The sequence below is a fragment of the Trachinotus anak genome, unplaced genomic scaffold (assembly GCF_046630095.1).
Source record: "Trachinotus anak isolate AG129_WGS33_773 ecotype Australia unplaced genomic scaffold, CSIRO_AGI_Tana_v1 ptg000004l, whole genome shotgun sequence".
NCBI classification, from domain to species: Eukaryota; Metazoa; Chordata; class Actinopteri; order Carangiformes; family Carangidae; genus Trachinotus; species Trachinotus anak.
Window position 1 is genome coordinate 4678437 of NW_027273855.1, and position 69796 is coordinate 4748232.

General features: G+C 40.7%; 5 protein-coding genes and 1 long non-coding RNA gene across 16 annotated transcripts; 4 read left to right on the plus strand and 2 right to left on the minus strand.

Annotated features, from left to right (window-relative positions):
* The first annotated feature begins 1534 nt into the window (after positions 1 to 1534).
* Positions 1535 to 7586, plus strand: LOC139620148 (lysosomal amino acid transporter 1 homolog). 2 transcript variants are annotated; one of them, XM_071475387.1, is made up of 8 exons: positions 1535 to 1758; positions 1844 to 1973; positions 2375 to 2462; positions 2993 to 3147; positions 3255 to 3347; positions 4428 to 4613; positions 5343 to 5444; positions 7267 to 7586. In XM_071475387.1, the coding sequence occupies exons 1-7, from the start codon at positions 1568 to 1570 to the stop codon at positions 5427 to 5429; spliced, it is 930 nt and encodes a 309-aa protein (XP_071331488.1). In that variant the 5' UTR covers positions 1535 to 1567; the 3' UTR covers positions 5430 to 5444; positions 7267 to 7586. The 2 variants fall into 2 exon arrangements, with proteins under 2 accessions (XP_071331488.1, XP_071331487.1); XM_071475386.1 differs by having other exon boundaries at positions 5343 to 7586.
* Positions 7587 to 8357: 771 nt separating this feature from the next.
* Positions 8358 to 14955, plus strand: LOC139620150 (lysosomal amino acid transporter 1 homolog). Of its 2 annotated transcripts, none has more exons than XM_071475388.1 (8): positions 8358 to 8457; positions 10515 to 10711; positions 10808 to 10937; positions 11308 to 11395; positions 11926 to 12080; positions 12177 to 12269; positions 13008 to 13193; positions 13973 to 14955. In XM_071475388.1, the coding sequence occupies exons 2-8, from the start codon at positions 10521 to 10523 to the stop codon at positions 14057 to 14059; spliced, it is 930 nt and encodes a 309-aa protein (XP_071331489.1). In that variant the 5' UTR covers positions 8358 to 8457; positions 10515 to 10520; the 3' UTR covers positions 14060 to 14955. The 2 variants fall into 2 exon arrangements, with proteins under 2 accessions (XP_071331489.1, XP_071331490.1); XM_071475389.1 differs by having other exon boundaries at positions 8368 to 8457; positions 10518 to 10711.
* Positions 14956 to 15999: 1044 nt separating this feature from the next.
* nr1h5 (nuclear receptor subfamily 1, group H, member 5) lies at positions 16000 to 30745 on the plus strand. Of its 6 annotated transcripts, none has more exons than XM_071475398.1 (11): positions 16089 to 16151; positions 20157 to 20296; positions 24598 to 24996; positions 25078 to 25218; positions 25375 to 25499; positions 27056 to 27154; positions 27248 to 27344; positions 28458 to 28574; positions 28726 to 28815; positions 28936 to 29049; positions 29743 to 30745. In XM_071475398.1, exons 2-11 carry the CDS (start codon positions 20200 to 20202, stop codon positions 29943 to 29945), a joined length of 1482 nt encoding a protein of 493 aa, XP_071331499.1. In that variant the 5' UTR covers positions 16089 to 16151; positions 20157 to 20199; the 3' UTR covers positions 29946 to 30745. The 6 variants fall into 6 exon arrangements, with proteins under 6 accessions (XP_071331496.1, XP_071331497.1, XP_071331499.1 ...); XM_071475399.1 differs by having other exon boundaries at positions 16135 to 16151; positions 20161 to 20296; XM_071475395.1 differs by having other exon boundaries at positions 16000 to 16151; positions 27056 to 27344.
* brpf3b (bromodomain and PHD finger containing, 3b) lies at positions 30437 to 42354 on the minus strand. 3 transcript variants are annotated; one of them, XM_071475393.1, is made up of 13 exons: positions 41985 to 42354; positions 38591 to 40152; positions 38282 to 38438; positions 37945 to 38076; positions 37234 to 37362; positions 36405 to 36717; positions 35707 to 35997; positions 34427 to 35014; positions 32912 to 32993; positions 32736 to 32824; positions 32351 to 32445; positions 31978 to 32132; positions 30437 to 31779 (listed from the first exon to the last, which is right to left on the minus strand). In XM_071475393.1, exons 2-13 carry the CDS (start codon positions 40126 to 40128, stop codon positions 31596 to 31598), a joined length of 3753 nt encoding a protein of 1250 aa, XP_071331494.1. In that variant the 5' UTR covers positions 40129 to 40152; positions 41985 to 42354; the 3' UTR covers positions 30437 to 31595. The 3 variants fall into 3 exon arrangements, with proteins under 3 accessions (XP_071331494.1, XP_071331491.1, XP_071331492.1); XM_071475390.1 differs by having other exon boundaries at positions 34427 to 35017; positions 41985 to 42353; XM_071475391.1 differs by lacking the exon at positions 41985 to 42354 and adding an exon at positions 40913 to 41915 and having other exon boundaries at positions 34427 to 35017.
* Positions 42355 to 43340: 986 nt separating this feature from the next.
* Positions 43341 to 54326, minus strand: mapk13 (mitogen-activated protein kinase 13). The gene is made up of 12 exons (XM_071475400.1): positions 54104 to 54326; positions 51712 to 51841; positions 51464 to 51522; positions 50215 to 50320; positions 49704 to 49733; positions 48515 to 48562; positions 48029 to 48143; positions 47296 to 47367; positions 46633 to 46712; positions 45493 to 45571; positions 44814 to 44987; positions 43341 to 44406 (listed from the first exon to the last, which is right to left on the minus strand). Exons 1-12 carry the CDS (start codon positions 54214 to 54216, stop codon positions 44321 to 44323), a joined length of 1092 nt encoding a protein of 363 aa, XP_071331501.1. The 5' UTR covers positions 54217 to 54326; the 3' UTR covers positions 43341 to 44320.
* A 735-nt stretch (positions 54327 to 55061) lies between these two features.
* LOC139620155 (uncharacterized) lies at positions 55062 to 58206 on the plus strand. 2 transcript variants are annotated; one of them, XR_011690752.1, is made up of 3 exons: positions 55062 to 55132; positions 56963 to 57058; positions 57729 to 58206. It is a non-coding gene; the product is annotated as an uncharacterized lncRNA (long non-coding RNA). The 2 variants fall into 2 exon arrangements; XR_011690751.1 differs by lacking the exon at positions 55062 to 55132 and adding an exon at positions 56598 to 56688.
* The last annotated feature ends 11590 nt before the right edge of the window (positions 58207 to 69796 follow it).

The window sequence follows — 69796 nt, forward strand, 5'->3', positions numbered from 1 at the left end:
TCAAAGAAGTTTTTCCTTTAATCAACACCTCTATATTAAGTCTGGTCAACTTATCCTTATCAACAGGTTATGTACCGCAGGCTTTTAAAGTCATAGTAATTAAACCTGTACTTAAAAAGCCTACTCTTGTTCCAGATGTTTTATCCAATTACAGATCTATATCCAACCTCGCTGTTATTTCCAAAATCCTTGAAAAGGTAGTTTCAAACCAGTTATGTGATTATTTGTACAGGAATGGTTTGTTTGAAGATTTTCAGTCAGGTTTTAGAGTCCATCATAGCACAGAAACAGCTCTGGTTAAGGTTACCAATGATCTCCTCATGGCCACATACAATGGACTTGTCTCTATATTTGTCCCACTAGATCTTAGTGCTGCATTTGACACCATCGATCATAAGATCCTGTTACAGAGACTAGAATATGTTGTTGGAACCACACTAGGCTGGTTCAAGTCATACTTGTCAAATAGATCCCAGTTTGTTCATGTTAATAATGACTCTTCTGTGCACACTAAAGTTAGTCATGCACTTCCACAAGGTTCTGTACTTTTCACCCTGTATATGCTTCCTTTAGGCAATATTATCAGGAAGCACCAGACAATTTCCATTGTTACGCAGATGACACCCAGCTGTACTTATTTATGAAGCCGGGTGAGACGAACCAGGTGGTCAAACTTCAGGCGTGTCTTAGGACATAAAGACTTGGATGACCAGCAATTTTTTACTTCTAAATTCAGACAAACTGAAGTTATTGTACTACACCTCAGAAATACATCATCTGATAATGCACTGACTCTGGACGGCACTACCTGGGCCTCCAGTGCCACACTCAGAAACCTTGGGGTCATTTTTGACCAGGACATGACCTTTACTTCCCACATAAACCAAGTCTCTAGGACATCCTTCTTCTGAACCTCCCCTTAGTTAGGCCGTAATAGACTGCTGGTGGATTCCCATGATGCATTGATCCCTTTCTCTCTCTCTCTCTCTCTCTCTCTCTCACTGTGTCCTCATTGTGCAGGTATCTCTGTCTCTGGAGCAGCAGGATCCAGATTTACCACTACAACATTCATTATTACTATTATTACCACTGTTATTTATTATTATTATCGAGCACCATTACCTATTGTATATACAGCTGTTCCTGGTCTCTCTCTTTCTCTCTCTCTCTCTCTCTCTTTCTTTTCCCTTCTCTCCTCCCCCCACCCCCTCTTTCTCCTCCTCTTCTCTCCCGCAGAGAGCCGCCCACCCCGAGCCCGGTTCTGTTGGAGGCTTCTTCCTGTTAAAAGGTAGTTTTTCCTCCTCCCAGTCACAAAGTGCTTGCTCTGTGGGAAATAAATTCAAAGACAGAGTTGTGTCAGCAAATTTATCTGATGCATAATCAGCATGTATATTAAAATCACCAGCAATCAAAACTTCAAATTCAACAACCACGGAGAATAAAAACTCAGCTAATTAAATTAAAAAAAAATAGTAATAAGAGCTGACGAAGTGGCATAAGAATATTATCATTATTATCATTTTTTTAATAAATTGCACATTACAGAGGCGTTTCTCTCCAGCAGATAATGTGGTCAGATGGAGTCCTCACACGGGGAGCCTTCGGCTGGACCACTCAAGGAAACTTCACTGCTTTGTGCCCTAATGGGTCCAAATGGGTTTGGGAGGGGATTGGGGATTGTGCCCAGGATGCAAGGGATATGGCCAGCATCTACCTAGGCCTCCTGTCCATCCTCTGTGTCATGGTGTCTTCACTTCCGTAAGTGTTTGAAGAAATTGTTTTGTTTTTTTAACCAAAATGCTTTGTATAATTCTGCGTGTTGTTTTTGTTGGTGTTATTGCAGACAGTTCTACAGCTCGTGCAGGACAGGGAATATGGACAGCGCCCTTTCTGTGTGGTTCCTGCTACTGTTGTTTGGAGGTGACACCTGCAATCTGTTGGGCTGCTTCTTGGCAAACCAGCTTCCACTTCAGGTGACTTGTAGTGATGTAATGTTTGCCTCAGTAGCCTATAAAGGTGTTTTCCAACACAGTGTAGGGCTGTGACAAGTAATTAGTTACTTAATCAGTGCATCATTGCTTTTTTTGTTTGTTTGTTTTTTAAGCAGAAATTGTGTCTTTATATAGTTTTTTAGTTCACTTAAAGACACAAAAGTGTGTATTTTATGTTTTGACATTTATTTTATGTTGTGTCTCGATCAGTGATGAAGATGATCAATGTCATTTGACTAATTTATTGGTTTACTGTGTCAACATTGCAATGAGTGCCACAGAAATGATAGAAATAACTTTTCCACGACAAAGACTTTGTGAAGAAAATCAGATTTCTTTTCCTGCTGACTTGTTATATGTGTATCTTTTTCCCTGCCATCCAGACATATACAGCCATTTATTACGTAGTGGCTGACATGTTGATGCTGACCATGTACTTTTACTACAAGATAAGAAACAGAATGATTGAAAGTAAGTGTTTTGGTTTCTTTTTTTTTTTGTTTTACTATTCAGTTTTCTAAATGCCAATACAAGAACCAAATTCTTGCTTTGTGCTGTGGGAATGTCAGTGTCTTATGTGCATCCTAGGCCTTCATTTAGTATCCTCCTCATAAAGGCCTTTGTTAACATATGGAATGGACGCATATAACTGTAAACGTGTGTTTAATCCTCAACAGGAAAACTACAACCATAGTTTTTAATGATTCAGCTGCTACCAAGACACTGCTTATTTCTGAAATGAGTTTTATCTGAAATATCAGCTTAATGAACAAGAATGACATCAATAATCAATACACCAAAATCAATGCTGATGAACAATGATCCAGTGCTAGTCCAGACAGAGGAAGTGGGTAATCCCTGTACTCTGTAATGATGTCATCAGATGTCTCGTGGCGTTTGTCCCCCCACCTACCTTTGACACCGTGAGCCTCGTGTGGAGGAATGTGCTGCGTTGTCTTTCCCAGTATTGATGGTAAACACAAGTGCTGTCTCTTCTCCAGGCAGAAGGGTCTTGCATGTGGTGGGTGTAGCCTGCGTCCTGGGCTTCACTGCAAACCTTGCCCACCTTCCTGGGTTCAGCACCCAACAGGAAATTATTCCTTCTGGGTTTAGAAGCCGCACCTTGCTCTCAACCTCTGATGCTAGCTCTATCAAGGTGAGTCTTAGTCATCTGTTTGATAAGTGAGCCGAGGGAAGTGAACTAGTTGTGTTTGGCTTTTTTTCCTCCCAAGTAATATTGTGTCTGCCTCTCTGTCGCTTCAGGCTTTTACCCGTGAAGAGATTATTGGTTTATCCATGGGCTCAGTGTCGTCGGTGTTTTACCTCTGTTCCAGACTTCCCCAGATGTACACTAATGTGAGTATGACAAAGTGGGTTCAGTTACAAGTACAATTGTTTAGCATTATAAACTGCATACTGTTGGTGGTAGACATTGACCAATACTAATGCTAATACTAACAATTATTAATTATAATGATAATTAGAACAAGTACTCTCATGATAATTCTGTGACTACATTCTTCTGCATCACTGTATGGTGCAAAGTTTAAAATTATACGTACATCTTTTTCTATTTTTTAATTGCACCAATTTTGTCATTACACTGATTTTGGTAAAATTACATCCAGTACCACAAATTAAAAACAGAATATCAAATAGTTTGGTATTGAGGTGGAAAACAGAGTCTTATATTGGATCGGGTATCCGCAAGTACCCGATGGGTAACAAGGAAAAAATTTACATATTTAAAATGACAGGTGTGGTTAAAGAAAAATGGGATGAGGAGTTGACAAATTAAATAATAATAGTAATAATAATAACCAGAAAAGCTGCAAAGGCAGTAAAAGTTGTGTTTGTGGGCAAAGAGGTGGGGCACTTCTGGAGCTGAGACTCTGGTGCATGCCTGTTTGTGGCAAGCATACGTTCACTCACCTGTCGCTCAAAGCAGCATGTTGTCAATTATACAGAACTTTAAGCCTTAATGAAATTTAAACAGGCGAGTTATATAAAACCTCACCCCTGTACAGGAGGAAATAAGCTATAGAGACCAAAACGGTTTTGTGTACCAGTCTGTCTACATGTTTATTTCTGCTGTAAAGTTGGACATTTTAACATGGAAATCTATAGGGATTGACTCACATTTGGAGCAAGCCTCAAGCAGCCATTGGTTGCTGCTTGGTTCAAATATACACAAAATGAAAAATGTATATTAAAGTGAAAGAGGCTAGATTCAATGTACCTGCAAACTGAGCAGGTGAAAACACAAGTAAAAATAGTCCCAGAGTAAGCAAGCTGAACGGTGCTTTAGCCTCTGCAGTCTCATATATCACTGCACAGGTCAGTCTGGTGGAAAATATGTGGAGGCTGTGTAAAAGACCAAAAAAAAGGTGTTTGTTCTTCCCACTTCACCTCCCAACCTTTCATTTTTCCCTACAGTTCAAGAGGAAGTCAACAGAGGGAGTTTCTTACTTCCTGTTTGCGTTGGCCATCTTGGGAAACACTGCATACGGCCTGAGTGTCCTATTGAAGAACCCTGATGAAGGCCAAAGCGTGGAAAGCTACATGATCCATCACCTACCCTGGATCATTGGCAGCCTCGGCACCCTCTTTTTAGACCTCATCGTATCCTTTCAACAAATCAAAAAAAAAATTTGCCAGCAAAGAAACAAGAGTGTAAACATTGCGCCAGTGGCCCCTGGAGGCCACGTGTCTCTTTGTGACCTACAGAAGGGGTGGACTGAAGGATGAAGTTGCTTCACTTTTCAAGGTGCTATACCTTTGGACAGAGTCTGCTTGTCTCCATGCTAAGCTAAGCTAATACGCTATATAATATTTACTGCACAGAAACAGTTTCAGCAAATAAGTGAAGAAGCCTATTTCTCAAAATGTCAAACTGTTCCTTTAAGTACAGTTCCCACTAGTAGAACATGACAAACACAACTTCATTTAAGAATATGCTGCATATATCATGTGATGCCATTACACTTAAATAAAAAAGGTGTTAAGACTAGATTTTGACTCGGGGCCCCTTGGCAAGCTAAGCTAAGATTAGGTAACAGTGCAGGGTGTAACTTAGTTAGGCCCCAGGGCAGTTATCCATTTTGCCCAGTTCATAATCTACCTTATATAACAGATATAGAGTCACAGTCTGTTATTCAGAAGAATCACACATTTTTTATAACATTTGTTTCATAACTCTCTGGTCAAATGAGCTGTTCAGAGATGAGAAAAGTGTCTCCTGTTCTTCATAGCTGTGTGTTTTTCCAGCTGAGCTCCTCTGCAAGAAAGGATTTTGCATGAAACAGACTCTTTCCTGGGGTTTCTATTGATTTCCTTGACGCTATATTTCAGATCTCCATCCAGTTCATAATTTACCGCAAAGCTCCAGTGGAGGTGGATGGTGGCTGTGATGAGACAGTGCCTGTGATTGGGAGCTAAACCAACACACTAAAGGTGACACTCGCGTCCAGTGAACCCACCAAATCACATTTCCATCATTAAATCAAGATGAAAAGAATGTACATGTTAGTTTGATTTTATAGTTTTATTTATTATGCTCTTTTTTTGTAGTTGTTTACAATGTTTTACCTGCAAATTAAAGTGACAGATGTTCTTCACTTGGGTTCAGCTGCACTGATGTGACTCTTAATAACAAGGATGGAACCTGAACTTCTCCTGATTTAGGTCATGTTGCGTGAAAAGAAAATCCAGGTCTGGGCCAGATATGACTCTGGACTTCTACACCAACATGAAACAAAGTCTCTCAAAAGTACTGAAAGGAGTCAAAAAGATGTTCAAAAAGGCACTGAAGACCTTCAGGGTTTGATGCAGTAGAGTTTATTCCTTGTAACAAGTCATAAACCCCGAGCCTGCTCTGGAACAGACTGATTCAAACAAACTGCTCTGCATATCCTTTTATCCTTCATTACATCCTCAACAATGACCTACTTAATACAATAAAATTAATTTGGATCATATTTCCTTTTTAAAATATCTATCAAAGAAAAAGTTACATCTGTGGTGTTTCGGGTCAAATTTGACCCAGTAGTAATTATGGGATGTTTGTGCAAAGAAATACATAGTAAATGTTGCCAAACCATCATAAATAACAAAAATTACTACAAAACAAAAATAATAGTACTACAATCCTATAACAATAGTACAATAATATTGTGTAATAATAAACAAGTGGCACACAGGAAATATGATCCTGCAAACACCCCACCGTTCTCTCTTTCACACACACCCATACACACAAACACACACTCCCCCTGTCCCCCAGTGGTATAACAGTCTAGGTGGGACTTTCTCGCCCTTTATTTCTCACATCTCACACCACACCTGGACACATACACACACACACACACACACACAGACACCTTATTTTGTTTAGCACAGTCACAAAATAATCAAAATGACCCCAAGTCCCATCAGATGTGCAGTCTCACATGGCAAGACAAGACACACTGTCTGCCTTTGACCTTTTTGTATCACAGCCCATAGAAAAGGCCATTATTGACATGACCATCGTGGAAGTGAGACCAGTCCAACATGACATGTTGATACTTGCTGGGGTATACAAATGCAACAGTGAGGCCACGTCTAGTATATGGGATGCTGACACAGGCCAGACTGTTTTCCATTCAACTATGTCCTCTTCAAACCTTTTATATTTTCTTGCCTGGAAGATATGGCATTAAAATCTGGGCAGCTTGTGATGCAAGGATACATGGAATATGCAAATATATACTGGTATGCCTTTTGCATAGAAAGATATGTGATCAGTTTCATCCCATAACACAACAGATGTAATGATAATTGCTCATTTTAACATATATGAAAATACAAAAAACTTATTTTGTTTGACTGTTTCTCATTAGCCTCTCATGGTGTGATCATATATTTACCTGTTCACCAATAAGTAATAAAATATAGGCATAAGCAATAAAATAGATAAATTGTGCTTATTTTAAACTAAAAACTATTGGTACAAAGAAAGTGAAATGAGGTCTAAGGTACATGAAATATCAAAGTAAGTTTACATATATTATGATTATGGATGAATAATAAGTTTCTTAGCAGATAAAACATTTTACTGGATGATAATTAGGTTTTTTCAGTGCTTGTTGATGAATTCAAACACGGGTCAAATTTGACTGGAAACACTGAAGGTAAACCCTTTTCTAACACATTAGGAGGGTTAAAACAAGGAAAACAAAAGATGGTTAGCAAGGTGAGCGGAATCCTGTACAATCTTGTGCTCCTTTTTCCACAGACATAACTCACAATGGACTTTTCTCACAAAATCCTGAGGCCACATTGATGTGACTTTGACCAGAACTCTTTAGAAACAGAAACATGCAAGAACTGCATTCCCTCCTTATTTCATGGACACTCAGCTAACAATTGGTCCTTTCTTTTCTATTCATTTTTATTTGCAGATTTGTTGTGACAATTGCTTTATAAAACATTGGAATCCCATGTTCTGTTTAATGTATTATATCAGTACTTTGACATGAAACCTACCAAGTATTTGTATGACTTTATAAGTATGTAAATAAGAGAATCTAGCCCACTGAATATATTCCTACAGTATAGATGTTTGGGTGCATCATTAATAAAACATGTTCTTGAAATATATCAAAGAAAATGTGTGTGGATCTATCTATCTATCTATCTGTCTATCTATCTATCTGTCTATCTATCTATCTGTCTATCTGTCTGTCTGTCTGTCTGTCTGTCTGTCTATCTGTCTATGTGTGTAACACATTTATAAAATTTACCAGAAGCATCTATTTCATGAAACAGTGATGCAAATGATTACTTTTTTTTTTAGGCTATAAATACAGAAAACAGGTATAAATCTTACTTCAGGTATTTGATAGATAGGTAGGAAAATCACAGGCAGTTCAGTCACTAACTTTATTATACCTGCGCTTTTCCTACTGTGACATATCAAATCTCATAAAACACGCCACTGGGGGCACAGAGGAATGACCTCCTGTGATGTGAGTCAGCAGTCGCGGCTGCGGTCATCTTTAACTGCTGATCTGCTGCACAATAAACAGCATTCATATTCCAGATGGACATACTAGAACATATTCCAGCTGTAAAACACAACAGCCTAAATTGAAGATTTTACACAAGTAAATTGCGCAGTGAAATGTCAGCTGATTTGTAGGTTTGCAGGAACCTTTCCTCTTACAGGCGCAGCTTAACAAGCGCAGGATTTCAACTGCTTCAATAACCCCTGATAAGGAGAAGTGGCAAGTGACGACTGCGGAAACTTAACTTCATGCAAACCTGCAAATAAAACCGCAGCAGCTGACCTCAGCGCAGCGAGGCGCTGAGGTCAGCTGACCGTGTGTCAGCTGACCTCAGCGCCTCAGAAGTTTCTGAAGGAGCGAGCGGAACCTGCTCTTCTCCTTTTCATTCAGCCTGACGCTGCGTGCATCGTCCTCTCCAGGTAGTATGTCTTCTCTTGGCTAAAGTAGACACTGTATAGAATACCGAATGTCCCTCGCTTTTATTTTGTTGTTTGGGAAACTGGGATAAGTCGATATGATGAACAGTCACCACAGTTAGAGAAGAGTCGTCCTCTCAAAAGTTCACTGAGAGGGGACATCTGCACGCAAGCCCGTTTCACAGAGGATTAACCCCCTGCACCTGGATATTATATTGTTTTTCACAGCTGCATGCTAAAATGCAAAGCTTGTTGAAGAATGCAGGAGGCCTCGGGACTAATGACGGCTCAGGGCTAATGATTGAATTAGGGAATAATCCAGTTTAACAAGGCTTTCTGATATGTGATGAGAGTATGTGAAATGTGTGAACGCTGGAACATCGAGTGACATTAACATGAAGGCATACCATTAGCTTGTTCCCCGGCCTTAATAAATCCCACAATGAGCACCAGAGAATGAGCACACTGTTATACTGCAGATCCTGATTTCAGAGTCGACCTTAAAAATCATAACAAATCCTCAGAGATGAAATAGGAAAGGTTTGCTTAGCTTGCTTTATTTGTAGCCGCAGGGAAATTTGCTTTGCATCAAAAAGGAGTCATCAGTCTTACACATACACATTTAACACACAGCACAGGCAACACATGTGCACAAGGTAAATACAAATAAATAAATACCATCGTTTTGTTTCAAAATTCCTATAGGCTAATATATTGTCATGGCCGTTCATCTCTGAGAGTCTCCGGGGCAAAAATGTGCTCTTTGGCCCCTGTTGACCCCTGCAATACATGACAGTTTAATTATTTCCCCAGTCACCCAGAAAGCAACCAATCCACTGCAGTTAAAGTGATTCGCTAATTCAGTTAATCAGTTGATTAACAGTTGAAAAATGCCAAATAAAATAAAATAAAATAAAATAAAATAAAATACTGGTTGCAGCTTCTCATGTGTGAATATTTGCCATCTTTTTATGACAGTGAACTCTTGTTTTGGTTTTTGTCAGTCAGACAAAAGGGCAATATGAAAATGTTTACATGGGCTTTAGGGAATAATTAAGACATTTTCACTATTCGCTGACTGAGAAATCAATCATTAGGAAAGAAAATAATTGTCATGATGGAATAATATTACCTTGCCTGATGTTGTCTGTTTTAATTACGGTCCGTATGCAAAAGTTTTTTCTTCCCGTGCTCAATTTAATGCTTCTTAAATTCACATCGTGTTCAATTGTAGCCTACAGGCAGGTTGTAAATTAAACTTTTATTTTGAAGGCGACTGGTTTTGTTTTGGAGCTCTCAGGCCACCAGTCACATGCTAATTCTACGACACAGTGACGTGTCAGCGTACCGACCAATCAGCTCACGGTAACAGGTTCGTCTTGTTTATTGCGAGCTTCCGTGTTGTGGTTATTTCTCCAGAGTCTCAGACAGGTTTCTGTTCTGCTGAGGACTTTACCGGCATGTCAGCGGCCGCACAGGCAAGATGAATGTGATGTTTTGTTCATTTCCAGTGTGGTAGTTTATAAAAGTTTGTTATATACCATCCCGGACGAGCTCCAGCTGTTTTTTATTAAGTAGTTGTTGTCGCGGCTAGCTAGCTTAGTGTGTAACACATAATTTGGTTTATTGGTATATTAACGTCTTTTTTCCAGCTTTACACAAACCGCCCTTTTATTGTTTTATTTTTTTTATTGTGTTTCGATCTAATCAGAGGAACAGCAGCAGAATGTGGATCTAAACAGGCTGGTTTGATGTTGTTTTAAGAGTCCAACATTTGACCCCGTTACGACTGGAAAACTGCTGTTTGTTGACATTTGTGGTACATTTGTGATATTTTTTTAATGTTTATCCGGCTGGTTTTGAGTGTGTGATGAAGCTCTGAAACTTGAATCTGTGCCATATGGTTGAGGTATGTTTCACTTGATGTTTTCTAGGAAGCACCGTGTAAACATGTTCAGAGTCTGGCGATGTAAAGAGAGCTGACGAAGTGGCATAAGGATGTTATCATCGCTCTTATAATATTTGAATAAACTGGGTATTACAGAGGCGTTTCTCTCCAGCAGATAATGTGGTCAGACGGAGTCCTCACACGGGGAGCCTTTGGCTGGACCACTCAAGGAAACTTCACCTCTTTGTGCCCTAATGGGTCCAAATGGGTTTGGGAGGGGCTTGGGGAGTGTGCCCAGGATGCAAGGGATATGGCCAGCATCTACCTAGGCCTCCTGTCCATCCTCTGCTTCATGGTGTCTTCACTTCCGTAAGTGATTGAGGAAATGCTTTTTAAAAGAATAAAACAGAACAATCAATGCAGTGTGTGTAATTCTGCGTGTTGTTTTTGTTGGTGTTATTGCAGACAGTACTACAGCTCGTGCAAGAAAGGGAATATGGACAGCGCCCTTTCTGTGTGGTTCCTGCTACTGTGGTTGGGAGGTGACACTTGCAATCTGGTGGGCTCCTTCTTGGCAGACCAGCTTCCACTTCAGGTGACTTGTAGTGATGTAATGTTTGCCAACACAGTGTGGGGCTGTGAGAGATAATTAGTTTAGTTTCAGTTAATCTATAAATCTATCAATTCTATTAAGTTCTCTGGTCTGACAAAAGCATCAAGAAATGCTCATTAGAATTTATTAAAACCCTTTTTTTTATTTCATTCAAAGAAACAAAAGTGTGTATTTTATAATGTTATAAGTATAAGTAATTATTGTTTGTGTCTTGATCAGTGTGTCAGCATTAAAATTTATGAAACATAAATTATACTAGTAACCTTTCCATGACAAAGAATTTGTGAAGAAAATAATTTTTTTTCTGTCATCTCTGACTTGTTATATGTGTATCTTTTTCCCTGCCATCCAGACATATACAGCCATTTATTACGTAGTGGCTGACATGTTGATGCTGACCATGTACTTTTACTACAAGATAAGAAACAGAATGATTGAAAGTAAGTGTTTTGGTTTCTTTTTTTTTTTGTTTTACTATTCAGTTTTCTAAATGCCAATACAAGAACCAAATTCTTGCTTTGTGCTGTGGGAATGTCAGTGTCTTATGTGCATCCTAGGCCTTCATTTAGTATCCTCCTCATAAAGGCCTTTGTTAACATATGGAATGGACGCATATAACTGTAAACGTGTGTTTAATCCTCAACAGGAAAACTACAACCATAGTTTTTAATGATTCAGCTGCTACCAAGACACTGCTTATTTCTGAAATGAGTTTTATCTGAAATATCAGCTTAATGAACAAGAATGACATCAATAATCAATACACCAAAATCACTGCTGATGAACAATGATCCAGTGCTAGTCCAGACAGAGGAAGTGGGTAATCCCTGTACTCTGTAATGATGTCATCAGATGTCTCGTGGCGTTTGTCCCCCCACCTACCTTTGACACAGTGAGCCTCGTGTGGAGGAATGTGCTGCGTTGTCTTTCCCAGTATTGATGGTAAACACAAGTGCTGTCTCTTCTCCAGGCAGAAGGGTCTTGCATGTGGTGGGTGTAGCCTGCGTCCTGGGCTTCACTGCAAACCTTGCCCACCTTCCTGGGTTCGGCACCCAACAGGAAATTATTCCTTCTGGGTTTAGAAGTCGCTCCTTGCTCTCAACCTCTGATGCTAGCTCTATCAAGGTGAGTCTTGGATTAGTGACTTGAGGGAAGTGAACTAGTTGTGTTTGGCTTTTTTTCCTCCCAAGTAATGTTGTGTCTGCCTCTCTGTTGCTTCAGGCTTTTACCCCTAGAGAGATTATTGGTTTCTCCATTGGCTCAGTGTCGTCGGTGCTCTATCTCTGTTCCAGACTTCCCCAGATGTACACTAATGTGAGTATGACAAAGTGGGTCAGCTACTCTCTCTCATATCTCATATATATATATATGTGTGTGTGTGTGTGTGTGTGTGTGTGTGTGTAATCTTTAGCACTATTAGCTGCATACAGTTGGTGGTATTGACTAATACTAATAACAAATAATGATATTACTTCTGCATCACTGTATAGTGCAAAGTTCAAAATTATATTGACTGATTGACTGATACTATTGGTAATACTAACAATAACTAATAATAAAGATAATTAGAACAAGTAGTTTCATGATAATATTACTTCTGCATCATCATATGTGCACCTTTCATTTTATAATTGCACCTATTTTGTCATTACACTGATATTGGTAAAACTACATCCAGTACCACAAATAATAAACAATACAATTCAGATAGTTAGATGTCCACAGGGTAACAAGTCAAAAATGTACATATTTAAATTCACAGGTATGGTTGAAAATAAATCAGATGAGGTGATGACAGGTGAAATAATGATAGTAATAATAATAGCCAAAAAAAAAGCTGTAAAGGCATTACAAGTTGTGTTTTTATGTATGTTCAGATCTGCACTAAATGAAAATGTATATTAAGGTGAACGAGGCGAAATGCAATGGCCCTACAAACTGAGTGGGTGAAAACACAAGTGAAAATAATCCCTGAGTAATCAACCTGAAGGGTGCTTTAGCCTCTGCAGTCTCTTCTCACTTCCCTTCCCGACCTTTCATTTCTCCTCACAGTTCAAGAGGAAGTCAACAGAGGGGGTCTCTTACTTCCTGTTTGCGCTGGTCATCTTGGGAAACACCACATACGGCCTGAGTGTCCTATTGAAGAACCCTGATGAAGACCAAGGCGAGAAAAGCTACCTGATCCATCACCTACCCTGGCTCATCGGCAGCCTCGGCACCCTCACTTTAGACCTCATTGTATCCTTTAAACACATTTTTTTTAAAACATGGCTACTGCTGCATTTTAGACAGTGCTGAGCTGCAAGAGAGGGCAGTTCATCAGATAGTTTAAGGTCTTGTGATTGTGTGTGTGGAAATATGATACACAGTATCAAAGGTCCAAACACTCACAGGGAATATGGCTTGTTGTCAGCAAAGAAACAAGACTCTAAACGCTGCGCTAGTGGCCCCTGGAGGCCATTTGTCTCTTTGTACCCTACAGAAGTGGTGGACTGAAGTATCAAGTTGCTTCCCAACTTGTTTTCAGTGAAGATATAGACGATGTAGCGGAATGTGACTTAATTTTTTATGGGTTAGTTCCAGGGAAAACCTTTTACTGTTTAAATATGGCATGATCAGTTTGGTCCTCTAGATTAAAAGGCCCTGAGGTAAAAATTTGCTATTGGTAATGATGTGGGATGCAACTTAGTTGATGTTGTATTAATTAAGTGACAAAAACAATTGTCTCACAATGAACCCTAGGGACTGTGAGGCCCCAGGGCAGTTGCCCACTTTGCCCGGTTCATAATCAACCTTGCATCAACCTTGTACAACAGATATAACAGAGTCACAGTGCTATCCAGAAAAATACTTGTTTCAAAACTCTGGTCAAATGAGCTTTTCAGAGATGAGAAAAGTGTCTCCTGTTCTTCATATCTGTGTGTTTTTCCAGCTGAACTCCTCTGACAGAAACTGGTTTTGCATTAAACAGACTCTTTCCCAGGGGTTCCACTGATTTCCTTGACGCTGTGGTTCAGATCTCCATCCAGTTCATAATTTACCGCAAAGCTCCAGTGGAGGTGGGCGGCGGCTTGGATGAGACAACGCCTCTGATTGGGAGCTAAACCAACACACTAAGGGTGTACTGGTGGGACATGAGCAGACACTCGCTTCTAGTGAACCCACCAAATCACATTTCCAACAGAAAATCAGGATGAAAAGACTGTACATTTTAGTTTGATTTTTTTAGTTTTATTTATTATGCTCTTTTTAAAAAATGTTTACATTATGTTTTTATCCGTAAAGCACAGTGACAGATGTTCTTCACTTGGGCTCAGCTGCAGTGATGTGACTCACACTGCTCCTGATATCAGTTTTAAAGGGACAATTGAAGGGTTCAGGTGTCGGACATGAATGGAACCAGAACTGATGTTGGTCACAACATCAGTTTGATGTGAGACCTGACAGATGTCAGGAATCTGCTGTTTGGGGCGATCAGACCGCACAGAGGTTTCTTTCAAATTTTTCTAGTGTTTTTAGGCGGCCAAACACTTTGACAGTTATGAAATTAACCTTTGCATTTAACCTTGTCTGATCTTGTATACAGTGGATGTGTCTCACTGGAAAAAAATAAATGTTTTGTAACTTTGTAAAAACAAAAGAAATAAGTGTAAATTGTATTTAGTCAATTTTTAATTGCTGTTTATACCAAGTGCCATAATCAGAAACTTTTTTTTAAGCATGAATGGTTTTCTGTATTTTAGGTACAGTTTTAGTTGTAATCATACGGTTTTTATTTCATTGTATTTTTTTTTCAAATACAAACTGGTTTTGTTTGCACTGGTGATAAAAGTTGAATGACTTGACACAGGTTTTCACTACTTTGTTTAATTGACACATTTTCATTTTTGCCATTTTTGCACATTTTGAAGCAAAAGTTGGTTTGTACTTGAAAATGTACATGAAAATGTTAAATGTCTGGTTGGTCAGTGTACTGTAAACATTAAACAAATGAGTAACACCTTTTTATCTGTTCTTTTGATTCTGGGTAAAGTCTTTATTGAGTCATTTAGGATTGGCCCAGTTCCCTTCATAATGCTGTTCCAGTTTGTCTTTGACTTGCTCTGATTTATGAATTTTATATAACTGCTGCTCTTGAGAACAAAATCGCTCTCCCTTTCCCGACAGTTTACTCTCTTCACCTCCCATTTTTCTGCAGCCCAGCAGAGGTCAAGGCCTGCTCTTGGCCTCGATGTTGACCCTTTGCCCCCACTGACCTCGACCCTGAGCCACTGTGTTTGACCTACTCCTGGGAGGCCTTGACAGCCATGTTGTTTTTCTTCATTAGCAGATTCACACTGGCCTCTCACTTGCACCCCCCATCTCTCATAACACCCACGCACACACACGCATTTTCTCTCACTATTAAACATAATGCAACCACATACACTTACATTAGTAAGGGCCCACCCACCAAGGGAGCGGGGTCACTACTGAAAATATCAAGGGCTCAATGAGTGTGTGTGTGTGTGTGTGTGTGTGTGTGTGTGTGTTCTGGGAGGTGGAGGGTGTTAGAGTGCGTGGTTGTGAAACAGTGGCAGGGAGATTGTTAAGCGGGTTGGGGAGTCAGCAGGAAGAGCCGGTGATAGAGAGCATGCATCCATCATCAGGGACGAACAAGAGCCTGTTTATAAACACTCTATACTGGGAATTTCTTAATGAGATGATTTCAGTTTCTACCAGTGGGGGAGGGGAGGAGACGGGGTCCTTTGTGATTCAGAGGTTGCCAGTTCAAATCCCTAGCGCAACCAATTGGCCCCATATTGGGAATTTTAATGGTAGATATATATGTTATTTGTAATTTCCCATCATTGAAATACATGGTGACACACATTACCTTCAAGTGCCATTGTTCCCCAGCTGTGTTTTTCATGTTCACCAATTCATTCCCATAAAATGCCCATGAATTATTTCTTGTCCTCACTGACAGATTTCTGACAGATCTTTGGTCGGGGTCCCACACGTCCAACTAAAACACACATGAAGAGCAACTGTCTCATTTGGAAGGTTCTGTTTACTTTGTGTGTGTGTGTGTGTGTGTGTGAAAGAGAGAGAGAGAGAATGGAGGCTGGGCTGCAGTCAACATTACACAAAGTGAGAGTTGGACAAAGCGAGAGGACGTCAGGACGCTCGACACAGCGGGAAGTCTCATCAGTGGTGAGTACACAGCCTCTGTTCCTAACTAACACATACACACTAAAACATACAAGGTGTTCAGTGACCTGAGGATCAGCAGGTTCAGGTCCTGCATCCTGACCCAGGAAGTTCTGAACTGGGTTCTGACCGAATATAGGTTGATTTTTAAAAATGACATGTTTAACATTATAACATGTCACTTTTCTGCTGCAGTATGTTAGTGTGGTTTAACACTTTATTGCCATGTCAGTGAAGGTCATAGGAATTTGTTTTAGTGAGTTTAACACCTAATGACACACAGGCACAAAAATGTTTATAAAAATGACCATTTATGCATAAAAAATCTAAATAGGTATAACCTTTGATCCAATATAGATGATATTACATTACTATTACTATTACTATACAACTTCTCCACCTTTTAAAAGAAGGAAAACATGGGTAGTGAGGTGAGAAGAATCTTGTAAATTCTTGTGCCCTTTTCCACAGCTTCGTAGCGTAAACACCAGCAGGGGATGGCCACTCTGGCCTCTGATTTTCTATGCAATTCACACCAGTTGATTAAGGTGACAGGTACTATGACGAATGCCACTGTTTACAAGCTGCAGTCCAGTAGGGTACTGTTTTTTGATTTTTATAGGTAATTGAGTGTATTTGAGGAAATCCATCATACATAACCTCTATATAAAAAAGAGCATGCAAGGAAATAAACAAACTGTAGTTTGAAAGTCCAATCTCACAATAACCTCTACAGAACAGAGGAAATTGTGTCTAACAAATGCTTTAAGTGGACATGACTAACATTGGACAGTTTACATTCCTTCTCATGATAGCCAAACCCCCCCCCCCCCCCCCCCCCCCCCCCCCCCCCCCCCTCCCCCCAACTGCGCTCACTCACATATGCTCACACATAAGTTATGGACTTTACTCACAAAATACTGAGGCCACTTTAACGTGAGCGTCAGTTTCCTGTGAGGATCAGTAAACAGTCCAGGCCGTTATCGAGCTGCAGCTACCAGCCAGCAGCTCTGTGATAAAGAGAGGAGCTGGCTACATGGAGAGGGCATCCTGAAGGGATTTATGATGTGCTGAATTTATCCCAGGCTTGTACTTGTGAGTGATTTAGGACTAATGAGCTCCAGGGTTTGAACATGCCATTAGTTTGTTTTCTTTGGTCTGAACCACAGAGCAAAAGCTGACTTAGTTGTAGGTCTCTGTTTGGTTTCTTTAAGTTTGTGTTAAGCGGAAATGCCAGACTTTGCCCTATTTTTCTAGTGTTCACCTCATCACGCTGCATTCCTTTCCTTTTTTATGCACGCATTTGCAGGCATGCTGGTGCAGTTAGTCGGTGCAAAGAAAACTAGTGGAGGGAACGTTCCAGAGTCTATTTAAAATAACCATACTTAAAAGTCTTTCCCTTCTTCCCCCTCCTTTCCTCCTTCTTTCGTGACGCTCATCTCCCCTGGGGTGAGCCCTTATAGCCTGGCCCCGTGTCCAACCATGTGTCCAACAGTGTGACACCTCCAGAAGATCCATGGCGACATTTGCACGCTCTCAGATATTGTCCCCATCATTTAGTGTCACTCTCAGTGCTCCTGCCTGCTCTCTGCTCTCCGTCCATTCCTCAGAGGTCAGAGACAGTTGGAGGAATGGCTGATGGCTCGTTTTGTCACATATGTGAGGACGGGTCACGAGACACACTGCTGTTAACTGAGAAATAACAGTAGACTACGGTGAATTCATGCCTTTCCCGAAATTATCACTAATCTGTCAGTGCACAAATTGTTTGTGATTCACTGCAGTTTACGCAGATGATACTGTGCTATTTAGTCAGCAAATGATCTGAAGAAAATATTTATTCTTAAACTGTTTCTTTTTTCATGATTTGTACAATATTCATGAAATGCAATGAATTTATAAACTGATTTTGACTTGAACTCAGTGTGAAAACAAAAAGTGAAAAGTTCTACCTCAGAAGAGTATACGGTAGACAGTTCTGAGATAATTTCACTATACAAGTTCACTTCATTCACTTCATTTAGGAACTTTAGAGTGACTTAATCTAATCTCAGAGGCAGTTTTTTAAAGTTCTGCTAGGGCTACATAGGGGTGACATTGCTGGTGTGTGTTGGTCATTCAGTCACTCCACCATTTTGGTCCAGAAAGAAACAACTATTTGGACAGATTGGCACAAAATTTTGTACAGACATTCATGGTCCCCAGATGATGAAATTCAGTGACTTTGGTGACTTTTCCTCTTTTGACTTTTCCTCTTTTGACATTTCATTTGACATTTAAATTAATTGTTTCAACTAACAAACATGGATTGCTATAGATTTAGGTACAGGCTTTCATGATTTTTCATGTAGTGCCATCATCAGATCTGAACTTTAATTCATCACCAACTACATTTAGCTCAAAGCACCACAGAGGAGCCAGCATGGCTGTAGACTTTTAACCTTTTTGTTTAATCAAGTTTCACAAAAAAAACAATTTCTTCTCTATTTAAGTTCATTCATTTGTTTTCTAGACTGTTGGTCTAAGTGGATAAGAGGGCTCTATATTCTGAACAACATACACCCTCCATCCTTAGACCCTCATTTTGTAAACAGGACCAACTAAGAACATTTTTTTTTTATTTTAATCAGTCTGCAATTAAAGTTCAGAAACTCTTAAAATTGAACATTTGGCTTTCTCAGTCTTGTGGACACCGTGCAAATTTCATGTATTTGTATGTTCCTATATTACCATAACATAAAAGTCACACATTTATTTGTCTTTTTTATATATATATATATTTGTTGTCTTTAAGTTTGTACTTTTCCCAGTGTTGTCATTGTGAACTGTGGCCACACTTGTACCAATTTACCCTTTGGACATAATCTTCAAAAAAAAGACACCGTGCAGCATTTGTCATCATGATCGATCGTGATCACTCCAGTGAAGGCTACAGCTACTGTGACCATGACTGGCTCTTCCCTCACCCTTTGCTATCCACCAGTCAGCCCTGGTTCCCATAATGAGCCAGTGAAAGGGAGGATAAGCGGGTGGGAGGGCGCAGTTAATCCTCAGTAAGCATGCTGCATGTCAAACAGCCCTGCTCAGAGATGTACAGGCCAGTGTTGAGGTCAGTCCTCGGTCTCCTCCGGGCGGTTCAGGCCTCGACTCCTTCGCTCTTTGCTCGGCCTGGTTAGCTGTGTGTGGGGGAGGCCCAGGTCCTCGGGCCCCTTAAATCTAACCACTGTCCAATATTAACTGCAGCACAAACAGAACAGTGGTAAACAAAAGACAGAGTAAACACACTCCCAAGGCTTGGAGGACAAACATGGACCGACGTACGCACACACAGCACACACCCCACACACACACACACACACACACATTAGGCAGAAAATAATTCAGTGTTTAGTCCATGAAATGCTCATAAAAAACTTTTATTAAACAATTTTAACATGTAATGATGGGATTTTTTTGGTACAACATCATCAGACTAAATTGAGAAAACGTTTGTTTCGCCCAGACCAGCTGTTGCACTCTGGGATACATCCATCCAGGCCAAATCTCAACACACACACACACACACACACACACACACACACACCCTGAGTGTTGAGTGTCCCTTGCTCTGCCCATGAGGGATGAAGTCTCCGTCTTTCCCTCCATCCATCCACACTGTCTTCTGATCTGTGAAGTCCCAGCAAGGTCCAGCTGTTTGGGCCACAGTCCCATCCTCGTCCTTCCTGGGTGTCCCTGCTTTCCCTTTCGTCTTTCCCTCTGGGGACGGTTAAGACCTCCTCCAGCACATCATCCACCACAGACCAAGAGAGCCTCAGCTGCACTCTTCCTCTCTACTTTTTAAAAATAGGCTGGGATATCAGCCTGGACAGCTCAGAGACCTGGACGCATCTTGGGGATTGAGGAATGTCTCCGCACTTCCCAGATCCTTCATATCTGTGTGAATCCTCTGAGTAATTGTGTGTGTGTGTGTGTGTGTGTGTTTATGTCTTTGCATGCGTGTGTGTGAAGATAGATCCCGTATTACTAGCTGAAGAGAGGATCTTCTGTCCAGATGAGAGAGTGGACTGAGTTGGAAATGAGCTTTTCAGCAGGGGGGTTTCTCTCCGCCTCGGATGGTTACTGCTCCACTGAGCAGCTCCAGTACTACGGTGAGTCCACAGTGACGCTTCTGTCTCTTCTGCTCTTCTGCTTTTTTTTTTTTTTTTTTTTTTTTTTTACTATTGCTTAGTTTTTTACTTTCACTTCTCTTCCTACTTCTGTTTTTTCATCATTTGCTTCTCTAAAATAAACTGAGACATCTGTGCTCTAATAGACATATTAATGCTTACAGTAGTATATAAAACACTGAGGATGAACCGATATGAGATTTGTAGATGCTCTGTCTTAACTGGACTGTTGGTATGTGAAACCACTGGTAAGTGCATGAAAGACCGGCTATTCAGACACGTGTTTTCATGTCTTATCTAATTTGAATGTCATTTTCAAAGCACCTTCAGCATTATCGGTCAATGGTAAATTAATTCAAATGATGCTGCAACTTCACTTGTGTCACTGGCAGCTAGATATTTTCTTACCTGGAATAGAAAGGAGACAAGGAGCAAGGAGAGTTGGTATACTTTTGTTTTCTGCTGTTGTAAAGGGTGAGTCCACCCAAGCTACAATCCAGGTTTTCTCACTTCATTCAGCTTTGGTTTAACCCCCCCCCCACCCTTTTTTTTTTTTTTTTTTGATATTTATGTATAAGATTCATGACTCCATCTCCACACAATAAAATGGAATAAATTTCTGTTTTCAATTTTGAAAAATTACATCTGTAAAATTCAAAAGCAACCATCTCTGTCTAGAATCAGCAGTGTCCTTTTAATTCTGAATAATCCACAGAACACACGGTTGGTCTATTTCTTCAATAGAAATTAGTTCGAATGAAAACTGGCGACAGTTTTTACCTGGGTTACCTGAGAAAATTAAACCAAAAATATCTGCATGCTGTTTTTTGTTGTTGTTGTTGTTTTTAGATAAAAACAGAATCTAAAGGACGTCTGGAGAACAGGCCTGTTAAACTGCTGTGTGGCTACTTTCTGAGATTTCTTCAACTTTTTGGCAGAAGTTAGACTTTTTTTTAACACGTGTCATGTGATTTGTCATGTGATAGTCCGTCTGACGCTGACTTAAAGTGAGACTATTTAACTTTTGACAGAAGAATTAACACTTTCAACAGATGAAAAGCTAAATTCATAAACAATATGGCCCCTCTCTCAGTTTATTAGACTGAGAGTTTCACTGCTGCAGTTTCATGTTGTCTGGTATGACCAGTAGCTTATGGCTGCTAATGTTAGCTTTCTTAGCAAACTTCAGGTAGATATTTCTGTAAAACAGACATTACTGAGTCAAATTCGTGGCTTTCTTCTACTGTTTTGCTACTGTGATATTTGTACGTTATCCCATGACCGTCACTTGTGTTTAAAAGTTATGTTGGTTCGCTTTAAGTAAACGATTGATGGGTAAATGCCAAGAATTTGTTTACCACCTTTTAGAACTCAGTGAGATGGAGAAAATAGTTCTTGAAGAGATTCAGCCGGCTCGCTGCATTCACAGCACACAGAGAGGCTGAGCGTGCATCAGAGGATCTATTTATACTGACGTGTATCATTAACAAATTCCCCCTGTTGTCTCCCCCCTCAGGAGAAGGGGGAGGTGAGGGGGTGGGTGGGTTGGATGGGCCGCTATGGGGGGTAGTTTGCTGGTGTTGTTTTGCTCCCTAGCGTGCGTGGGATGGAAGGGAGGCTGAGGAGTGTTTAGACAGCGTTCAAATGGTTTACAAACAGCACAAACCACAGCTCTGTCACACGCCGAGAAAGCAAGGACCCCCCCCTCCCCCCACAAAAAAAAAAAACAAAAAAACATTGCCGTCTCAGTGTAGTAATGACAGGAAACATCTGGAGAAAGAATGAAAGAGAGAAGACAAAAGGAAGGATAATAAGTGCCCTTTAAACTGATGGTTCTGTTGACGTGCACACTTTCTTAATCAGAGCAGGGGAGTCAATCCACTTAAATCTAAGATGCTGCAGCTTTGTGCATCTACTATCATCAAAACTCTCAAAGGTACCTATACTGTGGGACCAAACTGATCAGTTTCTGCTGACTATTTACTATCAGTCATCAATGTTCAATCACTAATGACTAACAACTGATGAGTGATAAATTGTGACAGTGGCATGTGCCTCAGACCTCATGACTATATAAAGGGGACCTCAGCTACACAAGGATTAGGGTTAAGTGTATGTTTTATTTTTGCCAAACTAAACCAAAGGTGCATTTAGGCCATTTATGTCATTATAATAAAATAAAAAAAAAGAAATCGAGCCCAGTCTCGTCACATTCTTCTGACTTCTGTGAGTCAGGGCGTAGAGTCGGCTGTGTCTTGATAAAATGAGGGGGTTAAATGAGAGGGCACCATGCCAGTCTAATGGCTGAGGTGCATAGCTGCACCACACAGACACAACATCCACAGTTCTCTCTCTCTAGGCTGATAATTGTCCAATACAGGGAAAATGCCACAAGTGAAACAAGCAGATGAGCAAGAGACAAGGGAAGTGGTTTTTTTGTTTTTTTGTTTTTTTGTAGAAACCTGAGCTATGATGAAAGTGAAAGAGGATACTGAATGACCAGAGGTTTTAGGAGTTGATCTGACTGGGCCCAGAGCCTTTGGACCTGTGGGCCCCTGGGCCTTTGCACAGTAGCCTCATTAAGTAATCCATCAATGGTCATCAGGGTTATCTCTGATTTGCCTTTGTGACATTTTGACAAAAAGCCTGTATTACAACTGTGGGGTTTCAAATACCTGGGCATTTATCAGATGGGGAGGGTCTGAGCAAAAACTGATATTGAGTTGCATTATTGGAAGAGTGGATTCCAGTGGTTTGAATTCTACAAGGGACTAAAAGTCATAATTCCCCCAACTGTATGGACATGCATTACCCAATCACTTGAGTATCACTTAAACAATGCAACAGAGCTACAAGACTAGACAGCTGGCTGCAGTGTTAAGCTTAAAGGCACCACATTTTAAAATAACACACATTTTGCATCTAATAATTACTTTTATTACCAGCCCTCGTCTTCATTTTTTAAAAATGTTTTACCCTTCATACTTCCATCTGCAGCAGTCCCTAGACTCCTCACAATTGGGTGGGCTCTCCTTTTACGCAGAACATAACAGATCCCACAGCAGTCCCAGTTGTACTGGTCCAGCTGTACTTCACGAAGTGGTCACACATGTTTTCTCAGCAGAGACGGGACTTGCAAAACACAAGCTGCTCACCCACACTCAAAGATGTTTTAAGGCCGTCACAACACTGAACGACCATTATGGACTGCATGAAGCGTCCAGAAAAGAGGATCAAAAAAATCATAAATGGCACTGGGAGCTGTCAGCTGCATCCTGTTTCAGCAGTCTGAACAAGTTCACAAGGTCTCACTAAAGTCTTTTATTGTATCCCACAAGAGCCATAAAAGTAGTGAAGTCACACGAGTCACGTAAGACCACATTCCTATGACGCTCTTTGACTCGCAACAGTGTAATTGTGTTGCCTGAAATGTTCATTTATGTTTCTGTCCTGCTAAAGAAATCAGTCTCCCACGATTGTTTTCTCTCTGTAGTTCAGATGAGTGTCTCTAACATTTTAACCCTTCATAGTAGTGACAAGATTAACTTTTTGGGAGGGATATACACACACATGCTATACGTTAACTATCAAAGACAAAGGTTAGGCAATGTTCGCAATTAAAGGGTAATTATGGCTTATTAGAGCTTGATATGATCATCAAGTCAATCATATTATAAATACGATGTATGTAAGTATGTTCTTTTAGGCCAAGATGTCAGGGTGGGGGATAACACAGACGGATATCAATCTTAAAGGATAACTCTGTTTCTTAAAACCGACAATGTATTAGGCTTTCAGCCTGAAGTCCCTTTGCTCCTATTGAAGATGTAAATCTTTAAAAATGGGTCACACATGTAAAGTTTTATTTAAAAAAAACAAAAAAAAAAAAGCCTCTGAAATTGACTAAAACAGCTGGGCACTGTAGTTCTTGGCAATATCAGCTTTAACAGAGAGTGCTAATATTGTTAGGATCAATAACACTGAGTAATGTCAGCCTCATCCTTTAAAGTGCAAACCAATGGTTATGGAAAAAAAAGGCTGCACCACTTTTAGTGCTTTCTAGGAAGTGAACAGTTTTCTAAGAAGTTCAAGTTCCCTTCTCTGTATTTTTTTTAAATGTCAAGTCTAAATGTCTGAACTTGTATGTTTAAATCAACTTCTATAGTGTGGTATTGTTAAAAACACTGAATCAGATCACAAATCTGAACACAATGCATGAACACATTAAAGTGGTGCACGTATTAAAGTGGCGGTCTCTAATCCTCCATCCTTTTCTATTTCAGACATGCTGGCTGACCCTCTGGGGTACCCCCTGCAGGACCCTGATCTCCAGCTGCTCCCTTACAGCCAACAACAGTACAGCCCTGCCAACATGCCCTTCACCCTCTACAGCTCTCCGCCCTCCTCCACCTCCTCACCATCCTCCTCCTCTTCCTCCTCGCAGCTCTGCCATGCCCCGTACCACTACAGCTCTCATTGCCTGGAGGCCCTCTGTGATCCTAGCCCCGAGCCCCACTGTGGAGGCCTGGTGCAGGGGCTCGGAGCGGTAGGGCTCCCTCTAGGGCGGAGGTCACGGGTAGGGGCTGGGGGGAAGAGCAGAGGTCAGGACGAGCTGTGTGTGGTGTGTGGCGATAAAGCATCAGGGTATCACTACAATGCTCTTACCTGTGAGGGATGCAAAGGTATTCCTTACCTTGCTGTCTTTTTTATTTATTTGCTTTTAGTTTCAACCTCACCTGGTCCTTCTTTCCCCTTGGTTGTAGGTTTTTTCAGGCGAAGTGTGACTAAAAATGCTGTGTATCACTGTAAGAGTGGTGGCGGCTGTGAGATGGACATGTACATGAGGAGGAAGTGCCAAGACTGTCGGCTGAGGAAATGCCGCGCCGTGGGAATGCTGGCTGAGTGTAAGGGATATCTAGCTGAACTCCATGAAATGAAATGTTTATCTTAATGTAACAAAATCAACAGATTGGTGACAGTGATCACTGTCCCCTAAAACAATATGCATTTGACTGATTTAACATATCTGAGTCTGAAAATTGTAATTTTTTTCCCCCTAGGCCTTCTGACGGAGGTGCAGTGCCAATCCAAGCGACTGAGGAAAGGGGGTAAAGGCAGAGGACAGGATGAGGAGGAGAACACAGACAGCAGGAGGGTCAGCTCTACCAGCAGACTACCTGGACAGGTGCGGTGCAGCAGGACTCACTCAGTCTGTGGTTTACTGGATGCTTAGCTGAGTGGATGATAGTTTTTCATGCCAGCGACATGGTGGCTCTAGAGATGGCACTGTTGGTCAGTTGCAGACTGAAATATCTCAACAATTACTGGATGGATTAACATGAAAAACACCTAAGTGGTTCGGTTGGTGATTCCCCAACCTTTCATCATTAAGACAAGATTTGTCCACTACAAAACTATTTACATTCCCTTCAGCCTCACCTGTGTTTAAGTGTAAACTTTGCCTGCTAAACATTAGTATGTTAGTGTTGTCACTGTGAGTGAATTAGCATGCTTATGTTAGCATTTAGCTCATAAAACAACTCTACCTGAGTCCTACAACCTTTCACAGCTGCTAGTATAAATTCTTGGTTATAAAGTTGTTTACTTTGAACAATAGTTTGAAGGACGCTGGAGCTGGACTGGTGGCTCTTTAAATCATTTAACAGATGGTTGGCTATATGATTGGTAGGACTAGGAGTGAGCAGATTGGATAATATCATCTTTTATTGTAAATGCAACTTGTTTTTGCCATATATGGTAAATGGATTACACTTACATATCGCTTTCTAGTCTTATCAACCACTCAAAGCTCTTTACGCTAAAAACACACATTCATGCACTGCACACTGCGCTTTCAAAATGCTGACTAGAGGAGCTGGGAATCAAACCACCGACCTTCCAATTAGCGGGCACTCTACCTTCTGAGCCAGAGCTGTGAGGAGGCAGTATATATGTTGATTTTGTGGAAAATAATTTGAAAAACTATTCCTGGACTAAACAACTAGGTTTAAAATATTTTCTTTTGGGTTGAATCTGACACATCCAGTATTGCCATGAAGCATTCCTACTCATTGGTTTGCAACATGGCCACAATGGCTAAATACACGAAATGAAGAATTAAATGAGTAGGCACCACAGTATTAACATTTTGGCAAAAAAACAACTGTCAACTGACAAATTTACATTGTCTCATGGTTTATCTTCATATCAGCCAACCCCTTATTGGTTGAACAGTGATGGATTACGTTGATGATTGGTAGAGTTGGTTGATCTGCTGGTTACATGGGTAGTTGTGTGGTTGGTTTGGTGTGTGATTGGATAATGGCTGGGTTATCGTTTTGGTTAGATGGTTTCTTGGTTGTTTGTTGAGTGGTTGCTTGATTGAAAGGTTAAGAAAACAGATAACTTGGTTAGTGAGATGATTCAATAGAGTGTTGTTTGGTCAACATGTTCGGGTGCTTGCTGCTTAAATCGCTGGGTGGTTTCTTAGATGGGTATTCATTTTCTGGTTTGTTTATTGGCTGCTTAATTGGATACATTACTGGTTTGTAGCTGGTTGAATGATTGAACAAAACTGTACAAGACAAGTGTAAACTTCCCTCCACCATGAGCTGTCAAATTCACACGACAACATTTATCTTACATATCAAGGCTTTCTACCTTGTAGTTTCACCATGAGGAAATTATAATCCTCCTGATACTGGGTTAATGCTGTTGTGCGGTAACTTCTATCTTCATTAGGCTGTGTCGGCCAGTTTAACCCGAGAACAGAAGTACATTGTGGACAGGATGGTGGAGGCCCATCGGCTGTACAGAGCACAGAACGGAAGCCACAGCAGGGTAGGTCACAGTGTGGAAACATTACTTGTATTCCCAAAAGCATATAAACATTTTTCATGTTGTCCTCATGATTTCTTGTGTGTATGTTGTCAGTTGTTTGAGTGGCCATATGCAGAAGAAGGGGAGGGCCTGTCTGATGTTGTATCACCCCACCTGCAAAGACTGCTGCAGTTTGCCAGGACAGTGCCAGGTAAGAAGGACAAGAATTTACTGTGTTTGTGTTAGTCCAGCTCCTAAAACTGTCTTCCCTATCCTGTCTATTGATATGATTAAATTTAAAATTGAGACATTTTTTAAGGCTCAGTAATTTCCTGGGCACTTTTTTTTTCTTTTCTTAAGTAAACATTACTTGAATAAGAATAAATAGTGCATTTGTTGCGGACTATTTCCAGCAGTGGATTAATACACAGTGGCGTTCTAGTGAGTATTTCGGGAAGCAGCATGACGTTATGTTGGGCTGACTCAAAATCAGTGCCCATGCTCATGCTCATGGTAGTGAAGGAACATGTCATAGAGTACAGTGTTGTGGTTCATTGATGTGTTTTTAATAGTTTTTAGACACAACGAAACTCTGTGATACAAACAAGTAAGATATTTCAGACTGCCAACACGGACAATACTTGGTTTCGATTTTTCCAATGGATTTTTGACAGTAAGAAAAATACAGAATATCAGCAGACTTATTCTTTAAATATTTTCTGTTTTGGCTGATTTCTGCAGACTGACTACGGAGGTTGGTGAGGTGTTTGGTTATTGTGCGAGGAGACAATTAATGGATTTATTTTCATGTCATACCATCAAAATGGTTCATCCCATATGGGATTACATGGTACACGATAATACCACATATCAATAGGAAACAGCAATTGAAATACTGTGAAGTTTTTTTTATAGATAGATAGATAGATAGATAGATAGATAGATAGATAGATAGATAGATAGATACTTTATTCCCTTTATCCCCAAGGGGAAATTCAAGTCATAACCACAAAAAAGACTAAATAAATAGAGTAATTAAATAATGATTAAAACAGAGATAAAAACAAAATAAATTAAAAACGTGATAACATGAGGCAGAGGCAGAGGCAGAAAGTGTATGAGTGCGAGATGATGATGGGGGGGGTCTATTTGGCAATTTCAGCTTGATGAGATGAGTCACTCAGGCTAAAGGATATAGATGGAGAAATGCAGCATTGTATATTTGTATGCAGTGCCACCTGTTGTCACAGCCATTGTGCCTAGTGATTGGTGCTATTATTATGTCATTTCAAAAGATAAGTGAGCTGTGATGTTCTTGTTACAGGTTTTGACCTCCTGGATTTCTCAGACCAAAGTTCTCTCTTGTCTGTCTCTTCACTGGAGGTCATGTTTCTGCTCTCAGCTCAGCACTTCTCCAACAACCCAACAAGCCCCAGTCCAGGTAAATAAAGCAACAAGAGAGGAAGAAGCAGGACGAGACACAGACATCATAAAAATCACACTTTGGTATTTCAGAACATCTAAATAAATTATTTTCACTGAAGTCAGTAAAAAAAAGAAAAAAAAAAAAAGTTTTTTTTGTCTGTTGTCAGCCCTGCAGGTTTTTAGTATGTCAACACACAACTGGCTGAGAAATGCAGAGTCAAAGGAAAACCTGCACAGCAGTACATTGGTCAGTTCAGGTGAGTCCAGAAACTCACTCCCTCAGAAATTATCTGTGGTGTTTGAGATTGGAAAAAAAAAAGTTCACAGTGTCACACATGAAAATGAACGAGGCTTTTCTCATTTGCTTGTGTGAACAGGAGGCAGCGAGGATCTCTTTGGGCCAGTGCTCAATTTCTTCGACAGCATGAAAACGCTGCGGGTGACGGAGGCTGAGTACAGCCTGCTGACTGCTACAGCTCTGCTCTGCTCAGGTCAGACCAGGCATATGTGCTCTCTCTTGTTTGTGGATGTTTGGTTTGAAATAATAATAAAGTAATAATAATAATAAACTATATTTATGTAGCACTTTTCATAGACTGAATGCAGCTCAAAGTGCTTTGACAAATCTAAAATAGACAAGAAGATAAAACAGGAAGGAAAGAAGAAAACAAAGATTAGAATAAAATAAGAGCTAATTGAATGATAAATTGAACAGGTACGTTTTCATGTTGAAAATGTCCACTGGATTTGCCCCTCTAATATTTCTTGGTTGGGTGTTCCACCATTTAGCTGCATAATGGATGAAGGCCCCTTCTGCAGTTTTATTTTGGGGTACATCTGGAATATTTAGAAGCCCTGCTGTAGAGGATCTTAGGGCTATAATCCAATCAGCTGTTCAGTAAAGACATACAAGTGCTTGACTGAAATGTAAATCAGTATAAACCTATCTGGAGCTCTTCAGCAGGTTGTGATAGTAACAAGACATGATGATTCACTCAATATGTCTCAAAGGGTCTGACTGTAGACTTTATCAGGGCTTTGGCAGAATCCGCTGCCCTCATGCTTTAGAGCAGGGTTTTGACAGCTGTGTTCAGCTTCACTCATACAGTAGCTGTTGAATACGTCAATCAATGTTTGGATATAAACACAAAGAAACAGATCTCCTGTGTGTCCCCGTCCTGCAGACCGGGCGTCTCTGCAGGCAGCCAGCTGCGTTGAGAAAATGCAGGAGCTGATCCTGGACCTGCTGTCCAGGGTGTGTGGGGCCCAGACTGGAGCTGCACGAGGAGGACCGCAGCGGTTCGGTCGCCTACTAGGGAGACTGACGGAGCTCCGAACCCTCCGTCACAATTACCTCCTCCTGACAAGACAGCAGCCTGGACCCTGACGGAAATGAGGAACACCACCACTGTCATCTCTGGGGAGTTAGATGGCCAGATGAATGAGCTGAGAAATTGTGCAAACACTGTCTTAGAGAGAAAGTTTTCACATGATATTAATCTGACAGTGCTGGATCAACAGGCCTGACTTCCTGTTGTTGACACAAATCTTCCATTTTCTCAGTCAGCTTCAGTCATTATTGAATTTTAGCTCCTAATGGGACAGACATGTGCTTGTGGACTGCTGTAGTTTGTTTGAGCAAAGAAATGTGTATAGGTCTTTTTATAACTGTTGTTTATAGCTAACATGTACACTTAAAGTACTTTTCTCTAAACTGAGTATTGTTAAAAATGAAACAGGAATGTAGTCTGTGCGTTAACTGGAGCTCATCAGTGGAGAGGACTATTTTCTGTCTGATGTCAGGAATCCAACTGACATCACATTTTCACTAGAGAAGTGACCTCACTTTTGATTTCAAAAACACACACAAAACTGCAGTTAAGTATCCCAAAAGGTTTTTAATAGAGCATTTATTTCCCAAAATGAGGAAATACTGGTTCAGACAAAATATTTGGTGAGCAGGTAAAATATGCAGGTAGTACAAGCTTATAAAGGTGTATTTTTCCATTTGATAAAATGGGGCTCTTGACAATAAATATAATGTTTTGGGGGTCAACAGTTTTGATTGGTTCTGTGTCAAATCATCAACATCAAACCAAACGTGAATTCATCTGTTAAAATGTTGGCTGCATGTTTTTTAAAACCTCACTCCATTTGTTTTAAATAAAATTTCATTCTCAACTTTAACCAATATAGCTTTATTTCTATAATTCTGTCTTCCATAAATAAATTATTTCTCTCTGTATCAAAAAGAGAATTCAAATATAAAGAACAACGGCTCATTGTGTTGTATGCTCTGAATGTACACACACGCACGCACACACAGCACAATGAAATTACATCAAAGACAACCTTAGTACACTGCAGCAAGTCAGGAATTATTTTATCTCCACAAATATACACAGCCTCGTTTTGCCCCATGTGGGTTGATTGAAATACGCATTTTAAAACAGCAACATTAAATTAAATTGAGTTTGATAATACACATACATATGTACACAAAGTGTGCCTTTATAATATACAAGTGTCTTTGTAAAAGAAATTTAAAAATGTAAAAAGCTATTGTATAAAAGATGGCAGTGATCCATTCATTCGTCTTCTGTGGTTCATATAAATGTCAAATCTCTTTTCTGACAATTTGTTTCCTTGGCAGTAGCATTAAACAAAATAGAGGGGCATTCTTCTACATTTGATCCAGATACACAGCCTCAATACATCCCGGTGGAATGAGCAGATACCTCGATACACTCCTGAGCAGGGAAGCGATCCTTACTGACCCCAGCACCATGGGACCTAAAGGTAACTTCATCCACATCCTCAACGGCACGAAGGCAAACACCACCGCTCCGGGTGTCAGACACTAGTGGTTTGGTAACGAACTACAGTCCAGGACTCTGTGTTGCCATGGCAACCTCTTCAGACCACAGTGTGAATACAAATTCAACCCGCAGTATGACCTGTCCCACCTGCTGCTTTAAGACCAAGGAGAAATAAATGGCGGCCGACTGTAGGTGCGCACAGGGCTCATGGTCGCCCTCTACAGGTAATTAGAGGCCACAAAGCCCTGGCTGTGGCTGACTCTGCTCTGGTGGATCATGGCACGGTCGTACGCCACCTGGACAGACTTGCGGATGCTGGATTTGCGGCCCTCCATTAGGCGCAGCTTGTCCGCTGTGTCGTCTACACCCAAAGGTGTCACCTTTTCACGTGGAAGCCACTGCCTACAATACCAAAGACACAGATTTAAGCCTGTTGAACAGGAGTGATGATGCCCACTTTCACTGTTTCACACTTACTTGTATTTGGTTATATATATATGATGATGTTTTATTTACTAATAAAGCAGTCATGGTTTGGGACAATAACAACTTTCTTCCTCACTGTGACAAGCTTCACAGTTGTGCAAATTCGAAACTCACCATGTTCGTTTGTTGTCAAAGAAAAGCACCAGGTAGAGCCTCTCGTTGGTCTCCTCCTGTCTCTGCTCCCCCAGATGGAGGACATCTTTGGGTGGGACAGGGATGGGTACCCCGTTGTGCAGCAGGCCATCCTCGGGCATCTCTGGGTCAATGATCTGTAACAAACACACAGTGAGTCCAAGAGGGACTTTAGGTTTGTTCCTAGCACTGCACTGTCACACAGTTGTAATACAGTCTCAGGGATTTCTTACTGTTTTGTTAAAAGTTCTCAAAATATGGTTTGGTGAAAGCTGCCTATTTAAAAAGCTACACCACCTGTTGACAACCCATGTTAGATGGAGCTCCAGTAATATTAGATGAAATAAGGGATTACCAGAGCAGGGTAGGAGGGATATCCTCGACATTTGGCCCAAACCAGATCTAGAGGCTCCAGCTCTGTCTCGTCCTCAGATATTTGGCTGCAGTTCCCTGCAAAACAGCGGATACCTAAAATCAATGATTTGCATCCTCTGCTACCAGGAAGCCCTATGCAAATACAGTTGCTGCAAAGAGCTTCTTTGCCTGTGTGAACAGGTAATAAAGCCCCTCTTGACTGATTAATGCACAGTGGGCACATTCATGAGACCAACAATTATAGAACTTAAATTTCTTCTCTTTGGGTACAGATTTTTCACCATGTGGACATATGAAAATCAGAGCAGATTGCCGTTTATGCTGTATCAAAAAAAAGGTTAAGAAAAGAAACAAAACAAACACACCAGTGTAATCTGAGTCTCCATTGACTATCTCCATGAAGGGAACTTTGGAAAGAGCTGGTTTCCCGAGGCTTCGTTTGGGTGGCGAGCTGCTGTAAAACAAGACGTTGTATTGTCAATGGATTGTCGATCATTTCTAAAAGCAGACAAGCAATGGCAACAGAAACATCATGTCTTACATCTCTTTGTGGAGGACTGGGCAAGGGCTGTACTCAGCATCAGAGCTGCCATCTTTGTGCTTGTTGAAGCCATTGGTGAGTCCTGAAAGCAAATGACAGAAATGTCAGAACAGCTGCTGCTGAAATAACAAGGCCAGGAGGAAAAGCAGAGGATATATTTAGTCTTTTTTCAATCACAAACAAAACAACAACAACAACACAAGTCAGTGCTTGGACAACAATCCATTCAGGAGAGAAAGGGGCAAGGAGGAATTGAATTAATCATTGCACTGCTCACAACTCAACAATGAAATAAGGTTTCAGCCATTTTAAATAATAAATATTTTCAGTTCATTATGACTGTGGTGAGACTAATGAGACTGTGGCGAAAGACCTCAGTAGAATAAGATTTCCTTCGATGTGGCCAGGATGCATTTGTGTCCACGCTGCGAAAAGAATGTGGCCACATGTTGCCCAGACCACCTCTGAATGTGGTCTGAGTAATCAGATCTCAAATGCATCCTGAATTAGATACGTTCACACCTGTACTTAGAGCTGTCCACTTGTGATCAGATGGCCCAGACCCCCTCCAAATGTGGTCTAAGGCCCTGCTCAGAACTGGCATTAACATGTGTCTTCAGTGATCAGATCACAAGCAGTCAGCTTTAAAAGTACATCTGTTCACACGTGGCTTGAAAATGCGTCTCCAGTGACCACTGGTGATCAGATCTCACTTCCCCACTTTATATACAAATAAACAGATATGCAGTGTTGTTTTTAGCCAATCAGACAGATGGGTCCATTGTCAATGTGCTTCTGTTTATGTATGTGTGCGTGAGCGAGTGAGAGATAGGGAGGTATGAAGGGGTTGAGCAAATTAAAACGCTGTGGATGCTCTACAGTGAAATAAGGTTTCAGCCATTAGAAATAGCAAAATAGTAACAATATTTTTGGTTCATTATAAAACTGTGTTGGGACTAGTGAGACTGCGGTGGAGGACGTCAGTAGAGGAGGTGGTCCTTCAATGTGGCAAGGACACATTTGCATTCTCACTGCTAAAATAATGTGGCCACATGCGGCCCAGACCACCTCTGAATGTGGTCTGGGTGATCAGACCTCAAACGCGTCTTGAATTAAGTGCGTTCACACCTGTACTCAGAGCTGTCCCCTTCCACTCACACACGTGTTAATACCAGGTCTGAACAGGGCCATAGATAATAAGGGTTGGGGGGTGGTGGATGGATAGAGGGGATTGGGGAATTGCTTGTTTTGTTGATTGGGGAGATTAAAGTAGGCAAAAACAAGCTGCTATGCGGTGATCAAGTAGCATGCTTTGTTTCCTCACATCACAAGAAAGAGAAATCAAAATCAAAATAAAGTTTGACATGTTTCAAATATACAATCAGTGTTAACTAGATATGTGATCACATCCTAATGAACCAAGACCAATCAGCTCTCAACCTTCACCCTCAGTGGACCACCTTAAACGTGGGGTAAAGAAGTGTCTAATGTCATTTACTGTGTAAAGCTGCTCACCACTTTCCAGTGTATGATTTGGTGTCTTCTCTAGCTCACCATCTGAGCACGTGTCTCGACCAGGGGTCCACTGTTCATTGAGGGTGGGGGGTCCTGGGCTTTTCTGTGGGGTCTTGGATGGAGTGGACAAAGGTGTGGAGGATGGGGTGCTGGCTGTGGAGTTGGGTGCTACAGTGGTGTCGTCCTGCAGTCCCTTTCCATTCAGTAAAGGATTGTCTCTGTCTCTGAACAGCTTTGCTCCATTTTTTGCCTTTTTGAATAACACGGAGGTCCGTCGTCCGACTCCCCCAGTGGTTGGTCGTTGGGGGGCACTGAGCTCTGGCAGACCGTTGGCCACCGCCAGCCCTTCACTGTGCAAACTGGGAGGCGGCGATACAGGTCGCTCCTGTGTTTTAGTGCAATTAATGTTCTCTGTGGCGCCGTCTGAGAGGTCACTGTCCATCTTTAAGCGCTTGCAGGGCCATCTGGGGGGCTGAGGTTCGCCTGTGATTGGCCGCAGGGTGGGAGGCTCCAGAGGTGCGTCCCCCTGTCGCGGAGGAGGAGCCGGGCCTGTAGGTTCCAGTGTTGGCGGCGAAGTGGATTTGAGGTCTTCTGGAAGATGAGAGGAGAAAAATGAAACTCCATTTCTCTCAGCACTTATTTGAAATGAATGTCCACTTAGTATGTAGTGTGATGTGGTGGTGTAGTATTCACACTGGAAAATGGTGTCACTTCATAATGATTAACATTTCATTCTAACAGTCTAACCACAGTCCAAAGGGAGTTGAGGTATTCTGTAGATATGGAGGACCTTGTCAAGACGAGTGAATAAATAACTTTGCTCTCACAACTGTACACCAGCGACATGGTAACATGGCAGCACTTTATGACTTAACTGACACAAATCACAGGTGTTCTGCTGCCCTTCTCTACGGTGACAAGACTGATTGACTGGGCTAGCCTGTAGTAAGTGGGATGATATGGCATGACTGTACGTGGCCAATGGAGAGTGGTGAGTCCATGAGAGTGATGTTCAAAAGAGGTGCAGACATAGAGTGCACTGGGAGAGAGGAGTTGTGAGGCAGCCATGGCTAACGAGACTCTGTGGGCCCCTACTTACTAGACTGGAGACAGTGGGGTGGTGGGGTTGGTGCGTGGGGGGGACCCTGGCTCAATTACCTGAGGACAATGTTCCGTTAGCTCATGTTCACAACTGGTCTCATTGAAAAAAAGTGGTTTTTAAAAGGTTCATGCATTGGCAATTTCATACTTTTGAAACCTCAGTGCTTTTCATCACCCACCTTTGTCTGAAGACAAAAGGCCGTTATCTGCCTGGGTGTCTTTGTCGTCGTCTTCCTCATCCTCATCATCCTCGTCATCTTCTTTCAGATGTCCGTTGTGAAGGCTGTGGCGGGGGTGTTGGCCCTGCCTGAAGCGGATGTTGTTGATCTCGCGACGGAGCAGGCGGATGCGTCGGGTCCGGGCACCGCTGCATCGCATGGAGGTGACAAAGTCCAGCTTTTCTAACAGCTCCTTCAGCTGTTCCTCCACCGTCATATGAAGCCGGTTGTCTGGATCCAGCACACTGTCAACTGAATACACCAGAAAGAAGTTAGGCTAATAGTGAAGCTAGCATGCATGTTCCATTAATACAACATTCACAGCTATAATACTGAAGCTATTTGGCTGAAAAGAGGAGGTACAAATGCCAACGCACTTGAAAATGGGAGAACCCATGCAAGAACCCACTGCACTGCTGGTTTTACCATTGACTACTGACTCAGAACTCGATACTGACAAATTTATTGAAAGAAAAGAGACTCCCAACATTGACTTCAGCTTATAGATAGATAGAACAGAAGTGCAATATGCAAAATAAGTGGTACAACAGTGCCATACACTGGCAGAGCCTAAAAATACTAAAATACTAAAGTACTCTAAAATACTAAAGACAAGTGTGTGCTCTGATTTCCTCTCGAGTACCACCACTGTGTCTTACCATCCTCCCAGGTGCAGCTGTAAAAGTCTCTTTTCTGTGGTGACTCCGTGAGGAGCATGCCAGTGTCCAGGTCCAGGCCAGTGTTGGTGGCTTGTCGTTGTGCATGGCGCAGTACAGCCCCACCCAGGTCTCGAAGACGCAGTGCTGCCCGGTGGAAGACGGTGTCCTTGGCATTGTAGAGGAGGCAGTTGGACACCATTAGGTTGAAGTCAGCCTCCAGGTCAGCCACTGACCGGTAGGCATGACTCTCCAACTTAGTACGTATGGTGGAAAAGTCCATAGGCTGGCTGATGAACTCCAGGTAATCTGGGACCTGAGGACAAGACATAACTCCAAATGTTAATGACAAGAATGGACAAATATTAGCAAATACATTTGTGGAAGTCTAAGAAACTGGTGTGCAATATAACAAGAGGTGCCATTTTTTGTAAGTTGTATTATGAATGCTGCTTCAATCTAACCACCAAACAATATGCCCCGTGCTTCAAATGAGATTTGATTTCAGTCTTAAAACTGTGACATACTACTGACAGGTGGAAAAACATGAGTTTAGGTTAACCATCAAACCATGTCATTTATTCCCATATTATGTGTCACACAGCTGGAGCCACATTTGCTTTACAATTGCAAGTGCAAGAATTCTGAATTTGCCACACATCTTATTTGCACCTCCGACAGCCTCATGAGTATGTGCACCTCATTTAAAAAAATATTTAAAGTTGGAATGAAGTATGAGGAAAAACATGTCTGAAGCCAACGGGCCCTTCCACTTTGCAACTCTTTATAAACCGCATGCGATCGCTGGTGTCAGTGTTGAAACATGTCTGACCTCCTTGATGTTGACTGGCTGTGCAAAGATCTGGGCTGTGTCCTTCTCCTGTAGTTGGTCCAGAGTGGAGCGGAGCAGCACCAACATTGGGGTCAACTGCATCTCCAGAGCTGCCTGGTGAACCTTGACCTGCATTTGTTAGACGATATACATGTTATGTCAACATATGTGACAGCTGCATCCGCACTGAAAGCTAAATTGAAGAGAAGCAGTCTTAGATGTTATTTTAAGAGTGGCCATATAATGTTAACTAATCAAACTAACAGTTTTCTAAACATGATATCCAGAGAACATGACAACACAATAAAATATATGTCCAGTAGATGGTTAACTGATGGCCTAATTTAAAAGGGTCTTTGTTTGTTTTACTCCTGGTAATGCCTCTAAGAGGTCAATGTACAATATCTTTAGGACAGACTGAGGAATTGAGACCATCCAGCCATCGCAGAACATCAGACTACATTGAAGATCATGCTAAAATATATATATTTTTTTAAACCACAGGCCACAGTACCACTGGCTTTCAGCCTTGAAATACTGTATTCCGTATATTGGCCCATATGCTTTCAAGGTAAACAGTGAATTGATAGGCCTGAACAGCAAATACATTCAATTCAATTCAATTTTATTTGTATAGCGCCAAATCATAATATACATTATCTCAAGGCACTTTACAGGTGCATGCCTGTGAGACTCATCTTTGTCTGTTACCTGTTCCCGTTTGAGTTTCTCCCTCTTGCGGATGAGCTCCACCAGCAGCCTGGCTTTTTCAAGGTCATGCCGAAGCTTCTGCCAATATCTCAGTGCCTCTCTTGCTGCAGAAACCTTCTCATCCACCTCGGGCTACAATGTACAAAACATTTTTAGGGTTCCATTGCATAAATCCTACAGCAGAGTTGAGTCTAAAGGCAATCAATTAATTTTAGAAACTGTCTGGTGAGACAATGGCCAAATAAATATGCAGAATAACATCACAAAAAAATGTTATCATCAGAGTGCAAAAATAGTTACATAGTGCCAAGGCTACACTTCTGTTTCCTGCCCTGACCTGTTCAGTATTCCTTTGGGATTGGATGTTAGAGTGCAAACGCCGGACCAGTGGCACACCGTTCCTTGACTGACGCTTCAGTAACCAGTAGTTATGCAGCCTCTGCATGAACTGGTTTTTCCTCTGGAAGATGATTCCTTTGCAGATGATATTCAGCCTGTACAACAGAGATAGATGCAAGTCAGTTGTACTGTCAACATGACTAATACCTTATGAAAACCATCTTGATATAAATTGCAAAAAAAACCCCAAAAAACCCAACTATTTTTTGATGAATCATAATATTACAGGTAAAACTGAAAATCTGACCTGCTTGTGGGTATCTGAGGCACTGCCACTTGTGGTGAAAGAGTGTTTTTAGCTGTTGACTCTGCGCTCTTCTTCCCTTTCTTTTTATCCGTTTTGCCATCATCATCAGATTTTCTGCCTTTTTTTGGTGTAGTTGGACCATCTGTGTATGCACTCCATCCTCTACTAGCCCTCCCTCTGCTGCCCACCACTCTTCCTTCAGTCTCCTCATCTGATACGGTTTCTTGGCCTGGTGGTGAATGGGCCTCGCAGAATGCTGTCTTCTTAACGGAGAACACAGTCCCATTGACGTTTGTCTCTCGCACAGGATCAATCTTCATAAACAGGCCAGCACGCTGAGCACATGTGACATGAAACGCAGTGTAACAGTTGGCCTTGTGGCACTGGATAGATGCACCACGGCCCTTCTGCTTACACAGGTAGCAAGTCAGTTTCCAGCGTGCTGGGGGAATGTTATTGACCCCTTCTACTGGTTCCAGAAACACTGTGTTGGCAAAGCAGACTTCAGGAATCCAGATGGCACAGACAACATGTGCCCAGCGGCCGTCACTTGTTTGCTTGAAGGCGCCGCCACGGTTTGGACACAGAACACAGTCAACAGGTTTCTGAGGGGACTGGAGGCAGCAGCGGCACAGCCACTGGCCCTCAGGTATATAGGGCACTCCGTAACACTCCTGGTGCACAGCCAGGTTGCAGGAGTCACAGAAGAGGATGACGTTGCTGTTGAGGCACTCATCATCCAGGCACACGCAGCAGAAGGCATCATCGTCAACAGTGCTCTGAGAGGGCGCCCGGCTGCGGGCTTCCCGGTACGCTTCCTCCTCCAGTCGGTCCACTAGCAGCTCAAAAGTGTCCGGTGAGACAGCTGAGTAACCCTCTGACGTTCGGCCAGCATTGACCATCTCCAGCCAAGCGGTGTCCTCTTCGTCCATGTCATATTCTGCTTCACCTTCCTGCTCTTCAACTGAACGTTCAATGTAACGGTAATATGCTGTAGGCAGAGGAGGTGCCTCGACTGGTGTGAAGGTTTCTAGCACACGAAACTTAGGCTCAGGGAGGGTCATGTGTTGATGGTGTGTTGTATGTAACTTTTCGGGTGTTTGTGGATGAGAATTGGGACAGTGGTTCTTGGAAGGTGGTGGTGATTTGATAGAGGAACATTTGGAGTCTTTCCTGCGACCTCGGGGCGTGACTGGTTTGCGGGCTGTTTGGGCACTGCTGGTGGGAGATGATGACTGCTCACTATTTTCCTTGTTGCTGTTACACTCACTAATGTCCTGAGCCATCATCTCATCTTCAGTAATGACCTCCAGGGGATCCAGAATAGAAATGCGGTGAAGCCTCCCATCCAGTTCCACCTCCACCACCTTCTGGGCCTGGGCATAGGTCAGGGTTTCTCTGCTTGTAGATGCTTTAAGGCTGTAAGGCGAGGGAGATCGCTGGCGGGCACCCCCCCGCCTGGCAACTGTCCCATTGGACTTCTTGACATCTCCTCCACCTCCTCCGGCCACCTGGCCTTTTCGACGTGGCTTCCTCATAGGCCACTGATCACAATATCCCTCCTGTTGGTTACAAAGAAAACAAAATATAGGACAAATCTGTGCTGTCAGATGGTAAATAACAGCATAAAATATGCAAGTACATTTAAACTGCACAAGAATAGGGCTGAACAATTAATCAAAATATTTTCAAAAATCACAATATGGCCATGTGAAATATCCAAATTAAAGGAGCTGCAACATTTTATAAAAAGGTAAAATGTGTCACAGCAGCATGAAGCATTGTGGTGCTATAGAGATGACCCAGCCAACACATAATTTTGTCCAGATGAAAGACATGCTTGTTTGCTAGAGACCCCAGCAAAAATCACATTATCATCATTTATATATTTTTTTCAAGAAAAGTGAAATTCAAAAATTACCATTCCCACTATAATTGTGACTCATATTGCAATTACAACCTTTGTCAAAATAACTGCAACATGATTTTATTTTTTTGCATTGTTCAGCCCTACACACGAATAAACATTTGATGGTGTTACAGCAAAATATGAAAATGTTCTGCTCAATTTTCAATATTTTAAATTCCATTTTGTAGTCCAAAATGTCTGGTTGTATTTAAATGTACTGTTAATTGTTTTATTATTATAAGGAAGAAAATATGCCTGAGTTTGGAGAAATATGAGAAATGCTCCTTTTTCTCTCAACCAGCTGGAGGGGTGTGAGTCTCTGTAAAAAGTGTAAAGCAGCTGGCTGGCTGCCAGAGTGTTGGTGCTGTGAGTGGGCAACAGAGACTAAGCAAACAAACTTGGCTGTAGCTTACATGTCATGGGAAGACAGTGTGTTGTTAGTATCACTGAGTAAGCAGCATCTGAGTGGACCAAAGTGACATTTGCAGGTAAGTTTACATGGACTGGTATTCTGCTGAATTAATCCAAAACTAGGGGGTGCCATCTTTAAAAAATGTAATAGAAAATTTTATCTATCGTTATTTATTCTCTGCTGCTTCAACAGCTTAATTTCCCCTCATGATCTTTACATAATATTTAAAGAACTGAGCAAATTAATGCCATTGCTGTAACAACGCCATAGAACAAAGACCAAAAGGTCTAAACTTCTTGACAAAACCAGTCATTTAAAACATGTGTCATCTGTGTCAGCCACATCTGTCGTGCAATGTATTTTACTACACTGTGTTATTAGGCAGGGCTATCAGCTGCAGCGTAAACATTCCTTCACACACCTCAACCCACAGCACTCACTTACTGTCCGTAACTAAATGCATAGACCAATGTGTTGCCAGCTAATCAGCTATTGTGCTGAGGGTTATTCTTCACTGTCTAAAAACAAACGGCCAGTAAAGAAAAATTATCTGTAGATTATTCTCGACTTTATCTCATTAACTGTTGGCAAATACTATCACTAGCCACAACACAACGGACACATCCAATCAGCTTTCAGGAAAGTTGGACTGATCCACCCCAGAGCCAATCAGCTTCAGGAATACAACGATCTCAACAGATCAGTGTCCTTATTTCGAGAGTAAAATGTCAGCCATATTTACAGTTTTAAAACATTGTTAAAAGCTATCCTATAGTTTAAATCTTAATAATTGTTTAATAATTTTGAAGCAGCACATTAACCTGTAAGTTCGGTATGCGAAATGCTCTAAATTTGAACAATATCCCAGTACTCTGACATTAAAGTACAGAGACAAGTAAAGATATCAGCTAGCTAGCCTGCTAACTTAACAGACTGACAGCAGTAACGTTAGCTGGACTGTTATTTTTTTTTACCGTTGACAGGGCGCAAAACAAGTTAATCTTTGCTAGTTAAAATCGTGTTTAAAAGTTCTGAACTAGTCCATAATAACGAAACAGTAGGTAGCATCTTACCTATTATGGCAACTGGCTGACACAGGTAGCTCGACAGCCGGCGGTCTAAAGCCGCCTCTACAGTAATGGTTTCCTAGCCAGCCGCCTAACTTGCTGTACTCTCGAAGCTAACAGCTATCGTTAGCCAGCTACAGTTTGCTGGTACAGCCGGTATATTTCGCTATTTTAAACCGCATCCGTTTCTTCACAACACGGCATTTGGGAGGCAAGCCGTCAATCCCAAAGATTTACTGAGAACAAGAGTGGTATATCTGCATTATTACTTTCAGAAACAGCTTATTGTCGACCCAATTTAGTGAGAAGGAGAAATACTAGCCTCCTTCGGCTAGCTGGCTAGCTATTTGGAGACTAGAGTAAGTTCTAAATCGATATTAGCCAGAGTAACAACATAGGACTTCCGGATCCACCTTTCAAAATAAAGCCCTTCTGGGAAAATACTGTATTTCAGTGTTTCACCTCTAATTCAACTCAAAGTACTTACATTTAACATCAGGCCGGATTTGATAACATCTACTTCATTTTTTTGGCAACAGGTCCGTTTCACAGTATACCATTGACATTCTGCCAATATGACGAAAAGTTATCAATTCACATGATGAAGTGTGGCAGAAGTTGGGTGAGCTCTACTCTTGATTGCAGCCAAGGAATTTGGGGGCTGAAAAGAGCAGAGATGATCTTTTCCTGAACTGTTTTCAGATATGCGTGTTGTGTTTTATTGTTGTTGTTGTTTTGATGGAACTATATTCAATATGATCTGTACTGCTTTTTAATTGTATTTTCCCTATATTGTCTGACAATTCCCTGCTGTAACATTGTCTGGAGATATTTAATCTTCTTCTCCAACATCCAATTTATCGTGCATTTAGTGCTCAGCATTCCAAGTTGTCTCATTTATTTTGAAACGATTGAATAACTTAAATTTGATTAGTTCTCTTTCCATTGGACATTTGGCAGAAATGATTTAAAAATAACGTATTGCTTTTGAATCTTGACTTTCAATCGTGAAAATCATTTAGCCGGGAAAATGTATCGTTATGCTGTTCCTATTTAGTTTTATTTTGATGGCGAAAAGCCTCACTTCCGCTTTTACGGTCGACTGTGTTGGCTGCCTTGACACCAGCAGTTGATACAAGTTTAGCCCGCCCTCTTGACGTCACCAGGCCATGATTTTCGCGCGCAAGCTATTTAACAGGGTCAGTAGCAGATCGGTGTGTATTGATCTTATTAACAGCTTTATGCATTCTAAATAACACAACGCTATCAACTATATCTAGACGTTTTTTTCTGATGTGGTGCTTCGGAAACCTGACACCTGTCCTGTCACCCCCATGTACACAAAACATGTGTGCACACATGGACGCTCATGCTCATGTTTATTGTCTTCATATGCACATATGCACACACATTCACTTTCTCAGAGGGAGAAAAAAAAGTGACAAACCAGCATCATATGTTATGGTATTACATTGTTAAAATCAGTATCATGGGCAGCAAGATGTCCTGTCCAGAATTCCCCTTTAAACGGATGATGCAATGAATTATACAGAATAACTTTAACCCTAATGAATGACCTCTGTGTGATATTATACATCACACAGCTGCCTCTAAATGTACCAGCCCAAATCAAGTACATATTAAAAAGCTGCTAGACATTGGAAAGACCCACAAGGGTTGGGCTTAAAATTGTGAGCAAGTATGAAGTTGATATGTACACCATGGCAGGCATTGCAATAGTGAAGTATGGAACCACAAGTGCTAAAAGCAGAGACATAAATTAAAGGATGGTTGCTTTTAGCATTATACACACTGTCATGGTCACATATTCTAACAGACACCAGTGACATATTGCACATTCACATTGTAACTGCTAATTTTTTGGTGCTCTTACTGGTCAGGGGCTTTCAAGGCATTTGTTGGCAAATCCCAAATCTAACCAAACCCCTTGCCTGCTAATTAACATAGAGAGATGCCATTTTCACCTAAAGACTGACTTGGGCAGCAATACAAAAAATAACTTCATACATATGTTATCTTATTGTTTAATTGTAAAACAATATTACAGCAAATCTTACAGTAAACTCTGTGACATCTGCTCACAATAAATTTGCAAGACAATTCACTGAAAGGGAATGTGTAACACAAAGCATTTGGGAAATAATTGCACCATACCAAAAAAAAAAAAAAATGGTGAAAGTTTTCAAATGATCACTCTTCTGAACACTGATTCAAAATCTAAACATCTCCAGGCTAGAAGGAACGGGGTGAATCCATAGTTAGAATATACAAGGGCACCATTGGTTGTATTCTGTGTTGGTTGGGGCATGACATTCATCAGGTCACGGAGACATAGTCAGGGTGTTTTTCCTCTTGGAGTCCCGCCGTGGGAATGGCACAAAACTTTTCACTTCTCTGAAACATAACCCTGTGGGCAGAAGGGGTAAACCATTTGTTGTCTGCATGTACAGCATGTCCACAATCATTTCAACAGAAAACAACTGTAAACACGTTACATTGCATTTTAGCATAAATTATTCATTGCCACATTAACAGAGGCCCTGCAACAAAATGTTTGCGTAGTTGTAAATCATTCGGCATGGCCAACATGGAAAACACTTAAAAAGAACATGTCCATGACAGTAAGACTGTTCAACTGTTAACTGTATCCACCATGAGACACAAGTATGTTACCTCTCTGAATATCTGTCTCATGTAATGGTGTAGAAAAAAAGGAAAAAATCCAATCCATCCATTACACTACTCTCATCTGCACATTAATTATATCATGGTAATTTCTTTCAAATAAACTTCTGCTTATTCTTTTTCTCTTACGTTTCCACTCCTCAAGGGACATTGTGGCATTGTCATGGCTGTCATCATATGCCTCAGGCTCAGGAAAGTCGTCCGGGTCCCTTAGACTGTCAAAGTATGGGTGTTCTAGAGCCAATTCTGCTGTGGGCCTCTCGTCTCCATCAAGAACCAGCATTTTCTCCAGCAGGTCGATACCTGCAAACAGTCAGTGGTGCAAAATAATGCAACAATTAGATCAAGCATGAAAACCATAAAATTTTACATGTCAACGAATGTTAAAAAAATGGCAGGTTGCTGCAAACTCTCCAGAAGACACATAGCAATAATTCAATGGATTCCAAAAGACACAAAAAAGAAGCAATTTTGCTGCTGCCAGACACATAAAATGTACCATGTAAAGAATTTCTCCTGTTCTTGACCTACCTCACACCAATTGCTCAAAACAGTAGGCAGAAAAGCTTTCGTGAACATGGTACAAGGGGAGTCTTACGGTGTCACATCATTCAGGAGCAAAATGGACATAAGCAGCAAACCAAACAGATGATTACTGTGACTCCTGACCCTGCACTGCTTTGGTGGGCCAGCACGGTAGATGCTAACAGAAGACTGTAATTATGCCGAGTCTCTCTGTGTGATAAAGGGAGAAGACAAAAATGTGTGTCAACCTGTCAGGAGGGCCAGTTGCTGTGGCTTAACTCACCCTGTGCACTGGCTCTGGTGAACAACGTTGAGAAGTCTTTCCTGGGATAACGTGGAAGGGCTTTAACATAATTTTTGGCCTGTTTTTAGAGACAAAAAACAAATTGGAATGCAAATCACAACAACAGCTTATACTGAATCTCTCCAAAAACAGCATCATAAACCAATTTTGCAGACACACTTTGTGTCAAATCTCTGTAAAATTTGCACTAGAATAATTTTCAGTGTACTTCAGCTGATCAGAAACTGGCTATGAGTATCGTTATCAGCTAAATAAAGCTGATGAAAAATTGGATAAATCATAAACGCAGTGGGGAAACAGGGAGATAAACAGCAGAGGCACCGTTTTTTGGAAAGTTAAAATATATACTGAAGGTTTTTATGTGCAGAAATCAACAGCTCACACAAAGCAACTCAGCTTGGTGCACAGACTAACTAGTAAAGATATAGTTTAAGCTCTTTCTGGTGGTATCTGGTTGTTAAAATTCATATTTATATTGTTGTTTTACACGCCTTTATTTAAGCTCATTTAACACATCCTCCTGCATGTTTTTGTTGATGCCCTGACTTTTCCTCTAGTGCCACCCTCAGGACAAATTTGATATTAATTTTACTCCACCTACTAGTAAAGCTTGAGAACAGGAGAACCTTCAGTGTTGTTATTGTTGTATGTACATCACAGAGGTTTTCAGTGAAAGGTTAATGGGCGTGATGGCTTCACACTGTGTACAATACTTCACAGGTTTGTAAAGGAGATGGAAATGGAGGCCGAGTTTGAAGATGGGTGTGGGCCGACCCGCAAGTAACTTCAACATGTCTACAGGCGTTGCGGCTGGTGTGATCCCACTGCAGGATGGTCTCTAGTTAATCTTATTTTCATGGCTTTATGTGAAGGATTTAGTGTACCATGGTGCAAATGTTTTTATAGACAAGATGAATCATCACTCTCACTCCAGGGAAAATCACAGAATCCTTAGCATTTATCTTATATTCTTTACATTTGTCAGCTTAAATGTGATGAATATGAACAAAATATCACTTGGGTGAGGGATTTAAAAAAAACCCATCTCTGTCAAACTTTAGTTTCATGACATCAATTTATATTCATGACATACAGTACACATGTAGAAATGTGTCCTACCTCTGGACTGTCCAGCTTCTGTATGAACTCTGGTCCAGGTACTCCAGTCACTTTCATGATCTGAGTCAGCTGGTCCATGTCTGGTAGTGAAGTGGTTACAATCAAGGATTTTAAAACCTGAGATGTTCTGGTGGTTTAATAAGTCTGTGTCCACAGAGAAGCAATGGAAAGAAGGGTTTTTTAGGCAGGTCCATAAAACAGAATAATAAAGGAAAATGAAAGCCGTTTGATGAAACAGTGACAGCTTTATTTGCTAGCCAGTGCTATAAATCAATAAAATGCATCAGGTGCAAAAAAGTACATAAAAAGCTAATATAAAACACGCAGAAAAAAAATGTAATAGCTGAGTGAAAGCAGTGCTGGATGCTGCCTGAGGAGATATACTGCATGTAATATACTGTAACTGCCTTTTGTGTTGCATTTTGCACCAGATTTATGGTGCCCATGGTCAAATAAAAGTGGCACTGTTTCATCAAGTGGCTTTCAATCTCATTTATTATTACAATGATTTGATGAAGGGATATTAAAACTTGATATGTGGTTAATTTGGAATCAAACAGAACATTTCCATTTCTGTTCATTCAAACCTTTGTCATTATTTAGAATTACACAGTTTTCAACAGCTACATGCCCAGTTAACAGACATTGCGGATGAAAGGATACAGTCTTTTCCTTTGAAAAGGGTCTTTCCGTTGATCATTTCTGCCATGATACAGCCCACAGACCAGATGTCCACTAGAATAAACACGAAAAAAAAAAACATCAGTGACAATCCAAGCAGAAAACATATCATTAAGAGTGTTTTAAGTTTAGCTTAGTGGAGTAGAAATGAGGAAGGTGGCATTTATATGCCAAAGTTCCTATGCTCAACAGGAAGCAGAACCTGTGCTGTTTATGCTGGGAGTACTTGGTGAGTAATACAATCCTATGAAAGATGTAAACTTGCCAGAGTTTATGTGGCAGTTTAGTGCTTTATGTGCTACGCCCCATCCTCTAGATCCTTGTTTACAAAATAAAAAAACTCCTACAGAAACATAACTCCTGGGAAAGACTGTTTCATTGCAGCGACAGCTCTGTCATTCAGTCTCAGCACTATCAGGCTGCTGTCAGACCCATCTGGGTCAACTTCTAACAGATTAAGATTTATTGTCAGAATGACACCCGTGCAACTTCAAATGGGTTTCATGCACCAGCGACAGGATTACGATAAAAACTGCTGACCCATAAAGTGCCACAAAAGCCACAGCTAAAAGACAGAAATCTCTGTAGCTGGAGCTGGGATGTTTTCACATGACAAACAGCAAACAGTTACAGTCACAGCACCAACAGGCCAACTGAGCACCGAGACGACAGCAAGGACGCAGGTAAGAATATGTAACAGCTACGATTGTCTTGCCAGTCTGGGTGTAGTGCATCCAGTTCAGAATGACCTCAGGTGCCCGGTACCAACGGGTCACCACGTAGCCCGTCATCTCAGCGTCAGTACTGCGAGCCAGACCGAAGTCCAGGATCTGCATCAGAAGCAAAAAACTGATCACAATCCGGAACATAAACATTGTATAACAGATATCTGTTATGATACTATACCATTTAATAAAGTGTTTAATTTTTACTTATATACAATGCTTAGGATATATGATATTTTATTTATACTCAATAACATTATTTTACACACACGTTTCTACATTAACATTTTCTGAGCCACATTTAAGCAAGAATCAAATCAGCAACATCTGTCTGGTGTCAAAAACAACCACTAGTGAGTGCACCTGCTGTTATATTCTGTATCTTATTACATTCTTTGGTTAATCCTATTTTTTGCAGCAGCCCCATCCTTTAAATTTGGTCATGTTTTTCTAGTTTAATCCTTAGACGCACAAACCTTCAGTTCGCAGTCTTGGTTTACTGCCAAGTTTCCAGGCTTAAGATCCTGTAAAAGAAAATGAGCTGAGTGATGGTTTCTTATTGCACATAGCAATTAATAGAAAATTATAACGTTTGTACTGTGCAGCATCAAAAATGAGACTGGGAAGAGCTTTAGTTCTTGTTGTTTCTGCAGCCTAACATGGCTCAATGCATGAATAATGTGGGGACTTTAAACTGGGAGTCAATGGCGTGACTCAAGTAAAAACTAACCATAAGTCTTTCTGCGGCATTTCTGCAGAGTCATTCATAAAGTACAGTCACATAACGTGTGGTAAGTGTTAGTGAGTGTTGATGGCACCTTCACCGCTTTAGGAATTACCACAGTAACAGCAGGGTAACACTTTAACAGGGGACTGAGTCAGAGTGTGCATGACTGTTTTTTCTGCAGACACACACACACACACACACACACACACACACACACACACACACAAACAATGTCTTTATCTCTAACAAATGACCATGTTACAACACCACACACTGGCAACTAACTTAAAATTAAGCAAAAAAGGTAAGAAAGTGACCAAGCCCATTAAATGGTTGAGACAAATCTTTGTAACAGAGGGGATATTAATCTTGTTTTAAACCACTATTTTCTTGGATGAACTACAAACTTACAGTATATATTATTTTATAACATTTCCATTGATTTGCCTTGGAAGACTGATACGATTTTTAGCTGGACAAGTCTGTATTAATGGTGCGGCTGAAAGGCCCTGAGATAACAAGCCAGTATCTATCTGATATGTGAGTGCTGCATTGGTCTACTCTCCCTGTCCTGCACACACCCACTGGCCTTGGCATGGGTGCTAAAGGGTGTGGCCTAACATCTCCAGACATGCAGTCAGACATCAGAGGCGAGTGAACTCATCCTACCTGTTGGGGCAGGGTTTAACCTGACTTGATAACAATCATTTAATAAAATCGGCATTTGCATGTCCTTCTGAAGTACAGGAAGAAGTGCACATCAGAAATCTGAGTCAGAATCATGTACAGCACAAAGAATGGAACACATTACAATTTCTTAATAAGACCCTGTGAGCGTAAATTTGTCGTAGAACAAAAAACAGACCCAAGTTTGAGCTATTTTCCCTCCCTAAGCTCTTAAGCCAGCTCTCTACAATGATATACTGACTTGTACTCACCCTGTGGATGATTCCAGCCTTGTGAATGTACTGCAGAAAGGGAGAGAGACAGAACAGGGAGACAATTATATTGCATTCATTTCCAAAAATTATGGTATGGTTAATTGTTTAGTGTATTTTTAATATGTTTTATTAGTATGCCTGTTTGCACTATGAGCTCAACAAAGTAAGCTCCTGACAACACACTGCATGTTGTAACAGCAATAAAGTTAACTCAAAGTTATGAGTGGAGTTATACTTAAAATGCTTTTATGGTACATGACATACAGCAGATAATCTATTATATTTTAACACAGTGCATTGAACTGTGCTTCTTTCCTTTCATTAAATAACCTGTATACTGTAATTATATAGAATACACTATGACTTTGTTAGGTCTAAAAGGTTCAACCATGAACTGCACCTCTCCTTACATATAGGTGTTGTGTAATTACCACATTGAGTGACGTTTTAATTTATGACTTCAAATGTTCTGGCACTTCACAATAAAATTTGAACTTTCCCGACTCACCCTGAGTCCACAGAGCATCTGGTAGACCAGAAACTGGATTTTGTCTTCTGAGAGATGACCTCGCACCTTCGACAGGTCAGTAAACATGTAAGGCATCACCAGGTAGCTGAGAAAACGAGAGAGGTTAGAGGGGCAGAGTAACGGGATGCCGAGAGAGAGACAGTAAAATGATTACCTCTGCTCAACAGGCCAAACATGAAACAATAGATTTATTCAGTCAAGATCACAACTAAGCACAAAAAGAAGCTTTCCTTTGCTACAATAAATCACCCACTCTTATTTTACACACCCTGTTAATGCTGTAATCCATGTCTTTTCATACTATAATTAAGGAGCTTAGGTTGCTTGTGTGTGTGTTTATGTAACCCTCAATATACAGTATTCTTCTTCTTTATTGTATCCTCCTAATGTGCTGCTCCAACAGCCACAGTTAGCAGTTTGATGTATTCATCTTATTAGCACACTAAACTTAGTCGTAAAAATAAATAATCATTCAATTCAATTCAATTAAAAGAATATTAGTAACAATAACTTCCCATGTTACATTGCATAGTTATTCAATAATACGGGGCGGAATAAAATAATGAAGTGTGTTTGATGCAGGTCATGCTGCGGCAGAGCGCATAAATCAAAATTCACCAATGAACACAGAGATAAAAGACCAATAAGAAGGGATTTTAACGATCCTCAGGGAAAACCTCACAGACTGTCTGGTCTGTTCAAAGTCAAACTAACCGTCAAGTTTCATGATGGACTTTTTTTCCATCTTACAGTTCCTTCATCAAGACCTTAAATTCTTGACTGATTAGATAGGTAGATTTTGGTCTGTTTATCTAGTGAGTCATCCTTACGCAGTTTGACACTCCTCAGTTTACACTATATGGCCAAAAGTATGAGGACACCTCTCCTCTGAGGCTGCTGTTCATTGTTTCAGTTTTGGGCCCTTTAATTCCAGTTAATGAACATTTTAATGCTACAGTGATATTTCTCAATGCTATGCAGTGTTTAGACAATGGAGTGCTTCCAGTGATCATATCAGTTTTTCTCTCATCACTCTAACTCTAGGTGACTAACTAGGTCAGGTGACTAACCTATTGTTTAATCCCCCAAAACAGGAAAACAATCCTTGTTCCCAAAAAGCTTCTGCAGTTCAGAACCTGTGGCCATTGCTGCAGGTAAAAACTTAAACTGATAGCCTCATCAGAGAGGCGTTGTCTGCTTCTGCCTGAGGGCTTTGCTAAATACTCACAAGTCTTGGAAGTCATTGAGGCTTGAGGCAGGTGTAAACACATCAAGAAGTCCTATCACCTAGTTGGAATGGAAGAGAGATGTGACAAATACAGAGACATGAGCGCAGGCATGAGGGGCTGAAGTATTTACACCATATTATCATTTCTAAAATGCACAACGATCGTGCTATCATAAGGCCAAAAACAAACGTAAAAACCTCCAGTCTGTTAAAAGTAGTGGGAAATATGTTGGCTTAAATCTACTCACATTTTCATGCTTCATGTGTTTGAGCAGCCGGAGCTCTCTGTACGCCCTCTTAGCAAAGATCTCTGACTGGAAGGGCCTGTGCAGCTTCTTGATGGCCACTTTCTCTGTAGTCTTCTCGTTTATTGCTGAGCTGTGGTGAATAATGGAATAACGAGTCAGGAGCTTTGCAGTCTGAGTCTACGTGTGTCTTCTAGTTTTACAATGAGTCCACTCTTTTGAAATGAGAGCCGTGGGAAAATGACAGAGGCCAGTCTATTTTGAGGTTTCACTCTTGCTAAGAAGCTCTACATTAAAAATCATATGCTACAGCAAAGATGTCTTCAGATGAAAGTGCTGTATATGGGACTTATTCTCTAACTGAGTGGGAGTCTGTGGTTTATTGAGTATCAACATGTAAATGTTTGGAAATTCGCGACGTGCATGTTTGCAGTGATCTGCAGGGCACTGAATCGTAGGAGGGAAGGCTTGTTAGGCTATTTTGGAGCTGCATCCACCAACACACATTACACAAATCACTTGTGCTTAGTGCTGTTGACAATGTAGGATATTACAGTCATTTTTACACGCAACAGCTGATCCATGCCAGACAAAGATCTACACATACAGTAGGAACGAAACTGGTGAATATGTTTCTGTTTATCATTTCCTTCTCCTCTTGTCTGTGCAATTTTTCTCAAGATGGTTTTTTAAAGATGTGCAATCTGGAAACAATTACAGATAATGGTGGCTTAGTCCCAGTTCTTCAGATGGTGTTTATTTTAATAGGCAGACATTTTTAGCTTCAACAGACCATAACTCCAAAACTAGTCATCAGGCCAGTATCTGCAGCTCTGAAAACAGGAGCATCTAAGTCCACTATGAACGATGTTACGCCATTTCAACTTTTTGGACAGAAAGGTTTTCAGAACGTTTACCTATCGTACTTCAGTGGTCAGTGCACACAGACAAGTGATCTATAAACAAGCTCAAAGGGATTAAAAAAAAAAAAAAACTGAGACTGGGAGTTGCGTAACACCAAAACTGGCCATAACTCAACAGTGACTATTTTTATGAATAAAACTTGAATGCATGAATGTTGAGCTGATCTCATCCAGCAACTTCAGAATAGAAATACATGTTGCTAATAATGGATAATGGATAATTTAATTAAAAAAATGTCTTCTACATGCGATGTATGTCTACCACAGTAATGAAATGAAAGCGCAGTGTGGGCAGAACAACAAGGTTGTGTCCTATAATCTGTCTATAATATTTTTGTGAATGTAAGGGGGGGGGTTAATGACATGAAAAGGAGTTTACATCCTACGATTACACACATATTAGGCTTTGATAAGACTCATTCTGATGTATTCTTAACTAGATATTTATCTTTAAGCAAAACATTTTAAATTAAAATGAGAATGACTGATTGTTCTCTACTATAAAGATATACTTTGATTGAATGCAGAGATATAACATTTTACATATTAATAAATGAAATGTGAATTTTTTTATTTTTTTTTTTAGCTGGTGGCTAGTGAAAGATTTATCAGGTCAGTGGGGTTCTGCTGGGGGAAGGTATTTCTGAGATCGTGGCTGGGTTATAGTTCCAAGTGCAGCACTTGACTGTGGTGTTGTGTGTATGACAACTGTAGACACATGAAGCAGCTTTTACACACTTTGTCCCACTCTGATTTTATTTCTCTAGTGAGCAGGATAAACAACATGGTACCTGTAAATCACGGATATTGAATGATGTTAGGTGTGGTCAGTGTACTGTGCTACAGTGTTTGCTTTAAATAAACATGTGAATGTCACAACAGCAACAACATGTTACCTGTGAAAGTTGTGTTTCCCTGATGGCACTTTACGCTTTTCATTTAATTTCTGCACCATGTTACTAAATATCTGCAGCAAAAACGTACATGATGTTATATGTTTATGTGCATAGGTATCATTCAACATAAACATAATCTGGTCCTTTCAGCATAATGTGCCTTGTACGTAACTGCATGTAGAGATGAAAGTGTAAAGTGGCCATCTTTATTACTGACACTGTAACACAGCTGCATCTCTGCATCTGTCTTCTTACAGATTAAAACATATATGGCTGAAAGGTGCCGGCTATGAAATGTGTGTTCTCCTGCTAACACATGGCACAGGCTGTCAGGATGTGTTACAAGGCGCCAGGTGTAATAACTTATTACATAAGTTACCACTGTGCCATGAGTGCTGACAGTGTGTTGGTGTTCAGGATATGACACAGGCCCACCACAGGCTGCACGCAGCCCGGGCAGCTATCGTTGGTGAGTGCTGTGCCCAGGCTGGACCGTGTTTCCACAAGGTCCACTACGACACACACACACACACACACACGGTTAATGCAGCTTACAGTAAATGGCAAATCACTCACCACACCGAGCCGTACGCCCCGGTCCCTATCTGCCTGAGCCGTGTGTATTTCTCCGGTACCTCCCACACCGTGCTGTTGATTTCCTCCCGTGAGAAATGCGCCCGGGCCTCCATGATGAAGAGGAGAAGGCGAAGCTCCAGAAAACTTCTCCTCCCTCCTCCTGCGCGACTGTCACTTCTTCCCAAGGTAAAGCAAAACACTGCTCAAGCGGGAGATGGTACCCCACAACTTACTTCCGCTGAGGATTTTCAAAATAATGTCCATTACTCACGAACTGTGTGGGAGTTTTTGCAAGCCTAAAGGAAAAACTAACAACTCGTAGCGGTAGTTGTGATCAGTATTAGCTTCCTTGTCGGTTTTTGTAATAACGATAATGACTGTGTACCTTAAATTGGAGAACAACACCAAAAACAACCATCCACCAGCTAAAGCATAGTGATACATAATTTTTTTTTTTTCAATTTTAAATGTTTTTGATTCTTTTGTTTTATAAGATTCCATTAGTTCTTTGTTATTTCATTTGAATCTCATTAAAAAAAAAAAAAGAAAGAAAAGAAAAGAAAAACAAGGCCTGTATCCTTAGTAGGCCTAGAGTTAAGCTTTATTTTGAAGGAAAAAACACCAAGGTTCCGGTATAATCCTCTAGTGGTCTTTACACAGCAGCAGGCTTATATCATTATCAGTAAACTATGGTCAATCTAATACCGAAGGTAACATGTAAAATCGCCTGGAGGACTATTTAATGTAACACCATGTAGGCCTCCATCGGCAGAAAAATATTTCACCATGAAAAGCCTCATCCACCGTGTGGAAAATAACTAAACGATCTAAACACTGTACAGATCATGAAATCCCTTGTGTGAAAAATCAGGCAGCCTGCATGCTCAGACATGTCAATATGACTCGATTTTCTCCCACCCACACATAGTAGGTGTTACTTGTCATGAATAATTACTGTACATTCCCAGACGTTTATGAATCATGCCAGCTGACAGCAGGACATTCACACTCACAGGGATGGAGGAAAATGTAAACCTGGAAATTTTGTGACAGCACATTTTTATTTTTATTTTTATTTTTTTTTTAGATGTGTTATTGCTGGAGTGTAGCTTTTAAACATTTGTGTAAAAGGGCAGGTTTCACTTAAAGCCTGAACAGCCAGAAAGTGTATGTATATTATATATACCGGGGTGCAAAGTAGAATTTCCAAGAATACACATAATTGGTATAATCCCTTGATAAAAACACAAAATGTTAGATCAGTTGGGGATGTAAGAATGTGCATTTCAGAGCAGGTGGGGTTACGGTGGTTTTATGAATAGGCTGAAACTGTAAGTTGGACTTTAGCAACTGAACAATAGCAAATTGGTATTTTCTGCGTGTCTTATGTCAGGCTCATGTCAGTTCTTTTGCTCAATTGACAAGTGTAACAAAAGACAAACACATACAGAGGATGCGTGTGTGTGACAGAATAGACATAGAATGACACTGATATTTTGCATGTATGAGGAGCATACTACACTCATAAACACACAGCATCAACATGTACACGCTCATAATTATAATCCAAAAAAAAAGAGAAAGGAAAAAGAAAAAAAGAGGAGATTGTGTATGTGTGGTGTGGCTTGTGTATGCTTTTTAATTGCAGGAGGGAATAGGGTTCAGGGGCCCACAGCTAATGATTTTACAGTAAAAAAAAAAAAAAAAAAAGAATTATAATATTCAGGGTTACTGATTTGCATCCTGAGTTTGGTGGCAGCATTTAAAGTAAAAAAGCAAGCAGTAAGTTAGATCTTTACTGCTGGATGGCACAAAATGACTTTAATATATCTCTGAGGGTTGAAAGGGTAATGGATCAATACCAATGACTCAGCCGTTACTTGGCCAGCTACTGAACTTGCTGGCTTTCAAAAATCACTTTCCATCCTGTTCTCTGTTTTGGAGAGAAAACATCCCACCCACCTACTGGAATTTCAAGACGTAAACTAAACAAGTCTCTGTGTAGTCAAGTGATTAGCAAAGTAGAATTGCCTTAAGGAAGATGAAATAGTCCCTTCCATGTGACCAGAAAGACTCAAAACAATATCACTTGTTTGACATAATAATCTTAAGTGATGGTCCATTTTCTAGCTTTTGCTGCTGGAAGTCAGTGGACCTTAACTGTTCACATCCCACGACCATTCCAATGGACATAACTTTTCTGGAATGGCTAGATCTATGTTTACTGTCATCTGACTCCATCCAAAAGCACAGACATACTTGATTGGACATTTATGAACTCATCCCCATCGTCTAAAGTGGACTGCAGGAGAGCCACCCCCCTTTTTATCAGCAGGCATGGCCCACCGTGAGGTGAATAAATCTATTTCTCTGAGTTTGGTGCTGAAAAAAAGATGGTGACTGGGCCAATTTTCACAAAATTCCATATACAGTGGAGTCCAGAAAGTGGTTGCATGGTTTTGGACCCCATTATATATTTTTCTTGTGACCATGGGAACAATGGAAGTATTAGGATGCAGCATCAGGGTTGTCAGGACACGCAGATATAAACAAAACAGGGCTCATTTCTCTACTTGGCAACTGAGGTCAATACTGAGATAAGTTTAATATCAATACCACTATTGATACCACTTATTGAGACTTATTGATACAGTGTTGAGACTAAGATGTTTTCATTTTTTTTTCTTTTTGTTTTTTCTGAGAAATTTGGTTTGAACGTCTCCTGCTAAAGCAGATGTCTTCAAAAACAGAAACTGTTTTTAACTGTTATTATTATATCTATTACATGTTGCCTTTGGTGGTTGTGCTCAAACAAATTTTAAGTAAAAATAAATGTTTCTTAAATGCTTCTTTTTGCAGATGGCCCCGTCCACAGCAGCACATCGCTCAGCTTCTGTGCTGGTGCCCCCGGCTGCTTCTGCAAACTGGGAGCGCACTGATCCAAATCTCCTGCAGGTAAAACACTGACTATACCTCACACAACTCCACATCAACTAACCCAAATCACTTTAACCTCACCACTGATTGTTTAGTATTGATTCATAGTCTCTCCTTTTTAACAAATACAAATCTCTTTGACACAAATGCAATTTTTTCACATGCAGAAACTTGAATTTCTCATGCTGATTTATTTTACAGGTTGATTCACAACTATAAACGTTGGAATTACTTGTGAACATTACTTTACGAGTTCAAAATAATTTTGGCCCTAACTTGAGACTATGTAGGTGTCGGAAGAACAAGTCACCTCCCCCGGCAACTAGCTTGCTGGCTATGGCTTGCCCCTTGTGTTTTCTAGTTTCATAAGCTGTCGTGTCTGAATCAGAAATAGTCTGTTAATATATGCAAGGCTTGATGCTTACTTTTGTCCTAAGGAGCTCTGTAAGTTGAATATTTAGGGGTGCAATGAAAATTTATTGAATAATGTCTAATTTTTTAAACAGCATAAACTATATACACATTGTATGAACTGTTATGCACATCCCTTAAGTGTTCAATCTGAATGCTGGAAATCATCAGAAAGATACAAACCATTATAAAAAAACAACTTTTGATTGTAAAGTGGCATAATAACATCTGTTTCTGTGATCTTGTTTGTGTCGCACCTCACTGATGCTGACTTCAGCCTCAGCAGGCCCATCTGGATGATGCTGATGAGGGCAGCAGGGGGAATCAGAGCACCAATGCTGGACTGGCTGATGTGACTCTGTATATCAGATGTAAACGCTGAGCAGGAGAGAAGGAGACAGAGAAGGAGACTTCTCTCTCCCTCAGACAGAGGGAGAGAGAAGATAAAGAATACATTTTGAACACTAGAAAGCAATGGTATACTGTATTGTTGAAATGATTATAATTTTAACACAGCATGGTACTATATGAAAGAAATACATTTTGTTTTTCCTCCACTACCATAAAGCAATCTCTCTCCTTGCACACCACTTTCCTTGCATTCTGGAGCATTGCCTTTTGCCTGAGTGACTGATAGGCCTTGTTTGCAGAGGCTGTTGTTGCTGCTGCTCAGCAAAAGCTAAACAGCCTTGCTTTAAAATGTATTCAATAAACAAGCGGCGTTAGGAAATCCACATTATAGTGTACATCTGTACCAGTGTGTTATTCTGTCCAACCTTTCATGATGATTTTAATTAGAAAATAAATCATGAACTCATGGGAATTCCAATTTACAACACACAGATACGTTTTAGGCAAAATGCCAAACTCAAAAGTTCAGCTACTCACTGCATATGATGAGTACAGGACCTATGTTGAGTTTGAGAGTGTATGTACCTGAAAAGACCAGTTTCACTACAGCTAAACCAGCTGAGCAGACGCAGTTTTAAAAGGTTGACTTGTTTCCCTCCATCTATGTCAAAGGCACAATGTGATACGTGGACTGCACTTCTAGAGAGCTTTCCTACTCTTATTGACCACTCAAAATGCTTCACACTACATGCCCCATTCACCCATTCACACACACACACATCTTTGACACACACTCACAAATTCACACTCACACTAAGGCTTCAAGGGCTGAAATAATAAGTAACAATCAACTGAGTGTATACGTGTGTGTGTGTGTGTGTGTGTGTGTGTGTGTGTGTGTGTGTGTGTGTGTGTGTGTGTGTGTGTGTGTGTGTGTGTGCGTGTGTATTGTATATATGTGTGTGTGTGTATATATATATATATATATATATATGTGTGTGTGTGTGTGTATATATACTGTAAATGGCATACAAAAGACAACAAATGATTTCTATTAAATTGCACACAAAAACACTACTAAGGAAGCAACTGTCATCTTTTACTGGTCCTTTTTGCTTTTCAGCAAAAGGACTTGTTAGTTGTTCCTTGTTATTAGACTTTTAACCAGAAAAAAAAGAAAAGAAAAGAAAAGAAAAAAAAATAGCAGAACAATTTATTACAATTTGTGACAATTTGGCAAATGTCTTACTTTCCATGGATCAGATTTGTGTTGCAGGAGTAATGGCTCAAAGTCTTACAATCTGGGCCTTCTATTATAGCAAATGGTGTGTGACACCTTCCATATCAAACCAAAACATCATTTAGTTATTTCATTACAGTACTGTTAAGCATTCAGCATGATGCTGTTAATTGATATCCACAGTCTGACGGCTGAGCACATGCTTGACATTCAAAAAAAACTCAAAACAAAATGACACTGACTGTAAAAAGCAGGTTGACAGGAAAACAAAGCATAAATAAAAGTGAATTACCAATATGTTAATCATCACTATATTACAGTAATTAATTACTGACACAGAGAAGTGGATGAACATTTTAAAATAAGAACACTGCAGACATGATGAATATAAGGACTTGAGAGGATGCCTGACTCCTATGGCTGTCTATAGACGAGGCAGCTGACCTCATCGCTGCTCCAGCACACACACATTTAGACTGAAAAACAGAGAGACAGAGAGAGAGAGAGAGAGAGAGAGATTCATCAGTGCAGGGAAATACTCACCATTAACACTGCAGCTGAATGAAGATGACACATAGATAAAATGAATGTGTCCACAGTACAAATAAGACAAAAATCAGTTTGAACATTAGAGTGTCAGCAGTTTTCATCACCCTAAAATGAACCTTTTAAAACCTCTTTTATAATAATGATAATTGGCCCCTGCAATGATTGTGGAAACAGCTGTTATAGATTAAGGTAGACTAAGAAAGTTAGGTTGGAGCACAAACACAAGTCTATTCTTCACTTACATATCTTAAATCTTTTCCCTCTCCATTTGCAATTATTCATGAAGCCCCCTCCCCCCTTTACAGCATTTGCTCAAAGGGGAGGCACAAAAGCTGTTCCCTGACTGTATGAGGCTTATTGGCTTTGGCGATTTGAAAAAACCATAAATGACGCACACAGCATCTTGCCTTTGCTGTTGCTTGTCCTCCTAATTAGTTTTTTCTCCCTGATCCCCTGCTGTGACTCAGCATGTCACAACCCAGAGTTAAAAACCCACTGGCTGAGCAGCCGCTGCAGTTCAGCAGCAGAGGAGGAGGAAAGTGACAGAGGAGGAAAGGGATTAAAGAACGAAGGCGATGTGAGTTATTGTGGTGCTACCCTGGGATGCTGTTAATTCAGGTCCCATTTGATTCCTAACGATGAAGCAATACCTAACATTATGCCTTATGAAGAAATACAACAGTCTCCCACCTGCACACACACAAGCACTCAGAAGAGTAGGCTCATGTTTTTGAGAGTTCAGTAGATAAACACTAGTGGAAATATTTCTTTCAAGATCTTTTTGCAAAAAAAAGTAAAAGAAAAAAGAAAACCTGCTCCTCTTTCTTGCTCCAGCTAAGTATTTTATGTAGGCAAATACTGTAAACATGGAATGATGATAGTGAATCAGTTTAGTAGTTTAGTTAATGTACTCAACACTTCAACACATTGGCTTTTTACAGAAGGGGAGAGCAGCTGTGGACAAGTATTATTTGAATCGTTTTATCTCAACATCAGTAATTAATTGTTTTGTTATCTCAGGATTTGTGGTAATACATTAATTATCTCTTTATTTTATGTAATAACTGTAATATTCTTTTGGTAACAAGTAAGTTTTTGGATGTACATTAGAAGAAAAAGTTACCAGTTTATTAGCTATACTGAGCTGGACTAATACAATCTAATACAATGTTATAAGCTTGGTAAAGGCCTTCTGATGTTTCATTTTGTTTAAACAGTTTCACAGATCTTGGGCATTTTTGGGGTCATTGTTAGTGGTGTTGTTGAACTGTATTGTGTTATACTGAGAGTTTGTAATATCTAGTCACTGCAGTATGAGCTTCAAATCAAGTATATAACAAAAAATCATAAAGCATACCACACAAATGTACACCATGTTTCGCTCACCAAACATTTCCTCAAAGCAAGATGTAAGCAAGTAATTGTAATCGCCTCGCAATATATTAACATGTACCCATATTTTCTCAGTAGTTCAGTGTATGAGCATCCTAACATTTGCTAATTAGTAATAAATACAGTTTTTTTGTGTGTTAGTTTAGCAGATATTTAGTCATAAACCAAAGCACTGGACACTGATGATCTGATGATGGAGCCACAGAAGCATTCAGCAAATTTCATGACATTCAATAGCTCTCCAGACATTTCAATCTTAATCAGTAATGCTGGTGGCACTAGATGAAAGGTCATGAGACCACCAAAGTCATAAGGATACATCTTCTCGGGACTATGAATGTAATGATGTGTAATGTGCGATCTAATGAATATTTGTCCAATGATTTCACCCTGAACCAACCTGGTGGATTGACTAACCAACTTACTGACCATCCAACCAACACCACCAATAGGGCCGTGCCACTGCCACGGCAGTCTGTGAGAAATTGTACAATGTTTCTGTCTAGTCTAAGAAAATAGCAGTAACAGCTTGGCAGCTGCAAATCTTTAACACGTGATAGGTGTTGGGAGTTGTATTATGGGAAACTTAGGATCCAGTGTTTTTGGAGCTTTTCCCTCTGTTGCTTTGATTTATCTCTCACATAGTCCCTCGACTTTATTGAGCTGCGATCCTAAATATTTGGACTTCTTAAAAGTGTTTCACAGTGTTTTACAGTGGCTGAAGCATATTACAGATTTCCTCATTGGAAGTCTACACAGGCACACTGATCATTCTGGAAGCAGAACTGTGACTTAATACAGGAATCTATGTAATAACTGATGGAACTGTGTCATGGTTCCATCAGTCTTCTTACAGACCTCTTCTGTCTGTTGGGCTCACTTTAACACAAACCTCTACCAGAAACAGACACAGACAGACCTGCACAAGTGAACCAGTACAAGATGTCAAACCGATATAGTCAGATTTTTGCTGAAATGGAGATTCCTAACAACATTTGCAAGATGACCCCTGAAGGGAGAAGGAAATATCTCAGAAAAGAGACATTTAAAGAGCTGAGAGAAATGGAGATGGAGAGAAGAAGAAGAGTTGCTGAGGAGGAGCTTCAGAAGAGGAGGAGAGAAATGGAGGAAAGGGACAAAGAGGCTGAAAGAGTGAGGAGGCAGAGGGAACAAGTTGAGGAGGAGAGGAGGAGGCAGGAGGCCAAACAGAGAGAGGAGGAGAAGAGGAGGGAGGATGATCAGAAGGCCCTGGAGAAAGAAAAACAGGAGCAACTGAGGAAAGAGAGGCTTCAGTGGAAAAAGGTCATGATGGTGCAGGAGGAGCCCATCACAAGACCCAGATACACGATAAGTGATCTGAAGAAGGAGCAGCAGCGGAGGCTTGAGGAGGCTGAGCTTTGCCGTGTGCAAGACAAAACCAGCTTGAAGTGGCAGACTTCAGCAGTGAGGAGCCAGGAGCAGAGTAAGAAAAAAACTCTGATTAACAATTGGGTTGGAGAGCAGACGACACGCTGTGAGACTGTCCAGCAGGAGCTGCACCCGAATGACTCCACCCTCCGCTCCGGTGCTGAAGAAAAGAGCCACAAGTCTCAAGCTACGCCTAAATCCTCCAAGGCCCTGAAGTGGCTGCATAAGAAACTGAAGTCTGGCCTCAGTCTCAATAAGAACCAGGATGAGGATGAGATGGAGAGGAAGAGGGAGGCTTGCAGACTCAGAGAGCTCTACGGACAGAACAAACGCTGGAGCCATTTGTCTTCGCAGATTGATGGTTACTCCATGTCCAGAAACAGCATCCTCAAAAGATCCATCTTCTGAATGGAACTGATCTTCCCCACCTTCCCTCTATCTCCCTTTCCCTCTCCTTCACCCCCTCCCTTTACCGCCCTAGCCACCCCCACCCCTCCCCCATCCTTCACACCCCCCTCCCTACCCCCACCCTCCCACCCCCACCCCCACCTCCACCTTTCTTTCCCTTCCCCAGTCTACTCCCTGAGATGCAATAATTTCTGTAATGATATTCTGCAATTAACTATTTTAATAAAGTTATGAATAAGGTACATTCAAGGTGTGTTTGTTGTTAAATAGTTAAGATGTTGTTAATCTACTCAAACGTGGTGGTCATGTCATGCATTTTAGAGGACTGACATTGTGTGTTGGTAAAACAGCATCGAGGATGATGACGGTGAAAACATTATTTTAAAAGATGCTCTTGAACAGAGCAGTGTTTTCAAAGATCAGCAGAAAGAGGCTGGTTCAGAAGTGTCCTGTCACCACTGAGCTCAGTGCACATTTCCTCAACTCTGAGTGTTGAGGAAGAAGACTTCTCCGTCAGGAAGGTAAAATTCAAAAATCTCAAGTTGTGCAGGTCAGCGATCGACCGGTGTTCAAACTGACCTCCAGCACGTTACAGAGAAGGGTCAAAGTTCATTTGCAAGTCACAGCTAATGCCTCAAGTCTGAGATATGAAGTCACTGCTGAAAGCTTGACTGTTCTTGATCTAAAAAACATTCAAAAAGTTTTTTTTAAAAATATTTTTCCAGCATGTTATTATGATAAGGTGCTTTAAAAACATTTTATGAATGTCTTGCGATAACATTCTTCTAATATTGTTAAAATGTTTCACCCTAACATTATCAATAAAACATTTTTTGCAGCAGGTTTTTGAAATGTTGGTTTAAGATTTATCAAAGAATTAATATCTTTTGTACCAACATTATTTGAACCGCAGGGAACACACCCACCTGGAAGCTGCTTGACATCCTCCCACATCCATATTCTTGATATACAGTATGTGTGTACCTGCTGCCTTTACTCTGATTTTCCATGTTTTACTTCATTGTTGTGTTAGCCTGCTCCACAACACTCTGTATGCCTCCACTGTTGCTCTTCCTGAGGTTTCCTGCTTTTTTCCCCCTTTAAAGTGTTGTTTTTTCCCCTTGTCTAATTTCTAAGGCTGCGACAAAGCGCAGCCCCGTCATTAGTTTGAATAAAGCTAGTCCAGCAGCACAGTGGGGGTGCACTGCAGTGGCCAATCAAATACTTGCATGTGCACATTACTGCTACACTACTTTGTGACATGAACAGTGCATTTCTGCTGTTTACTTTGCGATCCTTTCAAAGAGAGATGTAATTGTTGCCGCCATGATAACTCTCCAGAGTTGTTCAATTCTGTCTGTGAATATTATAACCTGCTGTGTGTAGTTTTGGCATCTGAATTTCATGGACATCTGTCCTGTAGTTATATAGACGTTTCAGTCTGGACAGTGCAGCAGACTGAACGACCAAGCATGGCTAAAAAGAATGTATAGCGGGGTTAGTTTTAGCCAGCTGCCCTGACACAAGTTTGACTTTGTCAGCAAAATGCAACAGCTTTCTGGGTGCAAATAAATAAATAAATAGATAAATAAAAATGTTGGCTTATTGGTGCTTCGATGGGGCTAACTCCTTAACATACAGGGAATAATGCACCACCACATTGCAGCACATACTTGCAGAAAGAACACAAATGCATCAGTGATCTGTATAAACATCCCAGAACCTACCTAAACACAGGTTGGTCATTTTTTCTTTTGCATATATTTCATTAACAACAATTCTACCAGAAGAAATGCAAAAAAAAGGGGGAAAAAAAGGAATTTATAAAGTATTATACATTTGCTGAATACATTGTGGTGGTAAATCACTGCAGTAGTAGATTCACACTCTAATAAAGCTATCCCTAATACGTACAGGCAGTCATGTAATTGGGCTGTGGGACAAAGCTGGTGCTCCCAGAGGAAAGCCTTGCAGACAAATGAATAGAGATCTCCAAACAGAAAGGCCTCATCTGATGCTGGAATCCAACACCTTATTGCTCTAACTACTGAGCCACAGTGCAGTGCAGTAATTTAAAAATCAATAAACAACAGATACTTTTCGGTTTATAAAACACACGAAAGCCCCATGTCATGATATAAACCTCATGCATGTGGTTTACGATGGGCTGTCTTCTGTAAAGTCACATTTAAAAGGATAATCCACTAATGGCTGGAGTCAGTGATTTTTTTAAATGGACAATTTAGCATCTGGCACTGGTTCAATTCAGTAGTCTGACTGTAAAATGAACCAAATGAGCTAAAAGTTTCCTTCACCTTGTCATTCACCTTGACTGATGGCTGAAAGGCTTTAAGCATATTCTGGCAGCCACATTGTCCCTTCGCCCTGTGAAGTCAGGGAGAGGTGCATTTGATTTATTGGATTCGCTCTACAGTAACTCTGCATGCTTTACATTGTTCTAGGTAATTACTTTACAAACCTGCTGCCTAATATATCCAGAATTAAGAAATCAAATTTGACAGACATCTGTTGTCTGTCTGCTGTTGCCAATATTGATCATAAATCCATTTGCTCTTCTCTGTTTATTTGCATTTTGTCAATTTTTCGAGGTCATTTCCAAAAATACTTGCCATCAGCTGCTCAGAGATGGCCACTGTCACTCTGTCTGGGTAAATGTCAGTGAAATGCCAAATTTCAGAGATATTTTCCGAGTCTCTGAGAAACCAAACACAAATGAGTTGGATTAAGTTCCAGTGAATGAATTACATCAGCTTGAAATCATCATACAGAAACAAAATGTAAGTTATGAAGAGTGTACTGTGTACTGCTGCTGCCAAAGTTACGGTAGATGGACAATTACTACTTAGAGCTCAGCAGAGGGAATTTGCTTGTATTTTATAACATACAAGTTGTTAAAAGGTCATTTCAATAGGATCACAATGATTCATCATCAAATAATTTTCATGCCATTTGTCATGACGGAATCCAAAATGGATTCAGTACAATGATGATATACTAATGCACATTTAATATCACCCACGCAGCGATTGAAATAACACTTTGCATTATAAAGGCTGCAAACAGCAGCTACAATCATCTCGGTCTATGTGGGTTTATGTTTTGCTCAAACAATGAAATGATGATCCCATTTTCAAAAAAGGCCGCACATGCTCTCAAAGCCGGCTGAGCCCACCACATATGCTTTGAGTTGTAAGCCTCCTTTGAAATGGTACTTTTACAAGATACAGCAGATTGATGGCATCAGCTGCTCCTGATCCTACTACACACATCTCCCTGTCCAGTTCAAGGTCTGTTCGGCCGAGTGAATAAAAGCAATGAACGTGGAAATGTGAAAAGATGGTCTGGTCGGGGCTGTAGCTTTAATGTTGCAGCTCTATATTTTCTGGAAAAGACTAAATGTAGCCCACAAGATGGAGCTAACGTCTAGCGGTGGGCCACATGATGAGCTGAATGGTGCATTCAGGCCATTTAATCAGATCAGTGACCACTGCAGCTTTGTGTGGGCCTGCTTGTGTGTACTGTTTTAATCTACTCATCTGTTACCTGCTTAGAAAATAAAATGATATAATATTAATTTAAGGGCTTTTAATGTTGTGAGTCATAATGTGCTAATCCAAAAATCTATCTTTTTAGATGAATCTCTGTAGGTGCTGCTCTTTTCTTTCAGCAACTGTGGCTGTCACTGTTAATGCTACTACCAATTTGTTTTATTCATGGCAAAACAGACAGATGTAAAAATGCATCACCTCCTGTCTGCAGGAGGACTATTGCCAGGAAGGATCTTCCAGGCAGTGGTGGTTGTGAACAGCAAATGTAAAAGCATTCATACATTGCATCATTACTCCGCTTTAATGACTGTCAACGGAAACAAAGAGCCTGAACGAGACAGTAGTAGATGAAACATTTATTTATGTGAACATGTCACAGGGTATTATTTTAAAAGTAAAAGCCTCTGGGTGGTGCATTGCATCAGCACACAGTACGGATTGGTAGATAATAAACTAACATGGCGTGTCCTCTATTCTTGTTTGTGATGCAGATGCACTGGCATGACTGGTGGCATTTACGTGACTCAAGACAAAGTTAGACACACATACCTATACAACATTGCAAACATAAATGCACAGCAACAGTCATACGTTCATGCAGACACACGCTGAGGCTGTATGTCTGTTCTTTCCCCCCATCATTTGCGTTTCAACCCATCTGCCAAAAACCTCTCAAGCGAATTCTGACATTTTCCAACACTGAATCAGCAGAGGAAGTAGCCCAGCACATAGATGGAAACTGCTGGAGAGACATAGGAAGTGAGAGGGGGAAAAGAGAGGAGGGGGGAGCAGCTTGTTTCACAAAAGGCCACGGCTAGAGGAAGACATCTATTTGCCCCCTGTGCCACCGGAGCACACGATGGCATTAACCTAATGAGTCTTTACATAGTAATTAAAGGTTCCCCACTGAATGATACTCTCTGTCGTTCTGTACCAATGGAGAATTAATTATTAGTATTAATCAATGATGTTATCTGTGGGTGTTACTTGGTTAAGAAGGGAGACGGGCAGACAGTGGCATTTAGCTGTGATTAATGAAGTGACCTTCCTTACAGCCTTGGCTGAGATCTAGAAAAATCTATTCCATTTCAAAGTGACCTGCGGCTGGTTGGAACACCCATACACTCAGCATCCAAATGCAACAAAACACACACATGCACACACACGACCTCCACCATGAGGATCGGGCAGCGGTGCAGATCCGAAACGTCAGAGACCAACGTCTGAGGAAGTCACATCTGAGCTTCCTAACACTCTTTATTCTCATATTCAGCTGTTTTTGACATATGACTGAAGATGACCATCATTCTAACTAAGTATAGTGAACTGATATTATTCCTCAAAGCTTTAGTGCACCATACACTGGCATGCAAATGGGATGGTGGCAGTAGTGGTGATGATAATGATATTAATGGGTGCCCAAAGACTTCTAAGAAATTTCCATATTTTGTCCCATGGGTCTGAGTTGGTAGAGCATGGCATTAACATTTTTATATTGGTACCATTCCCACTAGAACAGGGCAAGCCAAGCATGCAGGCTATATTCATTCTTCACACTGGAGAACAGGAGGGAGGAACCGTGTTTTCCACTTGGTAAGGCTCACCAAGCAGGCGTGGAATTTATTTTTGAAAGAAAATACCCAGGGTGGTGACATGACTGTAGTTGCTACTTAAACTACTTATACTGCATATACTGCACATTTTTATATTAAGTATTTAATCTTAATTGTTGGGCATTATTACAAACGTATATAACTTTAACTTACATGTTGATTCTTTTGATGCACATGTAGGAAACTCTGGATCTGAAAATAGAGGAGAGGTTGCCTATACTGTGTCTACAAAACCCTTGAGCAGTGCCCTTGAAAACTGCTGACTGTTTTATGCTTTTATTTTATGCTTTTTGAACTGTACAAAGATACAAAGATGGTAGTTTTAGAGGAGCTGAGATAAAACCAGATCTGATCAGTAATCCTTGTGTTTAGTGATCCTGCTGGCATCAATAGAAATACAGCTGATATGGCAATGCCACAGAGAGATAAACATAACATAATAAAACTGTTTTGTGTTCACTTCAGATTGAACATTGTGGAACCCTCCTTCAGTGGCCCAAAGCTTTGGACACCTCCACTCCAATCAGCTCGTGGCGACTATGCTGTCACTGATGAATGCTGCGCTTCATTCAAACAAAATCAGAAACAAACAAATAAAAACGTTGCCTCTGAATTAGAATTAATTTGCCGTGTCAATATAAACAGAGATTATATTGCCATGGCAAAATAACTGGAAAAGCAGTTCAGTGGTATATTAATGTAATCTATAGAAGACAGAGTTGGTTTGTCTGCTGTTATTGCTGAGTAGATAGTGTTCTTTTTTTTTTCTTGCTGGAAACAGTTGACTGTTGTGAGAACAATAGAAACGAGGTTGAGCAGAAGCTGCAGACTGGGAAATCAAAACGAGCTAAAAGAGGCTGAAAGGCTCCACAGAGCTGATGGAAACTGCAGAGTTGGGTCTTTTCGAACTACACTGGCAAGAAAAAGTTTGTGAACCCTTTGGAATTACCTGGTTTTCTGCAGTGATTGGTCTGATCTTCATCTCAGTCACAAATGTAAACAAACACAGTGTCCCTGTGCCAATATCACACACACGATTATAATCTTTCGTGTCTTTTCTTCCAATAAATATTCACAGTGCTGGTGGAAAAAGTAAGTGAACCCTTGCATTTAATAACTTGTTGAACCTTCTTTTGTACCAGTAACCTCAAACCAGCTCTTCCAGTAGCTGCTGATCAGACCTGCACGATGTTCAGGAGGAATTTTGGATCATTCTTTCTACAGAGCTGCTTCAGCTCAGCCATATTCTTAGGATGTCTGATGTGAGCACCTCTCTTCAAGTCTTTCCGCAGCATCTCTACTGAATTAATGTCTGGGCTCTGTTTGAACCACTCCAGCAAGTGGATTGTCTTGGTCTGGAGTCATTCTGTAGCAGATTTACTTTGATGTTTAGACTCATTGTTCTGCTGCATCACTCAGCTTCTCCTGAGCTTCAGCAGGTGGACAGCCACCCTGACATTACCCGGTAAGAGACCTTGGTAAATTGAGGAATAAATCTTCCCCTCGATGATGTGAAACTGCCCAGGTCCAGAGGCAGCAAAGCCTCAAATCGTGATGCTCCCTCCACCCTACTTCACCTTTGGGATGATGTTTTCATGTTGGTATGTAGTGCCCTTTTTACCCCATACATAGTGCTGCATGTTCTCTCATCAGTTTTTTTTTTAAATTCTGCTTCCTCCATCGTGTCTAGGGTAGGACACCATGCTCCATGTAGCATGATTTGGTAGACTCATGAACTGAGATGTGAACCAGCTCCAGTGATCCCTTTAAGCCTTTAGCTGTTACTCTGAGGTTCTTTGTTCCATTACTGACCGTT

Coding starts and splice junctions, on each gene's coding strand:
- LOC139620148 (XM_071475386.1), top strand. CDS start 1,568: ATGTGGTCAGATGGAGTCCTCACACGGGGAGCCTTCGGCTGGACCACT. Junction 1,759..1,843: donor GTCATGGTGTCTTCACTTCC/GTAAGTGTTTGA, acceptor GTGTTATTGCAG/ACAGTTCTACAGCTCGTGCA. Junction 3,148..3,254: donor CTGATGCTAGCTCTATCAAG/GTGAGTCTTAGT, acceptor CTGTCGCTTCAG/GCTTTTACCCGTGAAGAGAT.
- LOC139620150 (XM_071475388.1), top strand. CDS start 10,521: ATGTGGTCAGACGGAGTCCTCACACGGGGAGCCTTTGGCTGGACCACT. Junction 11,396..11,925: donor AAGAAACAGAATGATTGAAA/GTAAGTGTTTTG, acceptor TCTCTTCTCCAG/GCAGAAGGGTCTTGCATGTG. Junction 12,270..13,007: donor TTCCCCAGATGTACACTAAT/GTGAGTATGACA, acceptor TTCTCCTCACAG/TTCAAGAGGAAGTCAACAGA.
- nr1h5 (XM_071475395.1), top strand. CDS start 20,200: ATGAGAGAGTGGACTGAGTTGGAAATGAGCTTTTCAGCAGGGGGGTTT. Junction 25,219..25,374: donor CGTGGGAATGCTGGCTGAGT/GTAAGGGATATC, acceptor TTTTCCCCCTAG/GCCTTCTGACGGAGGTGCAG. Junction 27,345..28,457: donor GTTTGCCAGGACAGTGCCAG/GTAAGAAGGACA, acceptor TTCTTGTTACAG/GTTTTGACCTCCTGGATTTC.
- brpf3b (XM_071475390.1), bottom strand. CDS start 40,128: ATGAGGAAGCCACGTCGAAAAGGCCAGGTGGCCGGAGGAGGTGGAGGA. Junction 36,718..37,233: donor AGCCAGTCAACATCAAGGAG/GTCAGACATGTT, acceptor TCTTGTCCTCAG/GTCCCAGATTACCTGGAGTT. Junction 35,018..35,706: donor CCTTTTGTCTTCAGACAAAG/GTGGGTGATGAA, acceptor CTCATCTTCCAG/AAGACCTCAAATCCACTTCG.
- mapk13 (XM_071475400.1), bottom strand. CDS start 54,216: ATGGAGGCCCGGGCGCATTTCTCACGGGAGGAAATCAACAGCACGGTG. Junction 50,321..51,463: donor CTCAATGACTTCCAAGACTT/GTGAGTATTTAG, acceptor TCGTTTTCTCAG/CTACCTGGTGATGCCTTACA. Junction 48,144..48,514: donor ACCAAGACTGCGAACTGAAG/GTTTGTGCGTCT, acceptor CTTCTGATGCAG/ATCCTGGACTTCGGTCTGGC.